The 70,522-nt window shown below is 49.6% G+C and overlaps 2 protein-coding genes and 1 pseudogene across 2 annotated transcripts; 1 reads left to right on the top strand and 2 right to left on the bottom strand.

Moving 5' to 3' along the window:
• Positions 1-481: 481 nt before the first annotated feature.
• Positions 482-23,820, bottom strand: Slc2a5 (solute carrier family 2 member 5). Its single transcript, XM_051172163.1, has 13 exons — positions 23,667-23,820; positions 23,483-23,560; positions 18,257-18,355; positions 17,667-17,827; positions 15,134-15,258; positions 8,491-8,643; positions 4,486-4,611; positions 4,207-4,394; positions 3,941-4,051; positions 2,946-3,047; positions 1,621-1,696; positions 884-1,011; positions 482-776 (listed from the first exon to the last, which is right to left on the bottom strand). The coding sequence occupies exons 2-13, from the start codon at positions 23,510-23,512 to the stop codon at positions 573-575; spliced, it is 1,503 nt and encodes a 500-aa protein (XP_051028120.1). The 5' UTR covers positions 23,513-23,560; positions 23,667-23,820; the 3' UTR covers positions 482-572.
• Positions 23,821-40,694: 16,874 nt separating this feature from the next.
• Gpr157 (G protein-coupled receptor 157) lies at positions 40,695-58,349 on the bottom strand. The gene is made up of 4 exons (XM_051172171.1): positions 57,715-58,349; positions 46,628-46,841; positions 42,149-42,346; positions 40,695-41,715 (listed from the first exon to the last, which is right to left on the bottom strand). Exons 1-4 carry the CDS (start codon positions 58,095-58,097, stop codon positions 41,512-41,514), a joined length of 999 nt encoding a protein of 332 aa, XP_051028128.1. The 5' UTR covers positions 58,098-58,349; the 3' UTR covers positions 40,695-41,511.
• On the top strand, positions 58,130-69,222 carry LOC127211280 (60S ribosomal protein L7a-like; annotated as a pseudogene).
• Positions 69,223-70,522: the final 1,300 nt, after the last annotated feature.

Genomic DNA, 70,522 nt, shown 5'->3' with positions numbered 1-70,522 from the left:
CGGCTTCTTCCGTGGGATAGAGGATCTGCTAGACTCCTGAGAATCACGCCAGAGGATTTGCCCCGCGGAACTGATAACCAGAAGGTTTTATTCTTGTTCTCCTTAATCTCTTTTCCCTTCATAGTTAGGGTAGGAGGGTTGTAAGGGAGGCACATTCCTTTAATAAATCCATAATAAAGTAGAATTGTTAAGGAATCAGAGCCAACAGTGGCCCCTGGAGGCCTATGGGAGTCACTAAGAGTCAGTTTTGCTGGTGAAATATGACCCTCACATCTGGTCCTGCAATCACAGTTTTGGCTAGAAAAGTGGTGTTACAGGACTCCACCAGAGTCAAGCCAGCAAAGGACAGCTTTGCATGTGACTGAGAGCCTGTGCCTGGCCTCTGTGGTTAGAGACAGCAGAAAAGCACAAAAGTAGGACAGATGTCCCCACTGGTTGGAGGCTGGTGACGTGGCTGGCACTCCCCACCAGGCTGTTCCCTGTTCCAGTGTCACAGACAGTAAGAATCCAGAACCAACGTCTAGACAGGAGGTCCATGCAGACCGGCCATCCTGGCTCGTGGCCTGGCTCCGCTACTGCTCAGAGGTGCCAGGTGGGAGGTCTTTGAGTTCCTCCTTCGCTGGGTATACGTCCGACACCTTGTTCTTCTTGGCAAAAATCTGGTTGATCTCAATGAACGACCTGCCCTTGGTCTCCGGGATAATGAGGAAGATGTAGACGGTGGTGAGAAGACATATGATTGCAAAGATGATGAAACTGTAGGCGCCGAGGCCCACCTGTGGAAAGAGGGACCGGTGAGGGGGTTGTGTGTTAGGGTGTGTTAGAAGGTTCTTGCTTGGTGGCTTGGGGATTTGCGTGATGCTGGGACCTTAGGTCCACTCACTTGAATGAATGGGAAGATGAGCCCCACGGTGAAGTTGGAGAGCCAGTGGACACTGCCTCCAATCATGTAGGCGGATGGCCGGGAGGACTGCAGGAAGATCTCAGTGATGAACAGGGCCGGGATGGGACCTGTGAGAGACAGAGACAGAGAGAGAGAAAGAGACAGAGAGAGAGAGAGAGACAGAGACAGAGACAGAGAGAGACAGAGACAGAGAGACAGAGAGAGACAGACAGAGAGAGACAGACAGAGAGAGAGACAGAGAGAGAGACAGAGAGAGACAGAGAGAGAGAGACAGAGAGAGAGAGAGAGAGAGAGAGAGAGAGAGAGAGAGAGAGAGGAGGAGCGCGAGAGAGAGAGGAGGAAAGAGAGGGAGAAAGAAAAAGATAGAAAAGCCAGTAGGTTAGGAGGAGACATGGTGACTCACAAAGGGTCCTTGAAGCCATAGGTGTTTTGGCACCCTGGCCAGCCAGTCTTGGGGACAGTGAGTATCTCTCTAAGACACACGCCTTTGTGAGGTGGCTGAGTGAGGACACGAACGCAGTTCATAAGGATGCTGGGCGTGGAGGGTGGCAGAGACATGAGGATGGCAGCCCCTTCTTCCAGCCTTGCTAAAGGGAGTCAGGGAGATGCCACTGGGGGGGGGGCACGTCTACCCTCCCTAGGGATTCTCAGAGAAAATCACGCTGGATTGGGATATGGGGCACTGAAACCAGGAAACTTAGCCTGGGGATACATACTGGGTCCCACGGCGTGTCCTATGACATAGACGATGACACAGACGATGCTGACAAAAGGCAGCCAGGAGACGGTGTCCTGTAGGGTGGGAAAACAGGTAGGTAGTACTTGGCAGTGCAAAAAACTAGCTGGGACAGGAGCCCCGGGGACCTCAGAGCAGAGAAGGCGCCTGGAGCTGGAGGAGCCAGCGGTGACAGCTACACCGCTTGATGAGATCTTAGAAGGCAGCTGAGAGGCAGCTGGATTCGCTGGGGGAGGGGCGATTCTGACAAAGACTATATACTTCTAAAAGCAAACTCGTTTTGGTGACGAGTCCCTTTCGCCTTTACTACGGTGAAAACACAGGTTGAGAATGGCACGGGTGTCATTCCTGAGCAGGGTCGCCAGCACAGCTAGCACTTTCAGTGAGAATCTTTTTTCGGAAAATAACCTCTGACCATCAAAGGAGCCAAAACCGTTGCTGGACCTCGAGGCTGAGTTACTAACGTGCTTTGAGATCACGGGCAGCTGTGTACTTAGTCGGCTCTCCTACTGTGTGCTCAGCCTGTATACATTCACTCTCCATGAAGACAGCAATGGAGCCAGCCTGTCTGTGCCTTGATTTCCTGTGCTATCAGCTCTTAAAACCTAAGCTAACTGCATACCTTTAATCTTAAATTATGTCTTTTTCTATTCCTTCTACACTTTCACTTGTTTGTGTGTGTGTGTGTGTGCATGTGCGTGTCTCTCTCTGTGTGTGTAAAACAACTATCCCACATGTGTTGGAAGTAGTAGGTTGATAACATCTGTGTGTGGCTGTGAGTGCTATTCTGGGTCAGTTGGGGTGGGTGAATAACATCTTCCCTTGTAAAATTCTGTTAAATTTTTCTGTAAAACAGTTTGAGGCAAGCCTGGTTCTTCATGGTGAGTTACAACAGGACTACATAGAGAGACCCTGACTCAAAAAAAATCTGTTTAGAAAAATATCCCTCATTCCATCCCCCGTCTCTTAGTGTTTACTATGCTGCTCAGTAAATATAGAACAAAGCCCGTTGACAGGTGTCAGGGACACAGCCGTCACACATACACAACAGAGAACACAAGCATGAGGACAGGCGGAATACACAGGAGAGAGGAGAGAGACGCAGAATTCAAATGTGGGCTCGCCCTTGGTTTAAAGTGCCCTAGAAGGATCTCTCTCTCTCTCTCTCTCTCTCTCTCTCTCTCTCTCTCTCTCTCTCTCTCTCTCTCTCATTTCTTGATGTCACTCTGATGCATTTTAGTACCTTCACTGAGGTTTCTTTAATGGGTTGCTGGGTAAGTGGGTCACTGTCACAGCGTTCCTTACCTGCAGAGCCAGTGCAACCGTCAGGACAATACAGGAGATGAGGCAGGTGGAGAAGCCGAGGAGGAGGAGAAGTCGTCGTCCCCAACACTCTACCACAAAGATCTGGAGGTGCAAGAGGCACAAAGTGAGTTTGTAGAGCCAGGGCCCAATGTTCCTGTGTGGCAGAGCACCCCCGCCTGGGGCTGCCATCACGGGAAAGGCCTTCACTGGCCCTCAACCAACTCTTTTTTTTTTTTTTTTTTTTAGGTTTTTTGAGACAGGGTTTCTCTGTGTAACAGTCCTGGCTGTCCTGGACTCACTTTTGTAGGCCAGGCTGGCTTCGAACTCACAGCGATCCTCCTGCCTTTGCCTCCCAAGTGCTGGGATTAAAGGCGTGCACCACCACCCCCGGCTTCTCAACCAACTCTTGAGGGACCAGGAGGAGTGTGTGCCCAGCCACAGTGTGGACATAATTGTACATGCATGCACAGAAGTATGTGTCCTTGGATGACCAGTGGGGAGGGCTGGCTGGATCACTAGGCCCCAGACATTCACTCTTAAATGAAAGCCCACATCAAAGGCCTCAAGTCCCATGGCTCTAAGCCTCTGGTCTCCTGAAAGGAAGAAGCCAGGCATTGGAGTAAACTTGAGAGCTTCTGTCCATGTCCAGGCCTAGCTGGCTCCTTTGCAAAGGGGGCAAAGTCTCACTCAGGTACCACAGCTCCCTGCCTGGCTTGTGCCGAGACCCTTCACTTCAGCCACATTTGTCAGCCCCAGATATGAGAGATCAGAGCAGAGTCACCGCACACATTGGGAGCCTCTGGAGCGGGGTTTGAGCCTCTGCTTTTAGGGGTCCGTGGCTGCTCCCCACTAGAGTCAGGGATATCCTGGCAGCAGAGATCTAAGACCCGAACATCAAAGCCCAAGGGGCATGTTGCACACCTCAGGCCCACCCCCCTCTGCAAATATCACTCTACCCTGGTGGCTTATGGGACCGTAGCCCCACGGATGCTCACCGTGACAATGGTCATGAACACATTGACCGCCCCTGTCCCAGCTGTCACATACTGGACATCACTGCTATTCACACCTGCGCTCAGGTAGATCTCATCAGCATAGTAGTAGATCTGAAAAGACAGCCACGGGGTTTGGCAGAGGGTCTCGAATGAAGGATGGCCACTGGCCCACCGCACCCCAGCCCCTCAGAGATACATGCGCGGATCACTCTCAGCACCTGGCAGCACAGTGCCTCCTGCCCCCACGCTCACAGGCCTGCCCGTACCGCATTCACTCCCGACAGCTGCTGGCCGGCCATGAGGACCACAACAGAGATGAGCTGCCAGCGCAGGGACTTCATCTTGAACAGCTTCACCACTGAGACGAAGCCCGCCGCCTTCTCGGCCTCGTCTTCCCTCCGGATCTCTTCCATCTCCGCGGCCACATCTTTCCAACCTCGAAGTGTCTGCAGGGCTGAGGGGGAGGGAACGAGCAGAGGAAGTGAAGGCGGAGCTGAAGAGCCTCTGGGGACCCAGGGTCAAGAGAAAGCCACCACAAAGCTCACCTTTCTGAGCAGCTGCCTCGTTTTTCTTCTGAATCAGGAGGTAGCGGGGACTCTCAGGAAAGAAGGGCAGGATAATAAGCTGCAGAGCCGCGGGGACTCCAGTTAGTCCCAGGAGGATTGGCCACCCTGCAAGCAAGGCTCTACTGTCACAGACACCCAGTACCCAGCCACCATTACCCCGAGGCAGGACATGGGCTCTTTGGGGACAAAGCTTGACTTTTTCAGTGGATGGTTGGTGGCTATTTACACAGTGGCTACGGCATGACTGACCGCTGTGTACCTATGAGGTGGCAAACAGAAACATTGCATGGGCAAATGGGAAGTCTCCATGTGTCATTGTCCTACAGGGACCAGCTGGCTGGAGCATACTGAGAGTGACCTTGCCATCCCACCCCAGGTGTATGTCCCGAGGGGTTTGGGAGTAGGGGAGACACAAGGACACCTAAACTGGGGTGGTCTGAGCAGCACCGATAAACTCAGAAACAAAACCAGCAATAACGCAAACGCCCATTGTATTGCACATAGAACGGACTCCGTAGCTTTTCTGTGGTCCTAAAATAGAATTTGATATTGCAATGAAAATGACAATGGCTCGGACAGATCTGTCCAACAGGATATGGAGTGTAAAAACTTAATGTCCTGTGAACACCCTTACAATCAAGGTCAGAAGCAGGTATAAATACCCCCTACTATCTCCAAAGGGGAAGAGCCTGGACCCAAAGAAAGAAAACAAGGGTTTAGGTCAGCACAGAGGCTCCCTTCAGGCATGGGAGGGTGTTACTGGGGGGACACAGCAGCTCTTAAGGGTTGGTGCAGCTCTCTCTTGACCCAGGAAATGGTCACAGAGCCTCTGGTTTCTTTGTCTTTCTTTGTGTTTACTGGGAATCATACATGCTGTGTGAAAATAGCCATATAAAGGGCTGGAGCGATGGCTCGGTGGTTAAGAACATTTGCTGCTCTTGCCGAGGACCTGAGTTTCTAGCACCCACATGCGGCCCACAGTCACCTGTAGCTCCAGTTCTGGGGTACCCCATGGCCTCTTCCGGCCTCTACAGGCGCCAGGCGTACACATGGGGGCACACACAGACAGACAGGTAGGCAAAACACCCATTTGCATAAAAATATAAGAAAAAATGGCTACAAAGGCATTCTGCCCACTACTTGAGTCATCTCTAGCTTGCTCGCCTTTTCTCCTGTACCCTAGCCCAGTGACATCACAGACCTCTGTATGCCAGGAACCACCCTAACTGCCTGTCTGTCACAAAGCAGCCCATGCCCTCCTTACAGCACCCTTAGTGGGTGGGAAGCAGATCAGCCCCATTTTTCACATGCAGACTCTACTGAGGCTAGCAGAGTCTGGGCCGCTTGCCAAGACCACGTAGTTATTTGAGAGCGTATAGACTGAATCTGGCTGTTCATGATTACACGGCTGGCCCTGTCCATTTGATCTAAGAAGGTTATTACCACCTGACCAATCATGTGTTTCTTTTTGTTGTAGGTCTCATGTAGTCTAGGCTGGCCTGGACCTCTGTCTTCCTGTCTCAGCCTCCTGAGAGCTGGGATTGCAGACATGCACCAGGATGCCCAATGTAAGTGCATTTTTTCGTTTTGAGTTTTTATATTCTTATTACATTCATTCATTCATTCATTTTATGATATATGCATGTGCAGAAGAGGGAGAAAGATATGGGAAAGAGAAAGAGGGAGTGAGGGGAGAGAGGGACAAAAGAGAGAGGGGGAAAGGGAGGGAAAGAGAGGGAGTGGAGGAGAGAGATAGAGAAATATACAGAGATCATGTACAGATCAGAGACAGTTTGTGGCATCACTTTCCTCCTTCTACCATGTGGGTCCTCGGGCATCCAATTTGGCAACAAATACCTCTAAATACTGAACCATCCCACTGGCTTATTTTATTTATGTATTTGAGTGCTCTATCTGCATGTGTACCTGCAGGCCAAAAGAGGGCATCAGACCACATTATAGATGGTTGTGAGCCACCATGTAGTTGCTGGGAATTGAACTCAGGACCTCTGGAAGAGGTCACTGTCCTTAATCTCTGAGCCATCTCTCCAGCCTCTCCCCATGCCCCATTTCATAAAAATAAAACATTAAAAAATAAAAAAAAATAGAATGATCCAGGTGCAGTGGCATGCCTGTAAATCCCAACACTTGGGGAGGTAGAGGCAGGAGGATCTCTGTGAGTTTGAGGCCAGCCCGGTCTACAAAGGGAGTCCAGGACAGCCAGGGCTACCCAGAGAAACCCTGTCTCAAGGAACTGAAAGAAAGGAAATAGAATGTGACTCAGGCTGACTTCAGACTTCCTGTGTGTCTCAGGAAGACTTTAAATTCCCCAGTCTCCTTCTTCCGCCTTCTGAGTGTTGGGGTCACAGGCACATGCCACCCTTGATTCCATAAAAGAGGCTGGTAATACCCTCACTTATTTGTAAACTTCCTCAAGGCACACGTGAACCTCTGAACCTCCACCTCGTCTCATAAGCCATGGCTCCTGGCCAAGAAATGGCTTATTTCACCTTAAATATGAGTGTCATCCAGCACCAAGCTCAGCTCTGGCCCACCACTTTCTGAGATGGAGCATTATCCTCCCACAGTCCTTCTGTTGCCCCTTGATCAGAGTTGGGGCCTCAGATCATCTTGGGACCCTGTGCCTACCTCTTCTTGCCCTGTCTGTGACAAGTGCTGCTGTCCCGTCTCCCATCAGCCCCTGGGCCCCTCATCCCAGAGGCCCCTACACTGCAATTCTCCACACCAAGTCACCAAAGACTCCCAGGTGTTAATCCTGATCCCACTTCGCAACTTTGACCACTGTCCAGCCTTGACACTGGGCGCCTTCTTCCTGCACCTCTGCTGACTTCACGCCTGCTGACCAGCCCTGTTTGAGCAGAGCAGCTGCCGTATACACCACAGGAGAATCACAGAGAAGGATTTTGGCATTCTTATCTCCTCTGGCCAGGTCTAGAACATTCTCTCCTTGCTTGGGCAGAACTGTCCCTGCCCTCCTGCGCAATGCAGTGCAGTGCACTGCAGAGCTTGGCTCCTGGCTTTGAGTCCTGTTGCCTGGGGCTCCCTGAGACTCAACCCTAGTCTATTCATTTTGGGTCCCAGTTCCTAGGGATAATATGGCATCCTTAACAGAGGTGTCCTGAACACATGCAGGAATGGTGGGGAAACGGAAGAGTGTGGCAGTGCAACACTGAACCAGCTTCAGGCTGCAGGGTCTGAGTCTTAACAGGACTTTGGACACATTTCCTATCTGCTGAGTCTTGGGCTCTGTATCTGTAAAATGGGTGCGTTTCAAGTACAGGGTCTCATGGGGCTGTTGGGAGGAACAAATGAACTATTACAAAAGACAAGGCTCCCAGGCCATGGCACGCACACTCATTGAGACTGGTCCCCCTTCCAGAATTCAAGGATCAAAAAGAAAGACAAGAAGGAAGGAAAAAAGGGAGAAGTAGGGAGGGGGTGCTTGGGGGTAGGGCTGGGCTCAGGTGGTATTTGCCCAGCACATTGCACAGATCTCTGAGTTTGGCCCCCAGCACTGCATAGGGCCGTTGTGGTCTTGCACCCCTGGAATCTCAGTACTTGTGGGGTGGAGGCAGGAGCATCAGGAGTTCAAGGTCATCTTTAACTACAATGTGAATCTGAGACCAGCCTGGCTTACCTGAGACCATGCAGCTCAAGACTTGAGGCAGAGAAAGAGGAAGTAATGGTGCCCTCTATCGGTAACCGTGCGCCTTCTGAGTGTGCGGACTGTCACTTAGTGATTCAAGGAAAACAGGCAAGGCTGAGACACCTTGCCATCTCCGAAAAGGAGCGCACTGCCATGAGCTTGTGAAGGACCTACAGTACGGGTGGTGAGCACGGGACAGAGCAGGGCTCCCAAGGACGCTCTTCACTGGACAGAATAGGGAAGTCAGTGGGCAGAATTTTCCAGTAATGGCAGTAGGGGCTTTGGGGAGAGGGGGTAGGGCAGAGCTCTGTTTTTACCTTCCTCATTTGCCAAGAGATTCCGAAAGCCAAACAGCTGGGCCACGAGGATGCCGACAGTGATGAAGAGCTGGGGTACGACTCCAAGAGCCCCTCGCAGGTTCTTAGGGGCGAGTTCCCCTAAGTACATGGGGACCACATTGGAAGATATACCTGGAAGGAGAGTGGATAAGAACACAACCAGGAAGAAGCCTGGGAGAGGCAAACTGTGTCTCCAAAGACTCATTATACCTTGTCAAGTGCGTTATCTGGCCCGCCCGCCCTTAAAATGGGGGTAACTCAGTTGGTAAGGTGCTTGCTGTGCAGGCATGAGGACCCGAGTTCAATTCCCAGAACCCACATAAAGCTGGGTGTGAGAGTACACACTGGTGATCCCAGTGCATGGGATGGAGAGCCAGGCAGATTGCTGGAGCTTGTAGGCTTCCAGTCTGGCCTAACCAAAAATATGTAGAGTTCCTGAAAACAACACCTGAGGTGGACCTCTAGCGTCCGCACATCCCCACCTCTCATAACATCCCATAACACTGAATGAATGAATGAATGAATGAATGAATGGCCCTTGCAGACACCTCTTCTAATCCTCAGTCCCTTAAACTTCAAGGAAAAAAAATTACATCAGAGAAGCCACTGACAGGAGTATTTGCTTCTTGACCGTGTCACCTGGGCATGCAGTCCAGCGAGACCCTACATCCTCACTCCTGACTGGCCCAGGTCTCAGGGAGGCTCTCCTTTGCCCGGGGAGAAAAGAATCTGTCACTAAAAGGCACACCACCTTCTCTGCCGCCCAGCTCACTTTCTGGGGACAGCACATCACACAATAAGCCTCGGCATTAGAGATCTTTCGATGCACATAGCTCACATTTTCATGTTGGGCAGCATGAGAAGAAGTGGCTCACAGCCTAAACCCAGCCGTTTATCAGTGATCATGTGCCTTCTGCGGGTGTGGAAGGCAGAAGGTTAGATCCAGGCTAATGGTGAGTTGGTTCAGTGATTAAGATCCCTTGCTGTTGCAAAGGCCTAGGGTTTGCTTCTGAGCACCCACATGGAGGCTCACCACCTCCTTGGGTACCAAGCACAAACGTGGTGTACAGACTGTACATGAGGGCAAAACACTGAGACACATAAAGTAGTAAAAAATAAATCTAAAAGAAGAAATGCTTGGACTGGAGAGATGGCTCAGTGGTTAAGAGCACTGGCTGCTTGCCCAGAGGTCCTGAGTTCAATTCCCAGCAACCACATGGTGGCTCACAAGCATCTATAATGAGATCTGGTGCCCTCTTCTGGTGTGTGTAAAGACAGATCACTCATATATGGAAAAACAACCAAATATGCCAAAATATTTTTATATGCTTAGAATGTAAAAAATAAAAAATTTCAGTATATATTCCTGAAAATTTGCATTCTTTCTAAATGTATGTATACTGAGGCTCGTCTGAAGCCCACTATTTAATCTTTTAAAAAAAGATGTACTGTTATTTTCAGTAATATGATTGTGTGTGTCATTGTGGGTATGTCTACATGAACTCAGGTGTCCTCAAAGGTTAGACGTGTCAGACCCCCTGGGAGCTGGAGTTACAGATGGTTGTGAGCAGCCTGACGTGGGAGGTCGGAACTGAACTCAGGCATATCGCCAGCCTCCCACCATTTAATCTGGTAAAACTTTTCATCATATCAAAAATATGACTCTTTTAGGAATACATGAAGTTGGGAGGGCCGCTGGTGAAATGGCTCAGTGGCGAAGGCGCTGGCTGCCCAGCTTCATGATCTGAGTCTAATTGTAGAACACACATGATGGAAGCAAAGAGATACATGCTCACAAAGTAAAAAACTAAATTAAAAAAAAAAAAACCTGAGAAATAAAAGTTAAGAGAACTGGCTGCCCTTGCAGAGGACCTGAATTCTTTTCCCAGCACCCACATCAGGCAGCTCATAACCACCTGTAATTCTGGCTCCATTGGATCCATCTTCGTCTTCTGACTCTCTCTCTGCAGGCACCTGCACTCGTGCACATACCCACCCCCATTCAACAATAAAATAAATATTAAAAAAAAAAAAAAGATTAGGTGGAGTGCTGGGAGTATGGTTCAGTGGTAGACTGTGCATCTGGTATGTAAGGTCCTGGGCTCCATCCCCAATATGAAAGTAAGTAAGCAGGTAAGGGCATTTGTAATTTAGCCTAACGCTGCGGTGTGTGCGTCTCTAACTTCAGCGCTTGAAAGTAGATAGGACTGTTGCAAGTTCGTCACCTGTCTGGCCCATATAGCAAGCTCCAGGCCAGCCAGGACTGTATAGTAAACCCTGTCATGATAACAAAAGAGGGACAGACAAGATGGCCCACCGGGTAAAGGCACTTGCTGCAGAACCTGACAACTTGATCCCGAGGACCCACGTGGTAGGAGAGAACTGACTCCTGCAAGTCATCTTCAGACCTTCAAAGCTTGGAGTGGTGTACGTGCGCCCCTCACTCGACATGTACACACTCTGGTAAATAAACGTTAAAAAAACAACAACAGGAGCCAGGCGTGGTGGCACACGCCTTTAATCCCAGTACTCAGGAGGCAGAGGCAGGTGGATCACTGTGAGTTCGAGGCCAGCCTGGTCTACAAAGCAAGTCCAGGCCACCCAAGGCTACACAGAGAGACCCTGTCTCAAAAAACAAAACAAAACAAAACAAAACCAAAAAAACAACAGAATAAAAACAAACACAAAAGTTTAGGGGCAGTGTGTCCTGATTAAGGACATTTACGTGTCTGGAAGCAACCTCTACTTTTTATATCTTCTGGGGGAGGGGTCTTGCTCTGTAGCCCATGCTAGCCTCAAACTAGAGATCCTCCTGCCTCGGGTCTTCAGAGCGAAAATTACAGGCATGTCCCATGGCTAGCTCTACTGGGATAGACTCTGCAAATCAACCTGGGAAGACCCTAGGTGTCTACATTCCTTCTGTCAGGGAAAGCCTTCAGTCTTCTTGCCAACGAGTTGATGAACAACAAACTAACTCATGAACCTTGAACCTCTGGAAAGCACATCTCAGCCACCTTTGCCCCTCTCTCACGGCTGGGCTGTTCACTTCATTCTCACGGGAGTTATGTGGTTGGCGCAGGTTGTCTAAGGCGTTTTTCTCCAGATGCTGCTTGCCACCTGCTGTCACCTGCTGCCACCTGCTGTCACTGCTCACTGAACGCAGGGGCAGGCTGGGAAATCCAGCTGGGCCAATGATAGTGTAACAAATTACCAAAGCCCTCTGACTGGGTCCTCACCCCAGAAGCTACCAGGCTCCTCCCTCCCATGGGCCATCCAGCAGCCTCACACGCCCTGCTACTGCCCAGCTGATTGTGAAGCCACTGGCCGCTGCCACGTGTGGTGCCCACGTGCCATCACGCCCATCCTGATGAACACCCTGGAGGAAGTCACCCAGGTGTTTCTCAGTCCTAGGCCTGGTGGTTGGGTTTGTAACTTTGGTGACTGCTGATATCTATTTACTGTACAAGTCTATTTACCATTTGTAGTATGAAAACAAAGAGAAAATCCAACTGTCTGCTGGTAAAACAGACTTTAAAGTGATTTGCAAGGAGGTAGAATAATGGCACCATTCTTACAAAACATCTTAAAACATAAACATACAATTTTTTTTTTTGAGTCATCATCTTAGCCTGGTCTTGAGGTCTTAAGCTTAGCACACCTGGCAATTGTTTTGTTTTCTGGCTGGTTACCTTTCATTAAAAGTGTGTTTGTGTGTGTGTGTGTGTGTGTGTGTGTGTGTGTGTGTGTGTGTGTTCCCATACCATATGCATGCAGTACCCAGGGAAGCCAGAAGAGGACCTTGGGTCTCCTGGAAGGGAAGATGCAGCCAGCTATGAGCTGCCCATTGTGGAAAGCAAACCCAGGTCTTCTGTAAAGCTGATCACTGCCAAGACTGAAACACTGAGTTTTTAATAAGAAACTGGTTTTGATCACAAATGGTGGGAGAAGAAATGGGGTCCTGTCCACTGTTCTCTGATCTCCACATTCAGGCCATGACACACGAGTACCACCCTCCCAAATGAATATGCAAATGAAAAATATGAGAGAATCATTGGCTGAAAGTATGTCCCCTTCCGGCTCCCAGCAAAGGTCGTAGCTGGGTGTCCTGGTATGTGGCTATAAGCATAGCACTTGGGAGGCTGATGCAGGAGGATCACTAAAAGTTTGAGGTCAGTGTGGGCTACAGAGTGAGACCTTGTCTCAAAAGCAAACAGAAATAAACAAACAAAACAATCAGGGTCATGTTACACATAAATACTCCAGGCTAGCCTCAAATTGGTAATCCTCCTGCCTCAGCATGGCAAGTATTAGACTATAGTTAGGAGTCCCTATATCCATAAGTTAGATTTTTTTTTTTTATGTGTGCTGTGAATGAACCCAGGACCTTGATCTTGCCAAGCAAGTGCCCTACCACTTAGCTATAGTCCTATCTCCCTTTTTATGTTTTGTTTTGAAACAGGGTATGTTCGAGCCAATCAAGAACACACTGTGTACTCCAAGCAGACCTTGAACTTGCAACCCTCTTGCCTCGGCTTATCAAGTACCTGATAGCGTAGGTGTGTTCCACCAGGCCCAGCTTAGGTTAAGATTTTTTTTTTTAAGATGTACTTATTTATGTATATGGACGTTATTTGCATGTACACCTGCATGACAGAAGAGAGCATCAGACAGAAGAGGGCATCAGATCTCATTCTAGATGCTTGTGAGCCACCATGTGGGTGCTGGGAATTGAACTCAGAACCTCTGGGCAAGCAGCCAGTCAGTACTCTTAACCACTGACTTATCTCTCTACCCAGATTAAGATTTTTAATTTACAAAAAAGAGAAAAATAATATTTTAAAATTGCATGCGTGTGCGCGCGCGCGCGCCTGTGTGTGTGTGTGTGTGTGTGTGTGTGTGTGTGTGTAAGCATACATCTGCGCTTTGGGGGAATCTGTGCTTTCATCATGTGGTTTCCTGAGACAGAACTGAGGTTGTCAGGCTTGGTGGCAAATGCCTTTACTTGATGAGCCATCTTATTAGACCTATGTGTGGATTGTTAGCTGTGATTTATTGACCAGAGTTTGTTATTTCTTCTTGTTATTGGAAACCTATCCTGAGTGCTCATGATCAGTGGAAAAAGAGACTGTGTCAGCTCACAGATGACATCTTTTGGAAGTTTTCTATTTCTTGAAAAGCTTCTGCAGTGAAAACTAAAGGCAGAGCCAAGCTGGGTGAGGCTATGACAGCACAGATGAGTACCCAGGTACTCTGGGGGGGGGAGGGGACATGGGTGGGGCATGGGATGGGAGGAGTCAGAGGATGGGGATGAGGAGCAAGAACTCATTGTTGAGTGAAGTTCGCCCAAGGGCTACAGTTTTCCCTGGGTGTGGCTACTTCTCCCCCCACCACTCTGCCGTGTACCTCTTCTCTTTGGCTGGCCTGAGCTAACTATTGTAGATCAGGCTGGCCTCAAACTCACAGAGATCCATCTGGCTCTACTTTCTGAGGAGTGGAACCAAAGATGCGCACCACCTCTGGCAATAGCCGGCTCCAGACCTCTCTGCCTGCTCATGAATCTAGGGATTTGCTCACATTCATGCAAATTATCCTTCCATCCCTATCCTGCATTTGGAAGGCTAGAAGGTCACTCCAACACCAACTAGAAGGAGACACATGGGGCAGAGTGCAGGAGGTGCTCACCCTCCCTCAGAAGGACCCTCCTGGCTGTGCCTGGCAAAGGTTGGCTGTTGGGGAAAGCCACCAGTGTGGCTTTAAAAGTGTCTCCATTTCTAAACAATTAAGGGGAGAGAGCTTTCTAAACCAGTGTAGCACACCCTAGGCAGCCTAGCCTGAGAAGGCAGTAGGTGAGGTTTGCGAGCCAGTTCCATAACCTCTTTAAGACCACAAATCGCAGTTTAAAAAAAAAATAAAGAAATTGGACTGGAGAGATAGATGGCTTAGCAGGTAAGAGCACTGGCTGCTCTTCCAAAGGATCCAGGCTCAATTCCCAGCACCCATATGGCAGCTCACAACTGTCAGTAACTGTAGTTCCAGAGGATCTGGCATCCGCACACAGACATCCACGAAGGCAAACCCCCAATTCATATAACATAAAAAACAAATTAATTTAAAAAACAAAACAAGATGAAATCTATTGTTCAACTTGGTTTTCCCACACATGCACAGATGAACGACTGAAACTTTGTGAGGACTTTTTGTCCTCGTGACGTAGGACAGTCCGTCAAACAAAGGCACACCGCTCACTACCCTCCAACCCGCCGTTATCTTAGCCCCTGCCGAGATACTGAGAAAAAGCACTGGACCAGAAGAACCCTGGAAACTCAGGTTCGTAGTTTCCTCTTAGAAAGAGCAGCCCTCATGGGCTAAGAGCTGTGGCCCAGTGATAGAGCACTTCTCTAGCTTTCACAGGGTTCCGGGTTCAATCCCAACCTTGGGGGGAAAAAAGCAAAAGACATCTTCCCTTACAAGGAAGCACTGTTGTGAAGGTCGGGCCACTGCCCAGCCTTGAGGACGAGGCACAAACTCGAGGGCCTGAGTAGGGACAGCTCCAGTTTCTGTGTTTCCGAGGCCCCCAGACTGCACTGGACCCCCCGAGAGTCACCAGGGAAGGGTTCCTTACCTGCACATATTCCAACCAGAAGTCTGGAAATAATTATAAGCTCAAATGATTTGAGGATTTTGCTGCACCCCATTAAGATGGCCGGCACGATGGAGAATATGTTGTTGAACAGTAAGGCCCCTTTTCTGTGGAGGGTGAAAGTCAGGTTAGCTTAAGGAGTCATCCACTCATCCGTCATTCACCCATCAGCGATTCATTCGGCCAACAAACACTCATTAATGTCCACTCTGAGCAGCGTCCCCTAGTTGTGGCAGTGAGAGTCACTGGGACCCGAGGCTGCCAGAGGTCAGCTGCATACCCTGTGGGAGCAAAGGACAGAGGGTGTGGGTGGTGGGAAGAGGGGGAAATGGAATAACAGGCAATAAGATAAATCTGGTGTGCTGACCCTGGCCTGCAGTCCTAGCACTCAGAAGACTCTGGTATGTGCGTCACAGGAGCCCAGGACTTCAGACAAAACCTGGGGGCACAGGATGGAGGCTGGACACGTGGTTGGATAGTAGGGTGGTTGCCTGGCATGTGTTGAGGCCTGAGTTCAGTCCCAGCGCAACAATCCAAAGACCTTAAGACTGTGGATTAGAGAGATGGTTCAGTGGTTAAGACCACTCTGCTCTTTCAGAGGACCCAGGTTCAATTCTCAGCAGCCACATGGCAGCTCACAGTCAGCTGTAACTCCAGGTCCAGGAAATCTGGTTCCCTTTTCTGGTCTCTCTGGGCATGAGACACACATGTAGGCAATATACTCATACATAAAATAAAATGAAGAATAAAAATAACCCAAACGAACAAATAAAAATGAATCTAGACACAGATTTTGCAGTCTTAACAAACTTTCAATAAGATAATAGATGAAAATGTAAAACTAGAAAATTCTAGAAATATAAAATCTAGGTGGCTTTGAGTCACATTTTCAGGGGCCTGAGGAGGTGGCTCAGAGGTTAAGAGCACTGATTGCTCTTCCAGAGGTTCTGAGTTCAATTCCCAGCAACCACCTGGTGGCTCACCACCATCTATAATGTGATCTAATGTCGTTTTCTGGCATGCATGTGTACATGTAGACAGAGCATTGTATAAATAATAAATAAAATAAATCTTAAAAGAAAGAGAGATGTGTTTTCAGATACAATGTCAAAGTGCAATGCATGAAAGAAAGAACTAATGCTTAAAATGAAGAAAAAGGAACTGAGAAACACAAGAATTAAAATTTTAAAAATCCAATTTGGACAAAAAAAGAGGTTGAACAAGAGTCTTAAATGCCAACATGTAGGCTGGAAAGATGGCTCAGAGGTTAAGAGCACTGTCTGTTCTTCCAAAGGTCCTGAGTTCAATTCCCAGCACCACATGGTGGCTCACAACAGAATACTGTATAAATAATAAAACAAATCTTTTTTTAAAAGAAGAAGAGAGAAAATAAATGCCAAAATATAAACTGATGTAAAAATATAACAAACACAGGGGTATTAGAAAGAGGTAAACAGAGCCAGGCATAGTGTCTCCTGCCTCAGGAGAAGGAGAAGGAGGGGGGGGGGGAGAGAGAGAGAGAGAGGGAGAGAGAGAGAGAGAGAGAGAGAGAGAGAGAGAGAGAGAGAGAAAAGAAGAAGAGGAAGAAGAAGAAGAGGAAGAAGAAGAAGAAGAAGAAGAAGAAGAAGAAGAAGAAGAAGAGAAGAAGAAGAAGAAGAAGAAGAAAGGAAGGAAGGAAGGAAGGAAGGAAGGAAGGAAAAAGAACAAAGCATGCCGGGCAGTGGTGGTGGACATCTTTAATCCTTGCAGAAGCAGGCAGATCTCTATGAGTTCGAGGCCAGCCTGGTCTCTACACAATGAGTCTAGAACAGCCAAGGCTACACAGAGAAACCCTGCCTCAGGGGGGAAAAAGGCGTGATAATGATGCTGAGGTGTAGCTCTCCACAATGGACGGCTTCAAGCAGGGCTGCAGAAGGGGAAGGGCGCAGATCTGTCTGAGGGGCAGCTACTGACCATGCTCCAGTGAGAATATGGATATTTTACCTTTTTTTAAAGTTCATTTTTATTGTGGGTGGGGGGTCACAAAGGTCGGGGACAAACACAGAAGGAGTGGAAAGTGAGTGTGACTGGGATGCGTGATGTAAACTTTTCAAAGAGTCAATAAAACTGTTATGTTGAAAAAAAAAAAACAACTGATGAAGAAGGGGGGAGAGGTGGCCTAGAGACAAGAACAGCAGGGATTCTCTTGTGGAGGACCTGGGTGGGGTCCCCAGCACTCATGTGGCAGCTCCAGGTTACCCAGCACCCTCTGCTGGCCTCACCAGGCACCAGATATACAGGCAGTGCACAAACTTAAATGCAGGCCAAACACCCATACACGTAAAAATACAAACAATAAATCAATTTTTTAAAAGGTGGAAAGCAATAGAAGAAAGACACTCAACATTTAACCCTTAGCTTCCATGTGCACACATACACACTTGCACTTGCAGTAGCATGTTTGCATTCACATACCAACACACACACACACACACACACACACACACACACACACACCAGCCTACTCTTCTCTTACCTGCCCAATTTATTCACCAAGGTTCCAACCAAGACAGAGCCCACAAAGCCTCCAAAGGGAAACATGGACACCGTCAGGGACCACAGCAGGGTCAAGGTGAAGGAGTCAAACCTGTCCTGGGTTCTTTCATGGTAGGTGCTATTGTAAAACTGCTTCATGATCTGGGAGACGGAGGGGAGAGAACAGCAGAACCAGCTGAGCTCATTTTGCAGAAAGAATTCATACTGGATAACGGGATGGCCCTACTGGAGCTAGAGACAAAGCTGCCTGGGTAGTGTATGGGCTGTGACACCCACGGCAGAATTCTGGCTAGATAACACCTGTGATGTTTCTTCTCATGCCCTGGAGTGGCGGCAGCCTTACAGGTGCTGTGGCCATTGACCTCCCAGTGACTCCACACACCACCGGGCCACAGACAGCATGTACAGGAGAGTCTGAGGTGACATGGTTGTTTACATGACTTGGGTCCTGGGGGGACTTTTCTCTCCTTTCCCTTAAGGGGTAAGGCTGTGTCTGCTCGCTGGGGACCACACACCTCCAAGCCCCTCCCTACGTCAGCAGGCTGTGGCTCACTTACCACAGTGACCTACCTCTGACGGTGAGTTGACAGCAGCCACGTTGTACCCATATTGAAAGGATGAACCAAAGGCAGATATCAGCGTTGCCAGGGAAAGGACCAAGGTCAGCTTCTGTGAGAGGTAGGGCGGATGCCAGGGATGAGCTGAGAGGTCCCCTGGGGTGCTTTCCGTGTGCACACAGCCATTCTAGTCACCCATGGCTTTCCAACTACTCTATACACAAATACTGACCCGCTGAGGTTAGACCAAGCGCCTAGAGTCAGGCACTCCCTCCAACCCCCTGTGTTATCTAGAGGGTTCTCCAACTCCTCAGCTCAGGCAACCCTTCTGCCTTGGACTCCTGAATAGCTGGGACTTCCAGCAAGTGCTTCATCAGCCGGTTCACTGCAACTGGCTCAGCACAGATGCAACTAGCCCTCTGTAACGCTTTTCCAACGATGTAGCACACACCAGGAGCACCTGGTGTGTGGGTCTGCGCATGCAGGTGTGCACCAGGGCTACGTGTGGACAGCTTTTGAGGAGGGACCCACCTTCCCATGGGTTCCAGGCCAGAAGGCTTACCTGCTAAATGCTTTTACCTGATGAGCTATCTAGACATCTTGAGCCCTTTCTTCTTTACAAATATTGTCAACAGCCACTGGGAGGGACTTCGGTCAGTTTCTAAGACCACTTACACCGATACCTACCTCAATTGGCTATTGGATAGATGGATTGGTGGGTGTATGGATGTACAGGAATTGGACACTGAGAGGGTCTTGTACATGCTAATCAAGCTTTCCACCACTTAGGGTTTTTTTTTGTTGTTGTTATTTTGTTTTGTTTTGAGACAGGTCTTGTTAAGTTGCCCACGCTGTCCTTGAATTTTTGATCCTCCTGCCTCAGCCTCTTGAGTTCTGGCATTGTAGGCATGAGCTACCATGCTTGGCTTCCTTCCTTCCTTCCTTCCTTCCTTTATTTATTTATTTATTTCTGAGACAGTCTCTCTCTATATAGTCTTGGCTGTCCTGGAACTCACTAAGTAGACCAGGCTGGCCTCAAACTTACAGAGCCTTGGCCTCCGCCTTGAGTGCTGGTATTAAAAATGCGAGCCACTGCAGCTAGCCCATGCCTGACTTTCAAGAACAGGTCTCGATGGTGGAAGCAGAGTTCTTAGAAGAATTCTAGGCTTTCATATCTCTGTCTTCAGCTCCAGAAATTTTTCTCAATCTCCAAGAAGTGAGCTGGTCAGGTAGGAGACCCTCAAACACAGGCTTCTCTCACTTCCTCACAAGTAGGTCCCCAACAGTCTCTGCCTTTTCAGGTAGGTGCTTTATGATTGACACCGCCACCAAAAAGAAACAGTCACCAAGTCAACCCTGTGAGCATGCCTTCACTGTTCACTGGCAGCTTTTGAAACTTAGATTTATTGCCCAGCGGTGGTGGCACACTCCTTGGATCCCAGCACTCAGGAGGCAGAGGCAGGTAGATCACTGTGAGTTCGAGGCCAGCCTGATCTACAAAGCAAGCCCAGGACAGCCAAGGCTATACAGAGAAACCCTGTCTCGAAAAAAAATTCAGATTTATTTATAATGATGTGTATGGGTGTGAGTCTATATGCGGGCATGTGCATGAGAATATAGGTGCCCAAAGAGGCTAAAAGTGTCAGGTCCTCTGCAACTGGAGTTATAGGCAGTTGCAAGCTGCCCAACGTAGGTGCTGGGAATTGAACTTGAACCTCAGGAGGAGCAACAAGCACTCTCAATGCTGAGCCATCTCTTCAGCCTCCTGGCAGCTTTTGTATTCTCTGATGAGCAATAGCTCATGAGGCCACATCCCACCTATGGTACCAAGACCTACCATTTTGCCTCCAAGCTGGGTCCTTTTCCCCTTTTCTTTCCTGGAACTATAGGGCCAACAAGACTGAGCACGAAGCAGCAGTGAAAAAGACTTTTATTCTTGGTCAAAAATAGACATGGGAAGAAGATTTACAAATTAGCGCCCCACCCCACTCCCGCTTTAACTTTTTATTTTGAGGTGGGTGGGAGTTTCATTAAGTTGCCCAGGCTGACCTTGAACTTTCTGTAGCCCAGGCTTCCACTGAGTCCCACCCTTCCAAGCAGCAGGAGGGGCCTGGCTTTTATGGTGTGTAGCGTGGCATTTTAACATATACGCACTTTGTAAAATGATCATCAGCGTTTAGCCCATCGATGCGTTCACCGCTGCACACAGCTGTCTTTGCATGTGTGTGGTGGAGGCAGGTAAAATGCACTCAGTGAGCCCCAAGCACTCGAGTTAGCATTAGCTACAATCAGTACAGTCAGGATGCGACTCATCACTGAGCCATTAACCTCAGCCACCAGGCCCCGGAGTGCAGTTCCAGGGCTGGCTCACCCTACAGAACAGAAGCATTGTGTTCTTCCCCAGGCGCCTGGCAACCGCTCTTACAGTCTGCACCCCGGTCTGATAACACAGCTTATGTCCTTCTGTGTTTGACTTCTGCTGCTCAGCATGACCATGAACTTCCAAAACCCTCCAGGCCCCAAAGCAATGGACTCCATTTTCTAAGAGCCACTAACTGTTTCTGTACATGGTTAAGTCATTTGATGAGTGTGTTATTCTCAGCTTTCTTCTTTTCCTTTCCTTTTTTCCACATCCTTTCTTTCAAAGAGAGGGAGGAAAAGAATTTGGGGATAGGATGTAGCAGAGTGACAGAGCATTTGCTGAGCATGGACAAGGTCCTGGATTCCATCCTTAGTACCCAACTCTCTCCCAGATTACTGGGGAAATATCTTGAGGCGTCAGTGAAATACACGCCACCAGAGCTGACCCTGTTGTTGCATGTGACTCGAGGACACAGGGAAGGAGTGTCACAACCTGCTTTATAGTGAGTGTCACACATGGCACGTTATTCAGTTAATACAAAACAACAGTGAGGCCCTGGGGAGGACAGAGAGGAGGTGATTCACTCCAGGACACTAAAGCAGCTGTGGCGGACACTTCACAGAATGTTTTCATTGTCCAAAGCATTATTGTGTAGGAGAAAAGGAAATTTCACTCAACAATTCTTAAGTAGTTTTTAGGCCTGAGCTACACATCTACTGAGGGAAAGGCGGGCCCAACTGCTGTTCTGCACCTTCCCAGAAGACCAGGCGGTCTCTGTCTCCCTGGGAGTCTCCTAATCCCCCGGGGCTTCATACCTGGACACCTGAGGGGCAGGAGGCAGCTGAGGGTCAACCCATGCCCCATGCTAGTGGCTGTCTGAGTTGTTTCCTCCCAGAGGGTTCATCTGCAGACCACATCGCATGGGGACATCCCTAATCTTTTTATTTCTCTTTGAGGGGCAGTGGGCACAGGATCTCTTGTGACCTTGACCATCCAAGTCCTTAGCCCCAACGCCTCCCTATCTAATATAGGTGCTAACGTTTGACCTGTCAAACATTGTCAGAGATGACAATCCCAGACAGGTTTGGTGGTAGCACAGGTCTGTAATTTCAGCCCAATAGGAGGCTGGGGGTGGGGGGTGGGGGCAGAAGCATGAATTCAAGACTGGTTTAGACCATTTAGAGAGCCTCTGTTTTAAACTGAAGGAGAGAAAATGGCAGCGGCGAGGGTGGGGTATAGTTAGGTGGTAGAGCATTTGCATGAGGCTCTGGGTTCAGTCCTCAAAATCAACAAACTGGAAAATCAACAAACAACAAAACCAGAATGAAAAAAAAGAAAAAAAACAAGATAATCCGAGTAAACTGGGCGTGGTAGCGCATGCCTGTAATCCCAGCGCTCGGGAGGCAGAGGCAGGTGGATTGCTGTGAGTTTGAGGCCATCCTGGTCTACAAAGCGAGTCCAGGACAACCAAGGCTACACAGAGAGACCCTGTCTCAACCCCCAACCCTCCCCCCCAAAAAAAAACCCAAAACAAGATAATCCAAGTAAAGTCCTTAAACTCTAAAGCAGTGACTCTGGGCTACAAGGAGGAATGGATTCTGCCTCTAGGGGACATTTGTTTGTTGTACCAAAAAGAAAGTAAGTAGAGGCTGAGATGTTCCTGATCACTCTAGACAGCCACAGAGATATCCCATGCCCTAGCCTGGTCTACAAAGCGAGTTCAGGACAACCAGGGCTACACAGAGAACCCCTGTCTCGAAAAACCAAAAGAGAGAGAGAGAGAGAGAGAGAGAGAGAGAGAGAGAGAGAGAGAGAGAGAGAGAGATATTCTGTGCCCAGTGTCAATAGTGAGGTCATCTGCTCCATAGGACAAACCAAGCAGTAATCTTGTCAGGAGGATTTGCTCCTGACCACACACTCCCTATGCATTGTCTAATTGTTCAGGCCCCAGGAGAGTGAGTGGCTATCAGTCCATTTGAGAGATGAGAAGACACCAAAAGACTTAAACGACTAGGTGCAAGGGCACATACCTATAATCCTATCGCTCGGAAGATGGAGGCAGGAGGATCAGGAATTTGAGGTCAGCGTCAGTTGCACAAACTGTCTCAATAGCTAAATGGTTGAAATAAAACATTTTGCTAAAGTCTTGGCCACAGGTCAGTGGGAAGGAGCTGGAACCGTTAACAGGGGCTTTTCCCTCCCAAACCCCGCCATATGCTGTACCACGTCTTACAGGCCTCAATAAATAATACTCTGCTCGAATTCGTAATTCTCCTTATCCGCCAATGCTACTAGAAGGATTAAAATGCAAATTACTTGAAAGTGTTCATTGATCTTTGTTACTTTCTTGGCACTGTGAATTTTTCTCAGTCAAGGAAAGCTACTAACCTCCAGTTGGAATTTGGAACAGAAAAAAAAAAGGTTTTGTTTTTTTTGTTTTGTTTTGTTTTGTTTTTTTGTTTTTGTTTTTTTTGGGGGGGGGGGAGAAGCAGGGTTTCTATCCTAGACTGGATTTGAATTCCCTTGCAGCTGAAGTTAACCTCAAACTCCACAAATGTGGGCCACACACCTGGTTCACCCTGGACCTCATGCATCGCCGTAGGCAAGCTCTCTACAAGCTGAACCATAGTCCCCAGCCCAATTACAGGCCATTTCATGACAGCTGTTCTAAGCGGCAGGATTCCTAACGGGCGTCTGTCTATAAATATCACACTGACACCTATAAAAAGCCAGCTGTCCTTTGGGCTTAGGAGCAAGCCACACTCTTCCAGACAGGCCATCCAGCTGAGGGCAGGCCCCGCAATTCCAGAGCCCTGGGGAGTCCCAAGGAAAGCTGAGCAGGCCCACAGCTCTAGCTGCTGTCAGTCACACACTCACCCCTTTCTTCTCTTGCGCCTCTTTTTCCATCTCTGCTCTGCAAGCGCAGCCTGCGGCTCACCTCCTCAAAGTGCAGTGCTGTGCGGAGAGAGAGAAGACACTTAGGTTGTACTTTGGCCATGCCAGCTCACAGCCAATTGCATTTTTTATTGCCAGTCTAAAGCAGAATAACCCTTTCAGGCACCGGAAAACTGCTTTCCTTTCACTTCTGCTTTTAAGTTAAACATCCAGAGTTTGGCTAAGCCGGCGGGTCCCCTGAAATTGCAGACTCAGCGTGGTACCCAGGAGAAACAGTCCCCAGTGTTTCCCCCGCTATTCAGTCTTCACCAGTCACGGTCAATCTCTGCCTAGACTTCCCCAACAGAGTGGGTGCCGGTCTGTGGTTAGACCCTGAGAGAATTATCCAGCCGGTGGTATCTGGTTCCTGCGCGCAGTTGCAGCTCAGCGTGACCAACCAACGCTCATCTTCAGTCCTAAGAGCACGAGGCTGAGCTGAGTAAGGGAGGGGGAGGGGTGGGAGCAAAGCTCCTCGGGACCCTGTGTGCCTGGAAAGGGAGCCAGCGCCTCTATCGGGTCCTTCTCATCCCGAATGGTCCACTGGGCAGCAGGAACCAAAGGCCCTTGCTTGCCCCAAGGCCACCTTCAGGGCATTCTTGGAAGGTATTCAATAGACAAGCCTACTGTGTCCCCTGAAGAACCTGTCCTGAGACGCGGACCCAGCCAAGCCACCGCCAACAGGGTGTAGGGCTGGGAGGTGAGCAGTGGGCACGCTCGGGGACACAGTGCCCTTGGCGCATTTGGGTTGGGAATATGCGAATAGCTCTTCATGGTTTTCAGACTGTACCCTCTAATTATCCGCCCCCGCACTCTCCCCGACCCCCATCATCGGTGGCAGAAGAATCCAGCCTGCTCGGCCTTCCCTGGCTCTCCTGCCCTTGCTTCTGTGGCTTCTGGATGAGAAAGGAAATTTGCCATTGTAGCTTAGCTTTGGCATTTGTTTTATACTTTTATTTATTTTTATTTTCCTTTTATTTTTGGGTTTTTTTGTTGTTGTTTGGTTGGTTTGTTTTTTGTTTTGTTTTGTTTTGTTTGAGACAGGGTTTCTCTGTGTAGCCTTGGCTGTTCTAGACTGCCTCCCGAGTGCTGGGATATTTATTTTATAGTTATTTTTATTTTGAGACAGGGTTTCATTCTGCAGTCCAGGCTGTTCTAGAATCCACTACATAGCCCAGGCTGGCCTTGAACCTGAGACGCTCTTGCCTCAGCTTCCCAAATGTTAGAGTTACAGCTCTGAGCCACCAGCTTTAATGAGCCCATGGACATTTTGAAGGGTTACAGATCACAGAATGAGGTGTGTGGAAGGGACACATGTGGCTAATTACTAATATTTCCAGGAAGTTTTGGAGCCACCTCTGATACAGGAAAAGCAGTGGCTCAGATGCAGTGCCTAGGGGCTGGACTCTAGGGATCTTCTTTTGATAGCTTCCTCTTCAGGAAACAACAGTTTGGTTCACTGTGAAGGAAGATATGGATACCCATAGCCCACCAAGTGTCCTCTCAGGCCTTTCACATTGCGTTGCTTTCAAAACGTTTTAAAAGATGTATTTCATTTTATGTGTTTTCCTTTCATTTATGTGTACACACTATGTGGTACTGAAGGAGAGATAAACCTGTTTTTTATATGATCCCAAGTGCAGGATCGGGACAGTCTCGTGAGAGAACAGGTGAGGTTAATCCACTAGAAGACCAACCACCTCGTGCGGGAACTTGATTGTTGCCAGCTGGAAAGATCTCGTGAACAGACTCTGGGAGGAGATATATAAATGAGCCCAAAACTGGAGGCGGGGCTTTTTGGAGACTTGAGATAGTTTTGGCTGTTCATCGCTCCACTTCGAGATGCTCCTAGAGAGAACCGCTCGAGGGAAGGCTTCAGGGCTCCAGGTTCCTGCTGAGGTTCCGGGTTCTGGTTACTCCAGGTTCCAGCAGAAGAAATCCTGGTGGCAATGCCAGGAGAATCATTCCTCGGAACTGATATCCTTATGGTTTTGTTATTCTTTAATCCTCTTTTCCTATTGCTTTGGTTAGTTGGGTTATAAGGGACGTACGCTCAGTTAATAAGTTCGTAATAAGATATATTGGTTAAGAATATTGAGCCTACAAGGTACCTGGTGCCCACTAAGGTCAGAAGAGGGTGACAGATCCCCTGGACTTAGACTTACTTGTGTGGTTACTAGCCACCTTGCGGGTGCTGGGAACCAAGCACTGGTTCTCTGCAAAGAGAGCAAACTCTCTTAACCGCTGAGTCATGTCTCCAGCCCCTAAGTTGCTTCTAAATGTGGAAATAAGTTTTCCAATGATTTTGGGGTGAAGATTTAGGTCTCAGGTCTCAACTCCAAAATCATGGTTGGTAACACAACACCGAAACTTTGTCAGAATACAGTTTTAGAATAAGAGTCTTGCCCAGTAGGGCTGGAGAGATGACACATGCCTAAGAACTACTGACTGCTCTTCCGGAGGTCCTGTGTTCAATTCCCAGCAACATGATGGCTCACCACCATCTATCATGGGATCTGATGCCCTCTTCTGCCATGCAGATGTACAGGAAGAACACTCATATAAATAAATAAATAAATATTTTTTTAAGAGTCTTGCCCAGTATGGTGGCACAGACTGTAATCTCTCCAGCATTTGGGAGGAGGAAATAGGTTATCAGAAGATCAAAGTTGTGGTTGGAGAGACAGCCTGGGCTAGGTGGGGCCATATCTACACCAAAAACAAACCTAAGAAAGAAGAGGGAGCAGAGAGAAGAGGGGAGACAAACTAAAAATTTGGAAACTGATTTTTTTTTTTTTTGACGTGAGTTTATGTATGATTTTCCTTTTAGTCCGTGTTTTTGTTTACCAAGCCTTTTTCTATACTAGAGAGGAGAGATAATGGGCACAAAAATAGCCCTGGCCACTTGGGGCTCAACTCTCTTGGTAGAGGAAACACAATGCCCTACTTTGCTTCCTGTTACTGTGATAAAGAACCAGAGGCAACTGAAAAAGGAAAGCGTTTGTTTCAGCTTACAGCTCCTCATCACAGAGCACCCTTGAGAGAAGCCAAGGCAGAAACGCAAGGGGAAAGCTAGACTAGGAACTGTTCACTGGCTTGTCTCTTTTCTTTTTTCTCCTTGTCTCTTTTCTTTTCTTTTTTCTCTCTCCCCCTTTACCCCCCCCATCCCCCACTCCCTTGCTCTATAGACCAGGCTTGCCTTGAACACACAGAGGTCCTCTGCCTCTGCCTCTGCCTCCCACGTGCTGGGATGAAAGGTGACTGGCTTGTCTCTATGGCTTTCTTCCCTTTTTTTTTTTTAAGTATTTATTTATTATGTATACATAATATACATGTATACCTGAATGCCAGAAGAGGGCATCAGATCTCATTATAGATGGTTGTGAGCCACCATGTGGTTGCTGGGAATTGAACTCAGGACCTTTGGAAGAGCAGCCAGTACTCTTAACCTCTGAGCCATCTCTCCAGCCTGGCTTGCTTTCTTTGTGCATCCCAGCACCTCCTGCCCAAAGATGGCACCACCTATAATGGGCTGGGCCTTCCCACATCAACCATTATTCAGGCCAATCAGATGAAGGTATTTCCTCAACTGTGGTCCCTCTTCACAAGTCAATTGATTAAAACAAAAACTAAGCAGCAGCGTACAGAGTTTAGTAGAGTGAGCCCATTGAGCAACTCAGAGTTGTCAGTGGCTCTTGGCAGGGGTGGGGGGAGTTGAGCCAGGAAGGGGGAGAAAAGCTGCAGAGTGCTCTGGTGGTGAGGAGTGCCAGACAGGGGACAGTGTGTGCTAATGGCATGTGCTTTGCAATGAAGAAATTGCAAAATGAATTGTCTAAGGAGCATAAAGGAGATGGGGGTGGGGGTGGGGAAGAGGCAGTGAGATGGACAGGCAGACGCTGTCAGTGCGTGCAGCCTTGCTTTCTTTTTACCCTTCCTTCCTTCCTTCCTTCCTGTTTGTTTTTAAGACAGAGTCCCTCTACATAGCCCCAGCTGTCCAGAAACTCACTAGGTAGATGAGACTGGCCTCAAATTTACAGAGATCTGCCTGCCTCTGCCTCCTAAGCTCAGATGCTTGCTTGTTTTCTGTTTTGTTTTGTTTTGTTTTTGTTTTTAACACAGAGAAAACATTTAGAATTTGGGAGAAGCAGGGTATCGCGGTTTCCTTTCTGTTACTGTGACAAAATAAAAATTGCTGCCCAAAAGCAATTTGGGGGAGAAGGGCTTATTTGGTGTACAGTTCCAGGTTACAGCCCATCAAGGCAGGAACTCAGTCAGCAGTCAGTGACGTCATAGTCACAGTCAAGAGCAGAGAGGAGTTAATGCACCCCAAGCTGCCTGCTGCTCTTACATAGCTTTTTCCTGTTCTGTACAGTGCCTAGGGAATGGTACTTCCCACAGTGGACTGGGACTCCCAGGGTCAATCAGCAAACAAGACACGCCCCTAACCTGGGCACTTCTTCAGCTGAGACCCTAGGTTGTCAGAAGTTGACATTTGAAACTAACCATCACAGTGGGCATAGCAGTATATGTCCATCATGCTAGAACCAGGAATACTAAGGCGGGGAGACTTTGAGTGGCAGCTAGTCTGGACTATATACTAAGACTAGGTCTCAAAGAAAAGCCATTTGAGAGAGGAACTGGGAGTGTAGTTCAGATGCCCAGCGTGAGGCCCTGGGCTCATCTGCTGCACTGTAAATGGGGGGAAAAAGTTTGATAAAATGATACATGTGATTTTTTTTTGGTGTAGGTTGGATTTTTTAAAATATTCATTTTCATGTCTATGAATGTGCACATGAGCATGCCTGGTGCCTGGGGAAGCAAAGAAGAAAATATCACATTCCTTAAAATAGTAGTTAATGTAACACTGAGCCACATTTCCAGGCCCTTGGGGGTTGTCTCATGTAACCCAGATTGGCCGTAGGTAGTTGAAGATGACCTTGAACTCCTGATCCTCCTGCTGCTACCTCAGAGTGCTGGAATCATATGTCTCATCTAACTGGCGAAGGCATGAAGGGAGGTGAGGATACTTCCACACACAGGCTTTGTTCTGACCCTACCACAATTGGGTTTTGTTTTACTTTTCATACCGGTGTAGTGCTCGCAGCTTTTACCACTGAGCCACACTGCCACCCTTTCAGATCTTAAAGCCAAGGAGACAGTATCCTCCTGGCAGTGAGGGGCCTGAGGACCCTGCTTGCTGGGAGGCTGTGGAGGGTTCCCAGCTTCTGCCTTATTGCAATTGCAATCACTTTGGTTTGCCTTCAAATGATACAGCATCCCAGGGATCAGCCCCAAGTCATTTCTCCTTAACTCGTTATCTTTCTGTGCCACGGGGCAGCATGTCAGGTCATTCAGCAGGTGTGTATACACAGCAAAGGGGAAAGCCCTGGAATGCTCTCTGAGGGCACAGAACAAGGCAGGCCTCTGCTAGAGGTTGCTTTCAGGAAGGACCTGGCAGCAGTCAGGCAGCCTTAGTTTCTATTCCAGGCTTCGATAAGGAGAGGGTCGTAGCAAGGTCCAAGCACATCTATTCTTCAGCTGCTGTCGGTTTGTACCTTATCTTGAGAAGGGGGTTTGGCACAGGATGTCTAAAGTCCAACGCTTGCCCAACATGTCTTCTGTCTCCTGTATGCCTTGCCTAGCTATACTACACACAGGGGTGTGTCTCTTGGCCAGGAGAACCCAGGTCCAAAATTATGACCAGGGGAGGAGGGGAAAGGGCAGGCGCTGTCACCGTTTCAGCACCTGTCCACACCGCTAACCACCTCTGACTCAGGGAGGCTCCCATCCATCCTCTGACTCAGCACCTGGTGTTCCACGCATGACCAGCTTGCTGTGTGCTTATCCTCCTGAGAACTGAACTTGGCCTTGTCTATCACAGAGCACAGTGGACGAGAAGGGTGCGTTCCTCAGGATCACGGGCCCAGAGCATGAGAGCCAGGTAGCTGCCGTGCTCAGCCACGTGCGTGGCTTCTGATGACTAAGCATTATCACTCTGCTTTAAATAACTATTCCTTTCATTTCTTAAAAAAGATGTGTTGTAGGGTTTTTTTGTTTTGTTTTGTTCTGTTTGCGTGTATGCGTGCATATGTCATGTGTATGTAGGTGTCCTTGGAGGCCAGAGGCAGCAGGATCCCTTGGAGCTGGAGTTAGAAGTGATGTGAGGTGCCTGACCTGTCCTCTGGAAGGGCAGGAAATAATTTAACTGCTTCAGCTTCAAGGGGTCAGGTCCTGAGATGGGGAAAGGGCTCTGACATAAAGTAAAGACTGTTGACTTTCAAGCAAGTGGCCCCAAGTAGGTCAAGCCACTTTAGTTTTACAATCGCAATCCCGCTCCCCTGAGCAGTGACATCAGTGGTTATTTTATTTAACGAAGTCATAACACCAGCACTACTTAAGCCCATCATTATGAAAAGCCCCCCAATAGCTTCCCTTCCTCCTCCCCGCCCTCCTACTGGGTCAACCACTCCCCAAACCACATTTTGCACCACAAAGTTCAATTTCAGTAAGCAAAAATAAATGTGTAGCCGGGTACATCCCGTGGACATGAGTACATACCCAGCTGGTAGCAAATGCGATTACACAGTTATGCAAGGAGAGAAAATGGCTAACCACTTGTGGGTGTGAGTCCATTCCTCTGCCACAGTCCCTTTGAAATTGTGGACAAGGACATGCCCACTGTTCCAAGCAACCTTCCCTGATATGTACCTATCGGTTTCTGATACCATCTTTCTAAGAACCATGTTTTAAGTCTGCATTGATCAGGCACAGCTCCCCCGTTTCTCAGTCTCTGCTGAGCAGACACAGCTTCCCCAGAACAGTTATGTAAGCAGGACCCCCACTGCTCTCCACAACTGCCACGGGCTTACTCGGCGTGATGGCAGCTGTTTCTCCAGGGACATGATTACGTGTCATAAGATGCCCAGGATTAATGGTCACATCTGGAGGATCCATGGAGACAGAGGAGAGGAGGGTTCTACGCCCGGTGAGAGTATTGAGAAGATAGATTCTCCCAGGCTTTCAGCCTACATGGTCCCAGCCCTGCCCGTGACCCACAAAGTGAAACTGTATTGATACAAATATCAACAGCATGGCAAAGCAAGCAGAGCTTGCAGCACACGGGCACCAAAATTCACCACCGGTTCTTGCCAATTAGGAAGGGGTCTCCAAGGGCCTTGCCACCGTAGAGTCCCATCAGTGAGGCACTTATATGCCATTCCCTGCAGATGCCGCCCATCTAGCCGTGGAGCCATCTCTCTAGCTGCCCCACCCCCACCCCCGTCATCACTTTCAAACTTGTGGTTACAAAATATGTAAGGGCTCTATCTTATTTTGTTTTTAAAACTTCGAGTGTGTGTTTGTGTTGCGTGTGTGTGTGTATACACATGCTTGTAGAGGCTCATGCTTGCAGGACAAGTACTTAATGGCTGAGTTCACTCTCTGGCCCTTTAACCTTTTTATGGCTATTTTGGGGGCTAGAACCGAGCACTGCCTTGGACATGTTTAGGCAAGTGCTCTATCTCTGGGACACAGCCACTGTTCTCGGTTTTCTGAGCCAGGGCCTCAGGATGTACCCCAGCCTGGTCTGGAACACATAACCACCTGCTTCAGCTTCCTCAGTGTTGGGGTTACATGTGTGCATCACCTCATCCACCTTAAACACTTTATATAATTATTTTTATGCGTAAGGATGTTTTTCCTTCATGTGTCTATGCATACTATGTGTGAGTTATGTGCCTGAGAAGGCCAGAAGAAGGCACCAGATTCCCTAGAACTGGAGTCACAGATGGTGGTGGACTGTCATGTGCTGGGAATTCATTGAACAAGGGAGCTCTAAAAGAGCATCCAGTGCTCTTAACCTTTGAGCTATCACTCTGTCCCCACCTTAACCTTTGTAATGGGTGCATTTCAGAGATGGCATGCTGCCTAGCGGCAGGACACTTGCCAAGCATGCCTGCTGCCTGGGTTTGGTCCTCAACATTGCAAAGCAAGCACATCTATTTGCTGTTAGAGGGAGGGTACCTGCGGGGGGGGGACTGGGGGGAGGAAAAGGAGGGGGGAAATGACATAGTACCACTTCAATAAAAACATATTTCAAAAAAAAAGTATAGTGTTAAGTAAAAAAAAAAAAAAAAAAATCCACCCAGAAGACCTCAGACAATTCCATTTAAACAGAATTTTGGGGGCCTTGGGAGGAGGAAGTGGCATGTTTCCCCTCTCCTCAGGGTAGGAATCTTCACAGTGAGTGCCAGTTAACTGCTGTGTGGCACCATGTGCTTCGAGGCCATGGCAGGGCAGGCCAGGGGGTGCACAGTGAGTTCCTCTGCAGCAGTTTGAAATCTTCAGATCAGCCCACACAGCAGCAAGCACTACAGCTCCGCCCCCTTGTTGCATTGTCAATCACTCACCAGCACAGGACAGAACTGAGTCCAGATAATCTAGTCTCCGTTTGCTCCCTCCATGGCCTGGGGAATGGTGTTATGGAAGCCTGCAGCAGTACTGGGGCCACACAGCCCCTCCTTGCATCCAAACTATGAGCAACAGCACACGCCCTTAGGGCTCCTGGAAGTAGAAGCTCCTCCAAGCGACTGGGTCTGTGGGCCATATCTCCTAGGAGCTTGTTGGAAAGGCAGTCTTTGAGATGAGGACCATGATGCACACCTTTAATCCCTCGGGAGACTGAGGCAGGAGGATCAAGAAAATTCAGGTCTTGGCTGGGCGCACTGTAGAGTGAATTCCGGGCCAGCCTGGGTAAGTCAGCGTGACCCCGTCTCAGGTTCGAGCCATGGTATCTAGTGATTTCTTGGCTTCTTACATGAGCCCACCACACAGTCGCAGTAGACACCCGAGCAAGCCTCACATCGGCCAAAATAATCACTGCAATCCAAACTGAACTAAAAGTCTTTGGCTGATTTGCCACACTCCACCTCACACAGTTAGAACAGTGTAGCTCAGCAAGGGCGCCTGCCTGGCACGGGCGAGACTCTCAGTGCACTCCCTAGTACCGCTAATGTGCCTGTAATCCCACCTCTAGGAAAAGCTGAAGAGACTCTGAGGCCAGCCTAGGTATTATAGTGAAACCATGGAGTCGGGGTGACCAGGTGGGGCTGCAGCTCAGTGGCAGAGCTCTTACCTCGCATTTGTACAGACCTGGTTTCATCCTCCAAAACTGCAAATCTCAGCTACGAGATACACAGACCTAAGAAGTCTGCCTTTCAGCAGCTCTCCAGTCAGTGAAGACTGACACAAACGTCTGAGAAGCATCGCTCCCTGCTTTTCCTGAACGTCACCCGTCCATTATTCCATGTTGGGTATGGGGGTGCAAGCTGGGGTGATTCCAGCAGCAGGAGGCCCAGGCCCATCTGAACTATCTAGAACAAGACCCAAAACCCAAAACACTTTCTCCCAGCTCTGTGGCCAGCCCACGGCCGACTCACCCTCAAGGCTTCTCCTTGCTGCTCCTCCATAAGATCTTACGAGGACACTCTTGCCTGTCTGTGCTTCCTCCTGGGATGGTGGCCAAGGGGGTGATGAAGGGAAGAGGTAGGTTTGTGCCCCTCGGGCTAGTGAGTGGCACTCCCTGGTATCTTATCTGCATAAAGGCAGATCCAAGCAAGAAAACATAACTGTCTTTTACCTCCACCCTGGACTCATGATCTTTTCAGAGGAAGACTGACAGAGGGGTGTGAGGGTGCACATATGCCTATAAGCACAGCAACAGGGCAGGAGGATACTTGATTCTGTAGCTTGATTGAAGTCCAAGCAACACACACACACACACACACACACACACACACACACACACACACTGTCGTCTGGGTATTGTGGTGTATACCTGTAATATCAGCTCTGGGGAGGTAGAGGCAACTAATGTCTGGGGCCACTAGGATCAGGGCCACTAAGGTCTGGGGGCACTAAGATCAGGGCCATTAAGGTCTAGGGCCACTAAGATCTGAGGGCTGAAGGAGAGATAAACCTGTTTTTTAGGATTCCAAGTGTGGGATCGGAATGGTCTCGTGAGAGAACAGGTGAGGTTAATCCACGAGAAGAGCAACCACCTCATGCAGGAGCTTAATTGTTGCCAGCTGAAAAATCCCGTGAGCAGACTCTGGGAGGAGATATATAAATGAGCCCAGAACTGGAGGTGGGGTTTTTTTGTTTTTTGTTTTTTTGTGGAGACTTGGGATAGATTTGGCTGTTCATCACTGCACTTCAAGACAGTCCTAGAGAGAACCACTCAAGGGAAGATTTCGGGGCTCCGGCTCCTGCTGAGGTTCTGGGTTCTGGTTACTGTAGGTTCCAGCAGAAGAAACCCTTCAGATTGCGCCAGGAGAATTGTTCCTCAGAGCTGATATCCTTACGGTTTTGTTATTGTGTCCATTAATCCTCATTTCCTATTGTTTTGGTTAGTCGGGTTATAAGTGACGTATGCTCGGTCACTATGTTGTTAATAAAATATATTGGTTAGGAAAATTGAGCCTACAGGGGGCCACTAAGTTCTGGGGCCAGTAAGGTCCGAGAGCCTGTTAAATTACCAAAAACCAGACCCAAGCCAACTGAGCAAAGTAGCCCTGGGCATAGGGTGTGGCTCAGAGACTGCTGGCCTAGCATGTGAGGCCCTGGATTCCCTCCATAACACCAGACCTGGGGGTACCCTAAATGCTATATATTTACAAGCTGGTTCCTGCCTCCAGGGGTCACTATCCCCCACAACCACTTCTCTCCTGAATCTGTCTGCATTGCCATTCTCCTCTGTAGAAAAAGAAATAGACGAGTTATGAATCATGCTGGCCGAGTGGAGAATTTCACTGACGGCCCTTCTGATTTAGTAAGCTTGTATGTTCTGTAACTACTCTGTGTTTGCCAGTTTGTTCTAGCAAACCACGGACTCTTTTGACTTTGGTGACTAAAGACAGTGAGTCCAGGAGAGCTCGGCTCTGCTATCTGCCAGGAAGAAAAGCTGTAGGGAGGACCAGGGGGTGGGAGGGCATGCTTCCTTCTCTGGCAGCATGGGTATAAGAAATTGCCAGGAAGGCTTGTATAAATAGCGCACCAACAAGAGTAGCTATTGGCTGGAGAGATGGCTCAGTGGTTAAGAGCACTGGCTGCTCTTCCAGAGGACCGGGGTTCAATTCCCAGCAACCACATGGCAGCTCACAACTCTCTATAACTCCAGGCCCTAATGCCCTTCTGAGGGTGTCAGGTGCACAATTAATTAATTAACTAAAAAGAGCAACTCTTTGTTGGGGTTGGGGAGATTGCTCAGAGGTTAGAGCACTGGCTGCTCTCCTGGGAGGACCCAGGCTTAGTCCAAGTACCCACATGGTGGCTCACAACTTCCTGTAACTCCAATTCCAGGGATCTGACCCCTCTTCCGACCTCCAAGAGCATGCGCACAGAGCATAGACATACAAGCAGGCAAAACGCTCATACATAAAAACTTAGCTAGGCTATAAAAACTTAGCCAGGCTATGGTGGTGCGCGCTTTTAATCCCAGCACTTGGGAGGCAGAGACAAGAAGAGCAGATCTCTGTGAGTTCAAGGCTAGCCTGGTCTACATAGTGAGTCCCAGGCCAGCCAGAGCTACATGGTGAGACCCTGTCTCAAAAAAAGTTTTTTTTTTCTAAGTCTTTTTAGGGTCCCCACTGACACCGAAGGCTGTGCCTGGTGTCAACTGCGATGTCTCCTGTGCAGGGTGGGGCTGGAACTGAAATCTTCAGATTGGCCTCATTAACCGAGACAGGCTGACCAGTGATGGAAGTGACACTCTGGGCCACAAGCCTTTCCAGTTGACTTTGTGTGATGTGCTGGGGCCGTCTTGGTCTCATGATTACCTAGTTAACATGGAACTACTGATGGCTCAGAGCTTTGGAGGCTGGCATTATCACCCAGCGTTATACTTGCTAATGGGAAGGGGCTGTGGTTGGAATCTAGTCTTTTTCCAGAGCCTCGTGGCTCACAGAGCTGGTAGTAACGAAGTTTTCAACCTATGGGTCTCCACCCCTTCAGGGACGAATGACCCTTTCACGGGGGTCGCCTAAGACCACCAGAAAACACAGGCATTTACGTTACAACTCATAACAGTAGCAAAACTATTTATGAAATAGCAAAGAAAAGAAATCTTTGGTTTGGAGGTTACCACATGAGGAACTATATTAAAGAATCACATTATGGGGCTGGAGAGATGGCTCAGAGGTCAAGAGCACTGACTGCTCTTCCAGAGGTCCTGAGTTCAATTCCCAGCAACTACATAGTGGCTCACAACCATCTATAATGTGATCTGGCGCCCTCTTCTGGCCTGCAGGTGTACATGCAGGCAGAGCACTGTATACATAATAAATATGGGGGCTGGAGAGATGGCTCAGAGGTTAAGAGCATTGATTGCTGTTCCGAAGGTCCTGAGTTCAATTCCCAGCAACCACATGGTGGCTCATAACCATCTATAATGAGATCTGGCGCCCTCTTCTGGCCTGTGGGTGTATGTGCAGGCAGAACACTGTATACATAATAAATTTTTTTTAAAAATCACATTAGAGCTGGACGGTGGTGGTGCATGCCTTTAATCCCAGCACTCGGGAGGCAGAGGCAGGTGGATTCCTGTGAGTTTGAGGTCAGCCTGGTCTACAATGCGAGTCCAGGACAGCCAAGGCTACACAGGGAAACCTTATCTCGAAAAACAAAACAAAAATCACATTAGAAAGGTTGTGGTAGCAGAACATATCCTCTTTTCTGTTGACACTTGTTTTGTAAACTCTATTTTATTTTATTTTATTTTTGTAAACTCTATTTTATTTGGGGTATTGAACCTCCCTTCCACCAAACCCTTAACCCTGGATATGAGAAAGAATGTTAGTAGGAAAAGGGGGTCCCGACCCCTTTACTTCTCCCAACTGTTTAGGATCAGTGGGTTCTTTGGGGGCAACACAGCAAGCACAGCACAGCAAGCAGTCTCCTCCGAGCCTCTGCATTTAAATGTTTTTTCTCCATCCACCTCTAGTCACTCGAAACTGCTACATGCCGCATGCTGCATACCACCCTTTCTCTCTCTGGGCTCTCCTATTTATCTTCCTCAGAGTCCTAGACCACGCCCCTCTCTGTGCTGCAGGCGGCAGGCTGTTACCAGCTGTCGATGACCATACCCTGCATGAAACAGTTATCAGCTGTGGACATACTAAAGCTCAAATTAAAATCCCACACTTGGGATTAAAACAAAAATGTATTTACATAAAAGTAACTGAGTTTGCAAAGAAACCAAAACTTCCATTACACTTTTCGCTTTTGGTGGCCTGGGCCCTGTGAACGTGCACTCTAGGCAAATACTCTACGCTGAACCATACCTCCTACCCTTGCCTGCAGCCCACCACCACCAGCCTCTTCTTTCTTCATGTTGTGCATGTATATACATGTGGAGGCAGAGGACATCAGGTGTCATTCCTCTAGTACTTTCTGCCTTGTTCTTTTGAGAAAAAGGTCTCTCGCTGGGATCTGAGGCTCACTCAGGTATCCGGTAAAACCCAGGGGTCTTCCCATCTCTGCCTCCCAGTGCTGGTGTTATGGGCACACACCATCATGACTTACTTTTTTGGTGGGCGTTGGGACTTGAACTCTGGTCCTTATAACCACTCATCAAGCTCTTTACCCACTGAGACAGCATGTCTGTGGGAGATTATCTTTCCTGCCTTAAAAGGTGTAGGAAGACCCAGGCTGGAAGTGAGCAGTCCCATTCTCTGGTTTGGGCCCTGGATTGTCTATTAAATACGCATGCACTCATACTCCCCCCTCTTCACTGTGGGTGTGACACGACCAGCTGCTCTGAGTTTCTGCAGCTGTGAGCTTCCCAAAGTTATGGATCGTGTGTGACTTGTTTTCCTTAGTTGCTTTTTGCTGTCTTTTGTTTGTCTTCTGAGACCTGTTGACTATGCCTGCCTCTGCCACCCAAGCACTGGGTTAAAAGTGTGGGCCACCGGGCTCAACCCCCTAAGTTTCTTTTTCTCAGGATATTTTGTTACAGTAACAGAGATGAAAGAAAATGTAGTATTTAGAGCTCCACTGGAAATCTATGGGAGCAAGAAGTCATCCTGTTGGGTATCCATTGGGTATAGGCAGAAAGAGGCTACCAAGCACATGGACAGTGTGGAGAAGCGAGGGAACAGCAAGCTGCATTTCCTGCAGGGAGAAGGTTGGAGATAGCTCAGGAGACACAGAAAAGTGTATCAGGTCAGGGAGGCCTGGGATGCCACATCCAGGGACCAGATGCATAGACCCTACATGGCTGACTTTCCTGAACCCACACCTCTTTGTGCTTACACAAACCAACCCCAGTGAGCCAGGACATGGGTGTGCAGGCCTGTACTCACAGCAGGAAGAAGGCGAGGCTCAGATTCATGGTCTAGATGGAGTTGGGGTGCTTCCGAGGACCTCCTGAGCAGAAAAGGAGGACAGTAGCAGCCATGCAGAGCAAGGTTGGCGGTCAGGCTAGAGGGACGGATGGGAGGGGAGACAGACACAGCAGTCAGTGAGCGTGGAGGGCCAGGGAGGGTCACAGAGGATCGCAGAGGGTCGTGCGAGGCCATGGAGGGTTGTAGAGGGTCACAAAGGGTCAGAAACACAGTGTATGAGAACCAACCACCAAAGGTGAAAGTTTCTGAGGGGTGGAAAGCGGGGTGGGTAGATGAATCCAGGATTACAGAGTGTAGCCTACCTGGGACTTAGGGACAGAAGCTAGACAAGGTGGGGATGCAGCCAATCAGGTTCCTGAACTTTCTCAAGTATCTGTTAGCGAAGCCCAAGCATGTGGCCAGTGACTACACCCTTGAAAGAAGGCTCTCCAGGTCTCAGCCGACCTCAGGCCAGTCTGTTGCCTCACTCGGCCCTCCCCACATCAGTGTGGAGTCAGTTTAGCAAACACACAGGAGGAAAATGATTGACTCGTCTAATTTAAAACAGCAAGAGTTTGGGCTTTCACTCAGCCACCCAGGGTTAACATCAGACTTTAAAAAACAAAAACAAAAAACTCATGCTAGGCCTAATTACACCACAAGTGTGAGTTCACACAAGCTCACGAAGAAGGGCTGGAGAGCTAGCTCAGCAGCTAAGAGTATTTGCTGTTCTTAAAGAAGACCCAGGTTTAGTTCCCAGCAATCACTGCTCACAAATATCTATAGCCACAGTTTCAGGGGATCAGTGTCCCCCTGGCCTCCTACATACGTGGTGCACTTACATGTGCAAAAACATTCATACACATAAGAGCAAAGATGTATGGTTTCATTTGTACTCGGAGCTTTTGACACATAGTAATCTTTATTTTTTAATTTTTTTCAAGAGAGAGAGAGAGACAGAAAAAAACTAAAATGCTTTAGGAAGTTGGCTGGGTTTGGTGGCATAGGCCTATAATTCCAGAAACAGAGAAACTGTTAAGGCCTGCCTGGACTACTGGTGGGAACCCCTTGCTTCAAAACTTAATAAAATGAAAATGGATGGAAAAATAATTATCTAGTATGCGCGCGCGCACACACACACACACACCCTCAGAAGGACAGAGGCAGGAAGCAGCTGACAACTGATTTGGAGAACAAGATTCACAAAGTGCTTAAAAAGGGTGCTGGGGAAACGTGGCTGGCAAGGGCTGCAGCACCTATTAAGGCTGAGGTCACATTTGGGTGACTGAGGGGCACAGATGGATAAATATTAAATAACACTAACTCGTAGAGACAGGGACCCACCCGACTGAGCAAGGCAGGTGCTAAGGTTCCCCCTGGGCCCCGAGGTTCCTCCTTCCCTAGACCCACTTGGTCACCAGCTCTGAGCTAAGGTTGATGCCTGTGGACTCACAGGGCTAGAGGCAAGGCACCAAGCCTCCGGTCATCACCAGCCACCTGCAGGGCAGCATGGAAAACAGAAGTGTAGACCTTGTGGAGGGTTTTTAAGCAGGCAGCAATCCTGCCAGTGGTACCATCAAACAGTTGGGATGAGCCTGGGACTCCAGGGGCAGAGCTTTCTGACTCCCTCGTCCTACACAGACCTTTTCTTGAACAAAGCCCGGGGCTCCACAGCACCCTGCCCAGCCGGGTTTTATTCCAACATCATTTCCTCCGTGGTACTTTGTAGATCATTTTCTCCTCTACAGGAAACAAATTCCTAGAATTTCTGTCCCATTTTAGAAGCCGGTAGATCATTATCAGCAGCACACTGACCGTGCACAAATTAGCTGTGATACCTGTCTTATCTTAGGACGCCTTGTGTAGGCTGTTTCTGTAAGCAGACTGCCCACTGCCTAGGTGCTTCCTTTGACTCCCAAAAGGAAGCCTACCTCTTGTAAATTTTCCTAAAGAAATGCTTTCCAAGGAAACCAGAAAAGGAGCACATGGACACAGTCCTCTGAGCGACTCTTCCTTTCTTTATAGAGGTGGAAACCAATGGCCCTTTATGGCTTTGCTTTCATCCTCAGCCATTTCACAGGCTCTTAGCGTCCTCTCAGCTTTGTAGGGTATTGACAGAATGCAAGGGCACTACCTCACTTTGCCTGCTAGGTGGCAGGCAAACTTCTGAGAGCCTGCGGCTCAGCACATACAGCTTTCTGAGTAGAAACGGACACAGACAATTCTTTAAGCCCCTCTCTGATAGGCCAAGGCTGCAGCTCTAGCTTTCTGGGAGGCTGAGGTAGGAAAATCGAAGGTTCAAGACCAGCCTAGGCAACATCGAGTTCAAGGCCAGCCTAGACAACTTTGTAAGATCCTGTCCTGAAAACAAAAACAAACAAACAAACAAAAACCAAAACCAAAAACACAAAAAGGTGGGCTTGGAATAGAAATTAGTGGCAGAGTAGTTGCCTAACAGGCACAAGGCCCGAGAACAGAAAACACAAACCAAACCAAACCAAACCGTTTTTCTTTTTAATGTAATTATCAGGAGAGGCAGAGGCAAGTGGATCTCTGTGAGTTAGAGGACAGCCCGATCTACATAGCAAGTTCCAGGACAGAATGTCCACATAATGAGACTCTGTCTCAAAAAATTAAATAAAATCCTGTTTCTATAACCCCCAAATAATTTTAAGTATTTTTGGTGCTAAGACCAAGCTAGAAACTACACTGAGCTACATCCCAGCCCAAAGTTGATTCTCAAAACATTTACCTCCGGGGAGGAATCAGAATTTGGGCCGTTCCCTAATTCTCTCATCACCTTTCCTACAAAAATATCTAGACAAAGTGCAAAGACAGGCCCCTTCCCAACTCACCCCTGTACATGAGGACAGGGGTTTTGTGAGAACAGCAGGTGAGATATTATATTGTCCATAGGGCCTGGAGCTGAGCTGCCTTCTGTCCTGGTACTCGGAGGGGACCTGAGTGTGATATGATTCACCAATGGGCAGGACTCTGGACTCTGGCCTGTGCTGAAATGCAAATGTAATAAATACCGAGGGCTGAGGACCCACGCGGAGAGTCCGTGAGATCCCTAAGAGTGTGCACCTGGCTGGTCTTGATCAGTGATGGTAGTCTCCTGTGACTTCAGGAGACTTGGGACTCTTAGCCTCTGCTGACCAGTGATGCTGACTATGCCAGGCTCTCTAGGGAATCTCAACGCCCTGGGCAAACCTGGACTCCATACTGCGACGTCTGGGATCCATGATGTGTCATTCAGTCCTGCCTGGGATGGGCCCACAGGTAATGGGGTCCCTCAAATTGTAAACAGCGCTGGTGGCCCCCAGGACACTGAGAAGCAGTGCCCTGGCAAGACCTTGCGTGGCTGAATCTCACGTCTTTGTGCTTACACAAACAAACCCCACTGAACCAGGACATGGGTGTGCAAGGAATGCACCACCCGCCTGAGAGTCTGAGAGTCTGGGAGGTAGAAGAGGCTGCGCTGATGGCTGTTCCTTCACGGGGTCCAAGCTTCACCAGCGGAGGCTTCCAGGATGCCTGGTCCCCGTACCCTGCAGCAGGAACCAGGAAGGCAGAACAATGAGGGAAAGCAGCCACTCAGGTGCTGGGCACTTCTGCGGTCCTTCTGGATTCCTGAGATTCTCCCATCTTGTGTGGAGTAGGAGCCCCAAGAGGGCTCTGGGTGGAGGACGGAGGATTGCAGCGGCAACAGCAGAGAGAGAGGAGCCTTGTGCGGACTGCGCGGGTGCAGAGGACGAACATGATGCAGTTGGCCCCTCCCTGGAAGGTGTTCCCAATGCCCTGTGGGGAATGTGGGAGAAGCATAAACACAGGGCTGGGGGTGTCTCAGAAACACAATCTCGGGGACTCAGTGGCCTGCTATGAATCCCATGACCTTTCCTGTCCCTGCCCTTAAACTGTCATGGGACGGGCTCAGACCAGTGGCCTTAAGCAGAGATCTGGACAGGCCTGAACTGGCCACCTACCCGAGACCTGCATTTTGGCCTTCTGCCGTGACAAGGAGTCAGGACCAGTCAACTCTGCCAGGTTGCTGAGAAGAAGTGGCCACTCCACGCCACACTGCTTCGGGATGGGGGAGAAAGGACAGTGAGATGCCCTGCTTCCTCCAGGCCCACCCTGACTAACACACTGGGACCTGAGGCGCATCTGTAGGGAAAGGATCTGGCCATGCCAACTGCAGGGCCCACGGGGACAGACAGACAGACAGACGTACGTGCAGAACAACCAGCACAGGTGCCTGCACAGCTGGGGAGCCACAGAGGGTCAGCACGAAGCGCACGGTGCTCCAGACTCGGAGACAGATGAATATGAATGGGATGAGGATCAGCTTCTTATCAGCCATGGAGGTGAAGGAGCCTCGCTGCAGCTGGCGCCCCTCGCAGATGGGCCGGTATTCCGAGAGCGCCTGGTGCTGTGTGGAGGACAGGAAGCAAAGACATGAGCCAGATGGGCCTCTTACCACAACTAGCCGTGCATGGCCATATGCCCAACAGCAGCCAGGAAAGGCAAGAGAGGGCCACTGTTGCCTTTTCCACTTGGACACTGAGGAGGACTGGAGCCTATTGGACCAGGGGGCAGGGGTGGGGCGGGGGTGGGGTTCTCTCCAACCTCCAACTCCCACGTCATAGGCCCTGCCTATTCCACGTCTCCACAGGGCTGTCTCAGAGATGCCGTAAAGCCCTGCACAGGATAAACAAGTTTTCTTAGCCCTCAGGTCCACTGCACATTCATCTCAGCTGAATGACACTTCATCCTTCCTGTCACCCGTGTGACTTGGGCATCATTTTTTAGTCCTCTCTTTCCCAGCCACACCTCACCTACAGAGAAGTCCTAGGGGCCCCACCTTCAAACCAGACCTAAAATCTGGACACTGACCCCCTCCTCCACACACACACACCATGGCATGGGCCAAGCATAATCACCGTGTTTAATTGGTCTCCTTCCTTCCCACCATAGGTCATCCCCAACACACGCCATCCCGAACACACACCATCCCCAACACAGGCCATCCCCAACATAGACCATCCCCAACACAGGCCATCCCCAACACAGGCCATCCCCAACACACACCATCCCCAACACACACCATCCCCAACACAGGCCATCCCCAACACAGACCATCCCCAACACAGACCATCCCCAACACAGGCCATCCCCAACACAGGCCATCTCCAACACACACCATCCCTAAAACACGCCATCCCCAACACACGCCATCCCCAACACAGACCATCCCCAACACAGGCCATCCCCAACACAGACCATCCCCAACACAGGCCATCTCCAACACACACCATCCCCAACACACGGCATCCCCAACACAGACCATCCCCACTACAGGCCATCCCCAACACAGGCGGCAGGTCCTCAGAAGGTCTGCGGCAGGTTTGGCAAGCCCTCTCTACTCAAAGCTCTTGGTGGCTCCATTTCAACCCTTCCTTACAATATCCTGTCAGGGTGAGTGAGCCCTGGCTCAGTTCTGACCTCAGTCCCATTCTTTCCCTTGCTCACTCTTCCAGCCACACCACTCTCCTCTAACCCCAGGTCTTAGCTGGTCCTTGTATCTGGGAAAGCAGTTCCCTCACCTTCAAGTCTTTACTCAGAGTCACATTCAGAATGACACTCACAACCAGCCATTTTGTAAATAGCCCTGAGCCCATCCTAGCTATTGACTGCTGTCTGGTTTCCACGGTTCTTCCCAACCTCCATCCTCTGATGTCATACCTCCACCCTCTGAAGTCATACCTCCATCCTCTGATGTCATCCTGCCTGTTTCTCAGCTTATTGCTGCCATCACCCGCCCCCCTCCACAGTGCAAGATCCCTAGCATGCAGGCTTGCCCACAGAAGGGGCAGGGGAAGGGATGGAGCCAGCCATGGCTCTGACATTCCTGTGTAACGAACGGTTGTCATGGCAGGAAGGATGCTCAGTTTCACATCACAATCAAATCTGTAAAATGAAGTGTGGCCAATGTGAGGTGTCGGTTTGAGCCTGGCCCTGCGTCTAGGGCACTGAGGCCCTGTAAGGGAATAACCACACACCTAGCATCCCTGAGTGCCAAGCTTCAACAGCTCATCTTATTAAGGGACCCCCCTCCCCCTCCCCTATGACTCTGTGACCCAGGGAGCTGAATGTCTGCCTCACACAGCTAAGCCAGGACAGGGCAGGGCAGAGAGTCTGGCAACTTGGAGAACCTGGACCAGCTGGGCCGCTCTTCAGAGCCAAGCTTGCCTCCCCGTTTATTTTCAGTCTCCTCTCGCATCTCCGGGCAGGAAATGATCTGTGTTCTCACTTCCCTCCCCATTTCAAGTTGCAAGAGGAAACTGTCACATGCAGGGGCCAGCCTGGCCAGCCTGGAGGCCCCTACTCTGCTCCAGAAAGGACAAGAGGCACACAGGAGAGGGTGGAGCCTGGTAGAGCTCGGGGCGGGGCTCTATTCTTCAGGAGCAGCCCCCACCTTCTCTGGTCAGTAGGAAATGAGAAGGGCATCAGAAGGGCTTGGCCACTTGTCTGTGTGGGAACCACTGCTGGCTCTGCCCTTCAGCCAGGACTCCAGTACAGACATCAAGGGCACAGGGCAGGTGAAGATCAGCTAAATGGAGAGCTAGGATCTCAGAAGACACAGAATGTTAAGTTTTGGGCAGGGACGTGGTGTCCCAAGAGTGCAGATGCCTACAAGGAACATCTACTGAGAAATGGCTGCCCAGTGCCTGCCTTGACAGCACAAGCCCGTAATCCCAGCACTGGGGAGGCAGAGGCAGGTGGATTTCTTTTGTTTGTTTGTTTTGTTTTTCGAGACAGGGTTTCTCTATGTAGCTTTGGTTGTCCTAGACTCACTTTGTAGACCAGGCTGGCCTCAAACTCACAGTGATCCGCCTGCCTCTGCCTCCCGAGTGCTAGGATCAAAGGTGTGTGCTACCACGCCCAGCGAGGCAGGAAGATTTCTGTGAGTATAAGGCCAGACAAGGCTACACAGTGAAACTTTGTCAAAAAAGAAAGAAAGAGAAAGGAGGAAGAAAGAAAGAAAGAAAGAAAGAACTGCTGCATCATAAGAAGCCATGGCTTGTGGGCATGGCTCAGTGATCAAGTGTTTAAGTGAGCAGAGGCCCTGGGTCACTCTCTAGCACTGAAAAACAAAACAGCCCCGAAGGAGAAATAAACCTGTTTTTTATGATACCAAGTGCGGGATCGGAACAGTCTTGTGAGAGAACAGGTGAGGTTAATCCACTAGAAGACCAACCACCTCGTGCAGGAGCTTGACTGTTGCCAGCTGAAAAGATCCCGTGAACAGACTCTGGGAGGAGATATATAAATGAGACCAAAACTGGAGGTGGGGCCTTTTGGAGACTTGGAATAGTTTTGGCTGTTCATTGCTCCACTTTGAGACACTCCTAGAGAGAACCACTCAAGGGAAGGCTTCGGGAATCCGGCTCCTGCTGAGGTTCCGGGTTCTGGTTACTCCAGGTTCCAGCAGAAGAAATCCTGCTGATTACGCCAGGAGAATTGCTCCTTGGAACTGATATCCTTACGGTTTTGTTATTGTGTTCTTTAATTCTCTTTTCCTATTGTTTTGGTTAGTCAGGTTATAAGTGACGTATGCTCGGTTACTAAGTTGTAATAACATATATTGGTTAAAAAAACGAGACTACACAGTCCAGTAAGACACAACCCCCTAGAGTTTCTGCCTTGAGAACTCAGGAGGTAAATTATACGCTAGGCATTGCTTATAATCTCACTACTTGGGAGGCAGAGGCTGGGCAATCAGAAGTACAAGCTGTCCTCAGATGCATAGTCCAGTGCCAGTCTGAGCTACATCAGAGCCTGCCTCTGGGGCTAAGGAACACAGTGCATTTGGCAGTACGCTCACCTAGTATGTATGAATCCCAGGGTTTGAGCACCAGAACTACTGAAACTGGCATGCTGGTGCGTACCTGTAATCCTAGCACTTGGGAGGTGGAAGCGGGAGGATTGGAAATTAAAGGTCATCTTTTTGTTTTGTTTTGTTGTCTTGTTTGTATCTTTTGAGACAGGGTCTCCCTGTGTAGCCTTGGCTGTCCTGAACTCGCTTTGTAGACCAGGCTGGCCTCGAACTCACGGCAATCCACCTGCCTCTGCGTCCCGAGTGCTAGGATTAAAGTCATCCTTGACTGTATAGTGAGCTCCAGGCCAGACTGAACAACATATTACCCCATCTCAACAAAACAAAACAAGACCCTGTCTCAAAAAAAAAAAAAAAGTACATAAATACATGGGAGGAAATGGGGTTCTCAGCAGCTGGAGTTGTCAACTGATGAGTTGATCAGTTTATAGGGTTCCACCTCTCTGAAGAGAAGCCCCCCTTTTTAGGCAGCCTTACTGATGCTCAATTCTGACCTCCAAGGATAACTAGGTGAGTTACCTGTTAGCCATTTCTTCCTTGGCAGCTTCCTTGACTTTGATCTAAACCCCTTAGTGTAATATCAGAGATTGCCACAAGGGGGCAGTGCAGGACCACGCAGAGAATGCAGCTCTAGAGTCCAGCTACTTTACCGGGTGAGTCGGCTCAGCCTCTTAGTCTCAGATACTTACTAGGTCTGACTTAGCCAACAGGTCTGTCCAGATCCTCCGTCATAGCACTCGTCCCAGGCGCACAGTCCCTATGGCCTAGCACGAGTCTGGTCACTCCCCTAAGGGCCAACACAGTGACACCTACCGCCCTGTTGATGTGCTTCCTGACCAGAAGGTACAGCAGAGGTAGTAAGACATAAGCCAGCATCTCCCACAGCTTCCCGGTCAGTAGCATCCACAGAACACGGTCCTCGGCTTCCAGGTTGATCCAGCACCAGCCCACGGACACATCCGAGGCATCGTAGCCTATCTTCTTTAGAGAGACCGCAGCCACTGTGATGGCCAGTGGGACACCCCAGCTGAAGGATAATGAGAAAAGAGAGGTGCCGAGGTTAGCCCTTGACACCCTGAAGGCTCGGCATGGGCAAAAATGGCGTGGATCCTCTCCAGACCAGCAGCAGTGTTCCTGAAAAACAAGGAAGGGCAGGAAGAAGCTGAAGGAGCCTGTTGCAGTTTAGAATTCCAGGACTTTGGGGCTGGGAATGTGGTTTGATCAGGAGGGCGATGGACTAGTAAGGCTGGAGCCATGGGTTCGTCTCTAGCACCATAGAAACTGGGAGTGACGGTATTTGCCCATTGCCTCACCACTTGAAAGGTGTTGGCAGATAGACCACTGTGAGTTCTAGCCCAATCTGGACTACACAGTGAGATGCTAGCCTGTGCTACAACCTCCCAAATGGCGCAGCTCAGTGGTCAAGATCTCTGGCAGCTCCTTTAGGAGACCCGGGTTCGATTCTAAGCACAGCATGGTAACTCACAACCATCTGGGGCCAAGGGAATTCACCTCCCCATATCCATAGCCTGTGATCTCCCATCCAGACCCTGGATTCTCCCAACCCCAGGCTCGCCCAGGTTGCCAGGGGACTAGCTGCTGGTGTGAGTGTTTAAGCCAAGACACAAATGCTGGTGTTTGCAGACTGGGTGACTCTAGTTTCAGGGGAGCCAGTGCCCTCTTCTGGCACACACACAGTGAGTTGACACACGTGCAGGCAAAATACTCATAACTGAAAAATAAAATAATTAAAATAAATTAAAATGCAGTGCTTCTCAGAAAAGGACATGGCCAGAAAGATCTAGCTCCTACACGCCCAGCACCCCTCCTTGCATCCAGAGGGGTGTGGGCACTAGTCTGCAGACATCAGCTTCAGTCAGTCCCCTGGCAAACTGGGAGAGCTCGAGGTTGCAGGAGTTGGGAGAAACCAGGGTCTAACATCACGGGCTATTGAGTAAGTGACCCCCTAGAACACCTGGTCAGGTGGCACACCACTGAGGCTGCTGTCCCTTTGGAGACTGACCCCAGAGCAACGCATCTGGAATTAGGCCCAAGTCCCAAGACTTGCCTGCCCAGTCTCCTTCCAAAACAGCTTATCGGAGGGACCTGGTATGGAGGTGACACATGGATTGAGAGTTCTGACTCTGATGCAATGGACTGAGCCCAAATTATTACCCTGCTGCCACTTAGGGCAACATTCTCACAGGGTGGGGATAATGACAGCACCATCTGAGGAAAGCCAGATGAGCATTCATCAGCTCAGACAAGCCCAGGCAGCCACAATGGGCCGGCCATCGAGACTGTGGTTAGAGCCGAGGCATGGCAGCGCATGCCTGTAGTGGCAGCGCTGGGAAGGCAGGCACTCTGGAGGCCAACCTGGGCTCTGTGGCGAGGCATCCTCTTGCTGTAATGCTACAACGCTCATCAGAAGAAGGCAGAAGAATATGTATAGTGCGTGCACATGTGTACATACACGCATCATACACGCCACTGACAGAAGGATGTGAAACGCAGCTCTAGCTAAAATTCCTTGGGGCAGGGTACATAAGCCACATCTAGTCCTTTCTCCCAAGGTCCCAAACTGAGACACGATTCTGCCCAAGTTGACTATGGAGAACCAGTTAATTTATCGGGCTTCCTTACAGACCAGAGGTAGGGGGTGTGGGTGTTCCTTCCCTAAAAGGCTGCACCTATAAAGCCCTTCCTGTAGCCGGCAGGAGTGAGGACTTGCCCATGGTCACCTAGGTGGAGCCCCCAGTCTTTCTGGGCCTATATGCTCTAGTGCCTCCCCAAGACCACGTGTATCATGTAAGGCAGAGGTACATACAACAGGTGGCAGGAAGTGGCTGGACACTCAGACGAGGGGTCTTGTGAACTCTCTACCTCCTCATGAGGAAACACCAACAAGAGTTAACCAGGTGTGAGTGGGATAACCCTCTGCAAACAGGCTCGGAGGACAGTCGCACATCAGCTTTAAGTGACAGTAAAATAGGTGGAAGGTCAGACTGAGAGTCCCCACAGGCTGTCCTCTGACCTCCACAGGTGTGCAGCGGCACACCTGCACCCTCCTCTCACAAACAAATGTAATCTTAAAAATACACATGCACACTTATATTTCTGTGTCTAGTACTCCCTATGGCCAACCCCCTCCACAGCCAATGGACTCTCCAGGGATGTTGCCAAGCCTCGCTCTCCCGGGCCGGCCATGATCAGAAACTGAGAGTGATCTCAGCACACACAGAGGCCTCAGAATGCTCATTTTCCATAACATTTAAGAAGAAAGTGAAAGGCAGGCCTGTAACCCCCAGCACTACGGAGGCTGAAGCAGGGGGATTGCCAAGAATCTAAAGCCAGCCTGGGCTACGTAGTGAGACCCCAGAACTGGAGTTCCGGCAGCTGTAGGCCACTGTGTAGGTGCTAGGAACCAAACCCAGGTCCTCTGCAAGGACAGCAAGTGCTCTTAGCCTTGGAGCCGTCTCTCCACCTGCCTCTGCCCCATCAGTCTATTACTGAAGCTATCTCCATCACTTTGAGACAGAGTTTCATGAATCAGTCGAGGCCTCTCCTCTCCAAACCTCTGATCCTAAAGCAAGAGGTGTCAAAGTTTAGGGTCTATCTAGCTGGACGAAGCCGAGCACCACCACACCCCGAGCAGAGCTCCTACTTGGCGTGGCACCAACAGCACCCCCCAGCCCCATGGTGCCTGGGCCCCTGGCTTGTGTTTACACAGAACCCAAGGTCAGCTGCCCTGCGACTGAGGCAGCTACTGAGCTCATCTGTCTTCTGAGGCCCTAATCCTCAGAACCTGAGACTGTGACTGCATGCAGAGACAGGGTCCTTCAAGAGTTAACTAAATTCAGACGAGGCAGGCGATTGCCAGAGTGGCCCACATCCAAGAATGTGGTGTCTTGAGGAACACATTTGACCCCAACAAGCACAAAGGGGCAACCTTGTGAGGATCCAGGGAGGTAACATCATCTCTGAGTCAAGGAGAGAGGACCCAAGAGAAACCTCCTTATACCTATACCTTGAACTTCCGTTCAAGCTGCTCAGGCTGCTGCCTGTCGCTGCTAACACACCACACAGAACAAAGGCAGGAGTTCACGACCCCAGCCCCCGGGGAGCCCGAACCCAGAGTCAATGGGATGAACCAGAAGAGCCCAGAGAAGAGGAAACTGACACAGTGGCACTTGGCTTTTTCCAGTTAAGCCCTGCTGGGATCTCTATCGTTTTAGCTTTGAATTTCCAGGGAAGTGAAACCACTCTCATACTAGGAATTCATAGGATGGCCACCGGCAGGTGGCAGCCCTCAGAACACCAACGCGCTGGGTGCCTACTGGACCCAATCGCCTGGAGCACCCCAGCTCTGCCCCAGGGGGGGTACCTCTGTTATAGAGTGGGGCACTGTGTTGTAAGGACATCCCTCTGTGCTCTTCACGGAGTTCAGGGGAAAGCTGCCCACCTCTTTCCAACGAAGCCGCAGCCCGTCCCACTAAGGGCACAGGTTTTAAGTGGGCTTCAGGCATCATTGTGCCATCAGCTCTTCCCACAACCAGACCCCTGTGTTTCTCGGTGCCCCCTGCTCTTTGGAGGTTGCCAACTGCTGGGTAGAAAACAAAGGGAGGGTGGGATTCTTCCTTCACCCCCTCTATGCGCCAAATGGCAAATTCTGGTAGAAAGGCACGGTGGCTATGGAAAACCTTCAATGTTAACAGAATTATGGGTGCGGGGTGGGGGTGGGGTGGAGAATAGAAGGACCTACCAGGCAACAATGGGCTACTTTAGGAAAGTTCTGGGGAGGAGCCAGAGGGAAGCCCATCTGAACAGAGCCAGGCTGCAAAGAGGCAGCTTCCCCAGGACAATGGCCTCCCATTGTTCCTTCAAGGGGCAGAGCTAGGACGTGGGAGAGGCTCAGGGGGTCAGTCTCTAGGAAGGTCACCATGAGGTCATTGGGTGGCCTCAGATGTGGGCAGGGGGAGGGGTGTGTCCTGTGCAATACATGACACACCTGGTGACACTCTATAGTCCCCAGCAGACACACACACAGGTCCTGGCCACACTGGTCTGGAGAAACCCCTGGAAGGGTCAAGGGTAGCCTCTGGGGCTGCCCCTGGGGCCCTTGGCCTGGTTTTCCCACTGCTAAGATTTTACCATATTTCCTTGGGAAGAAACACTGGGTAGAACAAACAAAAAAACAGCTCCAATTCAGGGGTGGGGGGGGGTACTGCTGCCCTGGAGTAATGGTCAAGAGGCTGCCTGTTCCATGTTAGAGGGAGCATAGGCACCTTACTTCCCTTAGGTAGCTAAATCCAGCATGCAGCACCCAAGGAAGAGGGGGGCCACGGGGTTAGCGTCCCCAGTGACATCCTTTCTTGTACTTTTGCTCCCCTCTGAGCACAGAGACCTCCCCACTCTAAAGTCCAAAAAGTAAGGAATTTCTTGGTTCTATGGATTGCCACTGGGTCTCCTATCTCAGCCCCCCCCCCACCCCTGCATCCCCCAAACACACACTGTGAATGGCTGGTGCTACTAAAGGATGCTCTGCCTCATCCACCTCAGCATCTCTGTACCAAACCTGGAAAGAATCTTCGTTGTTTAAAGTACTTAGGGACAAGCAGGGTATGGTGGCGCATGACTTAAACCCTAGCACTTCGTAGGCAAGAGACAGGCAGGTCTCTCTGAGTTCAAGGCCAGCTTGGTCTACTTAGTGAGTTCCAGGCCAGCCAATGATACAGCGTGAGACCTGTGAGACTTGTCACACACACACACACACACACACACACACACACACACACACACACACACGGAAAGAAAGAAAATGCAGTGATCAAACATCCTTTTGTGGTGCCTACTCCCCATGAGCGCTTGTGACAGCTCTCACTGCCCCCAGTCTGGAGACCCCTACAGCAGCAACTGGCCAAGTAACGGAACCTGGGACACAGAGGAAGGAGAGAAGCCTCACCTTAATTCACAGCCAGTCTACTGGGCTACACAGTGAGTGAGTTCTTGGCCAGCCTGGGCTTCAAAGTGAGTGAGTTCTTGGCCAGCCTGGGCTACAGTGTGAGACCTTGTCTAAAACAAAAGCCAAGCTGAGCACGGAGGACCACTCCTGTGACCCTTGCACTTGGGAAGCAGGGCAGGAAGGTCAAGAGTCTGACAGCACACGGGGCTACATGGCAAGTCAGAGGCCAGGCTGAGCTGACAGGCTGTCTCAGAAACCACAAGCAAAACAAACTATCTCCTTCCCCTCCCCATCCCCATTCCCCTCCCCCTCTCCCTCCCCTTCCTTCCCTTCCCTTCCTCCTCCTCCTCCTCCTTCTTCTCTCTCTCCCACATCTGAGAGAGGACACTGGGACACAGCAGAAAGAACCCGCCCCCTCAAATCCAGCTCTGCCCTTGAGTTCATGGCAATCCCCTTGCTTCAGCCTCCTCAGCTCTGCCCTTGAGTTCATGGCAATCCCCCTGCTTCAGCCTCCTCAGCGCTGAGACTCCAGGCGTACACTGCTACGCCTGGCTAGACCCCACCTTCATTTCCCTTTTCACTATTTTGGGACTTTCCACTCTCCACACAGCAGAGTTTTTATGGTCAACTTGGGGCCCAAGACTCTTTCTTCTCCATAACCAAAGGGAGGGAGCAGAAGAGGTCCAGAGGTAGGTGAGAGAGAGAAGGCAGAACAGTCGGATAACTGTTCAGTCTCACCCCAGAGCTCAGACTGCTGGAGGCCTACTCAGTCAGTCAGGCTCCTTACAACCCTGATCCTTGGAGATAACACCCCACATCCTACCACCCACCATCCACAGGACTCTAGAACTGTTCTGGCAGAACAGGGGTAGAGGTGGGGGTGGCTCGCTGGTACCTGCAACTCTGGGGCCCTTGCCAAGGGGACAGTGGGGACAGCCTCAAGGTTATCTTAGTTGTCATAAAGGAATGATGGGAAAGGACCCATGCCAGCAATTCCAACCCCCGACTCAGGTGGGCACTGCAAATAAATGACCACAGAGGCACGGACGCACGGGGTGAGGACGCATGGGTGAGGAGGCAGGGCTGAAGAGATGGCCCCACTAAGAGCACTGGCTGCTCTAACAGAGGTTCGGGGCTCAAGACCCAGCCCCCAGCCATCTGTAACTCCAGTCCCAGGGGACCCAACACCTCTGGCCTCCTGGGCACACATGAGGTACAGACATACACATGCAAAACACCCATACAGACAGAAAAGAAAGAGACAGAGCAATAACTACACCGTGCCTGGCAGATGTCACTTTGCCACGTCAACTCCAAAGCACTTCTGAAACCTGCCAAAGTGCAGAACTGGAAACCTCTGTGAGGAAGCGCCAGACAAAACCAAAACCGTGGGGCAGTCTACAGACTACCCCACGTATTCTTCACGAGGCCACTGCCACTGTCCTTTACCGTGGTGCAGGTCTGCAACACCAACACACAGGAGCTGCCACAAAGGGTTTTGAGTCTGAGGCTAGCCTGGGCCACATACTGAATTGCAGGCCAGCCTAGACTACAGACTAAGGCCCTATCTGAACAAAATGGACCTAGGAGCTGGGGACAGAGCTTAGTTGGCGGAGTGCTTGCCTGGGTGTGTTCCTGATCCTCCGCAGTGCACAGAGCCGGTCAGTGGCGCACACAGCTGTAATCACAGCGCTTGGGAAGTGGAGGAAGGAGAATCAGACTCAGAAACAAAAACAAAAGGAAATGAACGAAATAATTAATGTCAGGCTAGCAAGACGGTTAAGGTGTAAAGGTGCTTGCTGCCCAGGCCTGGCAATTCAGTCTCTTGAAGGAGACTGGTGGAAGGAGAGAACTGACTCCACAAAGCTGTCTGCTGACTCTACCCACAGGTGCCATGACATGTGTGCCCCCAAGCAATAATAACAAGTGAAAATAAAATGTAAGGTCAGTGTTATAAACTAAGACTGATGGGGAAATGGAAGAATTGCAGGGGAATAAAAGACATGAAAAATAGGTCAACACATAATCCAAATTTTTCCTCAGAGACACTCTGAGAGTCGTCAGAGAGACCTAGGCTCAAGAAAGCCCACCAATCAGGGGACGGTGTCATCAGAGGCTATCCCACTTGTAGTTAGGTATAGGTGTGTGCACCTATGTTGGAAAGCCACACACATAAGTATTTAGAGGTGAGGAGGCATTGTGTGTGTTCCAGAAAAATGGCAGAAGAAGACACAGAGCTAACATTTGGGAAATCTGCAAAGGTAAAAGTGAGTTTTGTTCATGTTAGTGTTATTCCAGCCAAGGGGAATCATAAGGGGCACAGACGGTGGCTGGCGTGGATCAGAATTAGTGTCTATCCTTGAGTCTTCCATTTCTTAGCTCTGTGGTCTTGGGCCATCTGTCTTCTGTGAGTGGTGAGTGACTATCCCGTACATCTAGTTGGGCCACTGGTGAGCAATGAACTAATAAATGAAGCAGCAAATCTGTAAAAACTTCAGGAGCCAGATGATGGGGTCTTACCTATCCCCTCCAATCAGATAGAAAGGTCACTGGGAATGGGACCATGTTGAGAATTAAGAGGAAGGCTCTGGGGCCAGTGGTTGCTTTCCTGGGACTGTGTGTGTGTGTGTGTGTGTGTGTGTGTGTGTGTGTGTGTGTGTGTGTGTAGGAGTCTCTGGAATTCTGTGTTTCATGCCTGTAGTTAGTTTTAGAGATGGGATTTCTCATGGTGGGGGATATAGCTCTACCTCTAATCCCCAGCACTTCCAGAAAACAAGCAAAAAAATATTTCCTTTGTGTGTCACATTCTATTATAACATTTAAAAACATGATTCAGAGCACTGGCCACTGGCATTTAATAGATGTATGACATTTTGAATGGGAAGGAGAGATCTTTTGTTGTTGTTTTTTGGGTTTGGGTTTTTTTGAGATAGGGTTTCTCTGTGTAGCTGTGGCTGTCTTGGCCGTGGCTGTCCTGGACTCGCTTTGTAGACCAGGCTGGCCTCGAACTCACAGCCATCTGCCCACCTCTGCCTCCCAACTGCTGGGGTTACAAGCGTGCACCACTGCGCCCAGCCAAGAGAAATCTTTTAGCTTACCATTTCCCCTCTTGTTGGACACTGAAGCTCTAGTTCTCACTACGGCAACAGCTCCTCAGCAAGTCCTGAGCACACAGCTTTCTGTGAACTTTGTGTTATCTTCACAGAGGAGGCTCTGGTCAATAGAATTACTGGGTGGAGAGGTGCAAACCAATGCTTCCTACAGGGATTACACCAGGTTACAAAACCGATAAAGCAAGGCATCTCAGCTTCAGCAATGCTTCCGTGTTGGCGCTCTCATGAGTGTTCTTTTGGCTTGGGTTGGGTTGGGTTTTTGCTGTTGTTTGTTTGTTTTGTTTTGTTTTGTTTTGAGGCAGAGTCTCTCTGTGTAGCCTTGCCTGTCCTAGACTCACTTTGTAGACCAGGCTGGCCTTGAACTCAGAGGGGTCTGCCTGCCTCTGCCTCCCGAGTGCTGGGATTACAGGTGTGCGCCACCACGCCCGGCTATTCCAATATAATGAGAAAATGGTACTACACTATTCTATCAATTTTTAGTAACTTTCGGGGTGGGGGGAAGACAAGGTCCCATGCAGCCCATGGGGCTGGCCTCAAAGTTTCTATGAAGCTGATGCTGATTTTGAACTCCTGATTCTTCTGCCTCTACCTCCCCTGGGATTGCAGGGATGTGTCATTAACTCCAACTGTTCCTAAGAATTCTCTACAGAGGTATCACCACGTATGCTGTGGATGTTTTGTTTTGGTCTTTGGTTTCTCTGTGTAGCCCTGGCTGTCCTGGAACTCATTCTGCAGACCAGGCTGGCCTCGAACTCACAGAGATCCGCCTGCCTCTGCCTCGGTGCTGTTGATGTTTTAAAGCCCCTTCCAAGGCTGTGAGGTTTGAGGAGGCTTGACTTTTACTAGTCTGAAAAGGGGATAACCAATGGGTATGGTAGCACATTCCTTTAATCTCAGCACCCAAGGGAGGCAGAGGCAGGACATCAGGCCAGCCAGGGCTGCGTAGGGAATCTTTGTCTAATGAATAAATAAATGTACAAACACATAGTTGGTAATCAGGTAGGCTGTGTGCAGGGATGAGATTTCTTGCACAAACAGACCCTTCAGCAACAATAACCTAATATTCCAAGGCTATACATTGGAGAGCCCTTAGCAACCAGCGTGGGAGGATGTGGGCCATAATGAACCTGTTGGGCAGGTTCTAACAAGTCTCTTGAACACAGCCTTACCTAAGAAGACTTCTCCAAGCATGACAGAGAGCCTTCCAAATCATCTCTGATGAGGACCAAGCAGAGCCCTCCCAACTCAGGCAGGCTAGGGAATTCATCTTGTGTAGGGGCTGGGCTACACAGAAGGTTCTGTTTCTTCACTTAAATATACCCTACTCATTGTTTTTTAAAGGAATACAGCAGAGGAGAGGTTCTTGAAAAGAAAGGTCCAGCCTTGGGCTCCTTTTCAAATGTCAGTGACCACCCGAGATCACACTCTAACCATGCCAAGCAAGAAGACTTCTGGTCTCTGACAGGGCTAGTGTCTGATGCAGGTTGGAGGGGAGAGAAACCAAAGTCCCCTTTTCAGTAGGTCCCTGCGCTGTAAGTGACATGGCACAAACACTGCCTGACCAGCTGAGAAGTGGGTTCTTTGGGACCAGCTGCTCTCCTTCCAACAGCTACAACAGAGGTCAAGTGACTCTTCCCAGCTTGTTGCCTTGGCGTGTGACACCCAGGTGACCTGTCTCTACCAAACTGCTGACTATCCTCTCAGCCCTTGGAAAGCACTCAAGTCTTTAATAGGAAGGATCTATAATTAGGGCAGCCTCTGGTGCCTTGAGCTGAAGCGAGGAGACAGGAAGCAGCCTTAGGATTCCTGCTTTGGGCTCTGCACAGGACACTGACAATTTCAGACTCTGGCATGACCCGAGTGGGGCTGGCCTCTGGGTACAGCTTTCTTGCTGACAAGCTTGAAAGCCAAGAGCAGGCTGTCACAGGGTAGGACCTGGGTTTCCCCACTCTCCGAGACTCCAAGTGGCCAACAGCCCTGCTCCTGACCAGCCCTTTGTCACGGACCTCAGTTTTAAAGTTTCTGGATTCTAGACAGTGGACACCACCTAGAAGGGGCTGGAGAGATGGCTTAGTGGTTAAGAGTACTTCTTGCTCTTGTAGAGGACCTGAGTTCAATTCCCAGCAACCACACGATGGTTCACAACCATCTATAACTCTAGTTCCTGGAGGGATCTGACGCCCTCCCTGACCTTTGAGGGCACCAAGTACACATACACGTGACACACATACAAAACACGCAGTCAAACTCACACATAAAATAAAATGAATAAATCTTTTAACTTAGAAGAAAAACACAGGTGATGGGGGCGTGAGGTCTACAAATGGCACAGAAAGCTTAAAAAGCATACCCTTGTGTGTTTTACAGTTGAGACACTGCGGTCTGAGAGTGGCTGAACGTACCACACCCACTATGGTATAGAACTGTAAGCAGTGGGCTCTTCAGCCAGGGCAGATACCCAACTTATCTCCTGCAGACTGGAGCGTCCCTTCATGGGCAGCAGAGACTGCCAGATCACAGTGAATCAGGAGACAAAAGGCACAGCTCCTTCCTAAGTGGCAGGGCTCTCTCTCCCCTGTGGGCAGGTTCTGCACCGACCCCGTCCCTGCTGGAAGGTTCTGGCTGGGGCAGACAACAGAGATGCTCAGATAGGGTTGCCTCCAATATCTTCACCCTTCCATGGTTCAGAGGTGTCTGGGGGGCATGGCTGCTAGTAGGACACAGCACCTAGATTGGGGACGCAAGAGTGCCACAGTGCAGCAGGCAAGGCCAGGGACCCATAAGCCTGGGTTTGGGACCTGGAGGTAAAGCAGCCTCCTACTCACCTAATGAAGTGAAAAGCCCAGACTAGGTGGTCGGTCAAGGGCCCTCGCGCATCTCGGACGATGCTGAGGTACAGGTAGAAGGCGATGGCCACCGTCCAGAAAAAGGAGCTGGTGTTGGCGAAAGTAGAGAGCGCGCCCTGAAGCACGCAATCCCACGAAGTACCTGCAAAGTCCTGAAGCACTCCATAGAAGTACGAGGCAGCCGAGAGCAGGTCCGCGAGCGACAGAAAGAGTAGCAGGCGCCGCGCTCGGCTACGCAGGTCAGGCCAAAGGGCATGCGTGGCCACCAGGAGGCCGGAGCCCAGAGCTGACAGCGCGCACGACAACAGCACCACGGCGCGCTCCCACGGCAGCAGCTCGGTGGGAGGCGCGGGTGAGGGCATGGCCGGCTGGGGACCAAGGGCAGACGGCCAGGATGCACAAGTCCAAGAGCGCCCAGAAGTCGAGGCCAAGCCGAGCCCGCGGTCGCTCCGGTCTGGGCATCTGGGCGCCTGGGGCTCGCGTCCCCGCGGGTACCGCCTGCGTTCCAGCCCCGCCCAGTCTATCGACTAGGCAGCAGCCCTTACGGCCCTGCCCCTGAGCTCCCTAATTCCACCTAGCGCCTTTCAGGTCGGTCGGGTGAGCTCCCTAATACCCGCCCCCTGAGCTCACCAGAGCCCGCCCCAGAGCTCTCCACGGCCCGCCCCTGAGCAGTTCCTGCCCCCCGCCCTCTCCACGCTCAGTATCTGACTCCGGTGTCCCGCCTCGGCGGCCTCTCACTCCGCCCCGGTAGCCTCACCACCCAGTACTGGTGGCCGCCCCTGCGTCCTCCTTAGCCAGCATCCAGCCTAAGCATCTTGTCCCTAAATTTGCCGTTTCTCACGCCCCTCCCCCGAGCACGCCACGCCCCGTCTCTGTACTCCTGCGCGCTCTCCTCCTACTCCGCCCTTGCATCCCGCCACCGTGCATTAACACGTCGGGCTCTGGAGCTCCAACGCTCCGCCCCTGAGTTCTTCACGTCCAGTCCTGTAGCTCCAGGGCCCCGCCCAGTCCCCTCCAAGCTCCTCCCACAGCCCCCTACTAGCGCAGTGCTCCGCCTCTGCTGCGCATCCGGCACCAAGCTCACGTGCTTCTACGCTACTGCGCCTAGACACTTCCCTCCTACCCGGTAGCTTCCAATCCTGCCCTAGCCATTGCTTTCCACCTCCCAGAGCTACTCTAGGGGGTTAACAAATGGCTAGGACGTCCTGTCCTGGCCGGGAGGGGAGAGTGACATTTTTAAGGCTAATGTTACTTTCCTCTTGCTTACGTGTGTGTATGTGTGTGTGTGTGTGTGTGTGTGTGTGTGTGTGTGTGTGTGTGTGTGTGTTGGGGCGGGGAGGGGCGGTTGTTGGAGACATTCTTTCCGATGGTGGCAAAAACAGATCCAGAGTGTAACCCACACTCCTAAAGCCTGGGTACTCGGAGTGTTCACAAGGTCTGTCGTGGTGATTTGGACAAGTTTCTAACTTTTGTGGTAATGAATGTATTGCTTTTGTGGATCTGGGAGTAGAACTTAGGGCCTCATACATTCCAATGAAGTGTTCACCTCCTGAAATATATATATACACACACACTTTCAGTTCCTAGTTTATTCTGCATAGCTTGCTAGGTGCTGTTTTAAATAATTTTTTATTATTTTACATGCATGGATATTTTGTCTGGACGGACGTCCCTGGGCTATGTGCACGCAGTGCTCCCAGAAGCCAGAAGAAGGCATCAGAGCCCCCTGCACCATGTGTGTGCCGGAATCGAATCGAACCCTCCAGAAGAGCAGCAAGTGTTCTTAACCATTAAACCATCTCCCCAGTTCCGAGGTGCGACTTTTAAGGAATGAAACATTAATGCCTATGAGATGGTTTCGAGTAACGGCCCTGGAGGAACAAGACTGACAATCTGAGTTTGAGTCTCAGACCCCACTTGGTGGAAAATGTCATCTGACCTCCATACCTGTGTGTGGCACACTTATACACACACACACACGCGCGCGCACACACACATGCACACACACACACATGCACACACACATAAAAATTTTAAATATCATTTTAAAAATGTAAAATGAAAAGAAAAATAATAAATGAAGCATTAGTTCCCAATTTACAGAGTCATTTTGTAGTTTTTAGGGATGGAGCTACATACGTTTGCCGAAGACCCGGTTTTCATTACCAGCTCCCATATTAGGTGGCTCATAACCACTTATAACTCCAGCTACGGCACATCCCATGGCCCTAGTCTCTGAGGGCGCTGTACTCACATAAGCCCCTATGAAAACACACATAATTAATAGTAATAAAATATTTTTTAACGTTTGTATTTTTGTTATCATAACATTTGGCCCTTCTAGCCCTAAGTCATTAGGCTTTCGAGCATTTGGCCCTCTAGCCCTAAGTCACTAGGCTTTTGAGCATTTGTAAGCTTGTGCTGCCATAGTAATGATCTGATTCTACAGCATTTGCTCACCCTCAAGTAACTGGCCTGGAAAGATGGCTCCGCCATTAAGAGCACTTGCTGCTCCTGCGGAGGGCTTGAGGTCAGGACCCAGCACCCACAAGAGCTAACAGCCACCTGTAGCTCTAGTTCCAGGGGATTGGAGGCCCTCTTCTGGGTTCTTCCATCACTGCACACACAGGGTACACACGCATGCATGCATGCAGACACATTCTCACACACACGTAAAATACATTTAAATAAATCCTGTTATTTTCTGATGAGAGATGGAAAGGGAGTGGAGCTGGATGGGAGGGGAGGTGGGAAGGATAGAGGGATAGAGGGAGAGAAAACTGTAATTGGTATATGTCGTATGAGAAAAATCTATTTTCAATAAAAAGGAAAAAAAAGATATTTTGTAATAAATATTTGGAAAGCCAAGAAATGATTCTACATTAATGTTGAAAATCATTAAACGGCCATTTAAAACTTTTTAGGAAATTGCAATGTGGATTCCAAGTACAAATTAAATAGCTGTATATGTACATATCTATACACACATATAAATATATTATTATATATTATATATACATATCTGTGAATACATGTATATATACACATATATATTGCCCTTTAGCTGTTACCCCCCAAGTTCTGCCCCAAACCTGGCAACCGCTAATCTTCTTAATGTTTCTATGGATTTGTCTACTCTGGATGTTTCCTATGGATGGGATTATACAGTGACTGTACTGCTTTCCTTCCTACCATATCCTATTGTGTGGATCCACTCAGCAGCCGATGGAAGTGCCTTCTGGCTGTGGTGAATAATGCTGCTGTAAGAACTCAGGTAGACAGGCTATGTGGTCATGCTCTCAGTTCTAGGGCGTGTGTACCTGGGTGTGGAATTGCTGGGTCACAAGGTAAAGAGCTATACTTGCCTTTGTGAGGAATGCATGGCCTCAGTCCAAAGTGTCTGTATGGTCTTCTTCACCAGCAGCGTAGGAGGGACAGTTCTAATTTCTCTCAACGAATGTTTTGGACAGGATCTTATGTGGCTCTGGCTGGCCTTGAGGATGACCTGACCATGAGTTTCTTGTCCCTCTCCCAGGTGCTACGATTGCATAGATTTGCATCATCAAACCCTTTCTTAAAAAAAAAAAAAAAAAAAAAAAAGTATTTATTTATTTAGCTAGCATGCTAGCTAATTTTATGTCAGCTTGACACAGGCTAGAGTCATCTGAGAGAAGAGAGCCCCTCCCCAACTGACAAAAATGCCTCCATAGGCAAGCTTGTAGGGCATTTTCTTAATTAGTGATTTATGGGGGCGGGGGGAGCCCATTGTGAGTGCTGCCATGCCTGGGCTGGTAGACCTGGGTTCTATAAAAAAGCAGGCTGAGCAAGCCATGAGAGCAAGCCTGTAAGCAGCACCCCTCCATGGCCTCTGCGTCAGCTCCTGCCTCGGGGTCCCTGCCCTGTTTGAGTTCCTGCCCTGACTTCCCTCAGTGATGGGACTGTTAACCTGGAAGTGTAAGCTGAATTAAACCCTTTCCTCTCCAAGCTGCTTTGGTCGTGGTGTTTCATTACAGAAATAGCAACCCTAACTAGCACAGCTGTTGGTACCAGGATTGTGGGGATTGCTGTGGCAGACCTGACCGTGCCCTGAGGATTGTGGAAGGACTTTGGAACTTCGGGCTAGGAAAGTCACTGAGTGCTGAGAGCTCAGTGGGATGTTCTGTAGGGGCTTGGAAGATATGAATGTTTAGGGCAGCGCAGACGATGGAGGCCTGGCTTGTGACACTTCAGAGGGAAGCGGATACTCTGTGAGGCTATTTGTGTGAAGACTGTGGTTCTGGTCAGCTGGAGCTAAAGAGTCAGCGTGATTAACAAAGGACCAGAACTTCTAAAGAGAAACCTTCGCTTTGCTGGAACACTCAATGCTGCTCAACTGGAGCTGAGAAATTAGTGGTGATTAAGAAGAGACCAGCTGGGAGTGGTGGCACACGCCTTTAATCCCAGCACTTGGGAAGCAGAGGTTGGCGGATCACTGTGAGTTTGAGGCCAGCCTGGTCTACATAGAGAGTCCAGACCAACCAAGGCTACACAGAGAAACCCTGTCTCAGAGAGAGAGAGAGAGAGAGAGAGAGAGAGAGAGAGAGAGAGAAAGAGAAAGAGAGAGAGAGAGAGGGAGGCCAGCATCACTAAAGTGAAATCTTCTGGGAAGTGTTTCCTCAGGTCAGGAGGTCAGCACACAGAAACTTTCTGTTCAAGAGGTGGTTAGGTTGTAACTTGAGCTAGCAACCAAACTTGGCAGTGTAGGAGTCACCCAGGTTGTACTGGTTTTGAGGCATGGTTTTGAGGGCATGAAGGGGTCATGGAGAGCAGCAGAGGCTTAGTGCTGTGAGAGCCTGTGAGAGGCCACTGGTGAAGGTGCAGCCCAGTTGCAGCAGGAGCCCCTGCCCTAGAGACTGAGCTTTTGGAGATGCCAGTACTAAGGGATCACCATCAAAGATGACAGAAGTGATGGAGTGGAGCCAGCTGGAGCCTAAAAGACACGCTGTGTGTGCTGCAGGGGGTAGAGCTGGAGAAGTGACCCCAGCCCTTTGGAGGAGCCCAGAAGATCATGAGTGAGTCCTAGACAGTGGACGTTGAGTTATTTACACTTTGGGATGTTTGGCTTTGCTTTGTTTAGACTGTGACTGTGCTCTATTCTTTTCTCTTAGACTAAGAACGCATTTAATTTAATTTTTTTTTTTTTTTTTTTTTTTTTTTTTTTTACAGGAGCCCATAATTGAAAGACTTTGGATTTTTTTTTAAAGAGACTGACTTTTGGGGCTGGAGGCTAGGAAGGGGATTTTCAAGATAGGGTTTCTCTGTATGCTCTAGGCTGTCCTTAACTCCCTCTATATAGACCAGGTTGGTCTCAAACTCAGAGATGCTTCTTCTTCTTCTGCCTCCCAAGTGCTGGAATCAAAGGCATGGGTCACCATTGCCCTAGAGACTAAGCTTTTGTTTTGTTTTGTTCTTTTGAAACAGGGTTTCTCTATGTAGCCTTAGCTGTCCTAGATCTTGCTTTTGGACCCAGGCTGGCCTGCCTCTGCCTCCCGAGTGCTGGGATTAAAGGTGTGCACCACCATGCCCAGTTATATTCTATTTTTAAACATGAAACAATTCATTTTTTTTCTCTGCTATGTTGGAGGCTGAACCTATAGCCCTGTGCATGCTAGGCCAGTGTTCTACCAAGGAGCTATATTCACAGTTAAATTCTACTTTTTATTAAACACTATTCTATGAAATTTGGCAACATTCTTACATCTGTAGCTCTTCATTCTCATTGCTCTGTGGGTACTACATTGTATACACAATTACAATGATATCAGTTGTTTGGGGACATTTGGGTTGTTTCCAAGTTTTAGTTACTTGTAAGAAAGAAAGAGTGTGTGTTCTTTTAAATGAAAAAAAAAGTTACTAAAAGCAATTTTCAGTAGCATCAGCAAACTTATTTATGGAGCTTGTTTTGCAGAGAGCCCAAGAGCAGCTGCTGTCTTTCCCAGCCACTCTGAATTGTTCAAAAGTCCCCTAATCTCCCCTTGAGGGTCCCTTGCCACAGATTCATCCTAAGAGCTGTCATTGAATCCCCTTAGTTTTTTTTTTTTTTTCTGACGTGAATAGTTTTGCAACCATCCCTGTCCCTTGGCACTAGGGAAGACAGGAACCTGGAATGTTCCCTGTGCTCAGATCATGGTCATTTAATCCTTAGGGCATGTTGGGGTGCAGTGAAGTGGGGGAGGGGAAGTCAGAGTAGGTCTGACAACCTAAGATGTCTGTGTTTCCCTGTTCCCCTTTGCTCGAGATGTTTCTCCCTACATAGCCCAGGCTGGCCTTGAACTCTTGGCCTTCCGCCCATCCTCCCCAGTGCTGGGATCACCAGGGGTGCCTGACTTGTAAGATCAATACTGGCCACACTTTTCCTTCATTATGGAGGTGAAAGCACCTAAACTGATTCCTCGAGGAAGCAGCTAGCCAACAACTCTCTTCTTAGGGACAATTCCTGAGAAATGAGTGAGGTGCTTTAATTTGCTGAGATTTAAGCTTGAAGCCAAATCTCCACCATTGAGGCTCACTGAGGCTCACATCATAGCCGGTTCCCAGCTTGCCGGGTGATGCTAAGCCGTGCGTGTGGGCTCCACCCAAGAGAACCAGAAACTAACAACCCAGGGCTATGAGGTTCTGCTTCTCCTCTCCAGGGCCTGAAGGAGAACAGCAAATGAAGGGAAGCCACAGGCTCAGGGCTGCCTCTGTAGTCCTAATCCTCAGTGCTCTGGCATCCTGTCTCTGTGGTGGGGACTCTCGCTTCTGGCCTCTCTGTCACTTCTCACCCTCTCCTTGTCATGGAGGCACTCAGAGGAGCTGACCCTGAGGTATTTCTCTAGTGGCTGTATTGAGGCAGCCGACAGCTGTCGACTGTTTTACATCCAGTGTCCTCAGGGACCAGGGCCAACAATGTCCTCACCAGCTCCTTCTTTGGAGCCCTATCACTCAGGCTAGCTGCCCCAGAAGGAGGCCAGCTTCCTTTGCACTTTCCTACAAATCTCACCCTAAGAAGAGACTTAATACGGTGCAATGAGGCGGGGGAGTGGGGGTGGGTGGGTGGGTGGGTGGGTGGGGAGGTAACACGTTGGAGGTAGGGATGGGTGTGCATGTGCAGGGTTGACATGCAGGACTTCTAGTTTGGAGGAGCACTGAGTGACTTTGAAGCTGATTTTGACACAAGTAACAGGGCACATATGTGGTTCTTGACACTAGAGCACAGAGGGACTTTCTTTGTGCTCCTGGGAGAAGCTACCATGGCCACCTGTCCCACTTCCCCATTTGAAAGTGAGCGGGACAAGACCATGGTCAGGACTTGAAGCAGCTGTTTCTCTCTACCCATGAGCCTTACCTCAGGAAGAGGAAAAAGGACCTACCGGGCCCTTCCCCTACCCTCTCCCCAGGTTCCAGTACCCTGAGAGAAGACTGTGACTTCCGGTCACTGCATTTCTGGTTTTAGGGGCCCTGGTCTTCAAGCAACACCACTGGTAGAGGCTGATAACAGGCCAGGCTGTTTAAATTCAACTCCACATCCGCCCCTCGCCTGATGCTATCTTTAGCTCCACCCTTAAGGCTGTTGCTGCCACCTTGCTGGGTACCCGAACATTTAGACCCTGGTCCTCCCAGACCTACCAATGGAGGTAGCACTTGGGTATCGCGACTGCCTGAATGTTCCTCAATGTGTGAGTCAAGGAGGGCTGGCCAAATTAAAGACTAGCCAGGCCACCAGAGGGTAAGATCGCTTTTTTATCCAGGGTCTCATTTTTCAGGTAAAACTACCTTACCATGTAGGTAGTAGCAGGAGAGAGGAGTTTAGGATAATAGAGGAAGACTCCAGACCTAGCCCTGTCCCTCTGTCCCGTCCTTGTCTGAAGGGAGGATTTTAGAGATCCACCCTGCTCCACCACACCAAGCTTGCAACCCCCTGCTTTCAACATGGGGGGCTGTGTTCAAAAGGGAAAGTTGGTAAGGTTTATAAGGGTCACTTGTGAGTATAAGTAAAGGATGGGCGAAGGGGAAAGGTTGTTGGCTTCTAGGATTGCAATGCTAGGATTACAGGTGCGTGGGGCCGTGCACAATTCAGGAGAGCAGGGTTAGCAGGAGGCAGTTAAGTTTTCTCAGCTCGGGAACGTTAGATTTCTAGTAGAAAAGCCTAGAAGGGAGGGTCTGGAGCTCTCTCAGCTTAGAACTTCCGCAGCAGACAACCAGCATCAAGATGGTGTGGAAGGGGCTGGAGCTATGCCTCAGTGGTTAAGAGCACATGCGTTTCAGGTCCCAAGACCCACAGGACAATTCACAAGCATGTGTAACTCTGGTGCCAATGCTCTCTTCTGACCTCTGTGGCTACCAGGTACACCCATGGTACACATAAAATAAATCTATTAATAGAGGTTAAAGAGTACTGTTTAGACAGTTGTTTTGTTGTTGTTGTTATTCGGAGACAGGGTCTCATGTATCCCAAGCTATGACCCTGACTCTCCTGCCTCCACCTCCTCAGCACTGGGATTCCACATGTGCACCGTCACCCTCGCCCAGCCCTTGAACTTACTGATCCCTCAGCACACAGGGCAGCAACACTTCGTGCGGTGGCAGCCAGCGTTGAGCAATGACCTCTACCATCTATTTCCACAAGCTTTCATCACTCCCAACAGAAGCTTTATACGCCTTGAGCAATCGCCCTCCACCGTCTCTCCTCCCGCTCGGCTTTCTGTCTCTGTAACATTTGCCCTTTGGCATCTGGCTTATTTCATTGCACCCTGTCTTCCAGGCCCACCCTCCTGCCCCCCCACTATTACGACAAGATCATGTTTGCGTGTGGGAGTTTATGTTCGGTTGGTTGGTTGGTTTTAAGGTGTGGTCTTACTACACTATGTGGCCCAGGCTGGCCTTGAATCTCAGGGATTAATTCCTGCCTCATCCTCCATAGTGGCTGGGATCCCAGGATGTGCCACTGCCAAGTGAGACCACCTTTTCTCCATCCTTTCATGCACCAATGGACACTCAGATTAACTTGCTTCTTGTAGCCCAGGCTGGCTTTCAACTCCTGCTTCTCCTGCCCCCACCCCACCCCCAAGTGGACTAAAAGTCCAAATCCCTGGCTTTAAGGGAAAGGGGGTTGAAAGAAAACCTCCAGTTATGAGAATTACAGCTCATCATGCCCAGACACTGATGTTCAGTAGGGTCTTCTTCCCTGCTCAGTCAGCTTGTGGAACCTGTTCCGTGAGTTCTGCCTGTTGTCTGTGCTGAAGGATGGGTAGCAGCAGGGCCCTAGCTGGCCTAGGTCAGGTGGCCCTGCACCAGTACCTACAGGCTAAGTGGCCAGTGTCGGCAGCCTGTCCGTAGGGAAGTACAGCTGGCCTGGCTGCCTATTCCAAGGGCCTGGCCTCCCGGCCAGCAATCTGGAAAACAGCCACACACTTTGTGCTTTCACCAAGGCTCACACCGCAGGTCATTTCCTGTTCTTAGAGACTTTTTTTTTTTTTTTTTTTTTCTTTTACAATACTTAACCGTTATGTCAGCAACAGAAACCCTAAACTGGGCGCAGTGGTGCATGCTCATAGTCCAGGCTTCTTGGGAAGCTGAGCCAGGAGGATAGTTTGACCTAGGGGTCAAGTTGGGATCAACCTGGGCAACTCAGGGAGGTATTCCCTTAAATAGCTATAGAAATTGAAAAAAGCGCAATGGATACTATCTATGTTTTATACTATGTGTCAGATTCTGAAAATGTCACCAATACTCATATAGAATATAATTATTATATTATAAATAATTAAGATACTATATATATATTAACTAATTTTTGAAAGAGCATTATTGTGCAGCCCTGGCTATCCAGGACTCCTCAATTTTTTTTTAAAAAAAATAGAGTCTCACTGAATAGCTTGGGCTGGCCCTAAACTTTCAGTCCTGTGGCCTCAGCCTCCCACAGGAAGGCAGCAGCACACATAGCTTCCTCTGACTTAACACTTTTGTTTCAAGGGTCCATAGGCTTTACTAGAGGGGTAGGCAAAGAGTTGTGAAGTGTGACAGCAGAGGCCTTCAAGCCTAGAAGCTGGGAGGCAGGCAGAGGAGGATCAGGAATGCGAGGGGCTCCTGGCCAGCCAGGCCCTGAGATCCCATCTCAAAACTTGGAGGGAACAGGAATACAAATATCATTCTGAAGTTTGGCATGGCAGTGGGTGCTCAGGAGGCTGAGGCAGGAGGATCATGATATTGAGGCCAGTATGAGTTACATAGTGGGAACCTGTAACAAAAAAAAAAAAAAAAAAGGAGGAAGAAGGAAAGAAAGAAAGAGAGAGGAAGGGGAAAGAGGAGAAGGAAGGAGGAAAGAGAGAGGGAGGAAGCGCCAGGCGTGGTGGCGCACCCCTTTAATCCCAGCACTCGGGAGGCAGAGGCAGGCAGATCGCTGTGAGTTCGAGGCCAGCCTGGTCTACAAAGGGAGTCCAGGACAGCCAAGGCTACACAGAGAAACCGTGTTTTGAAAAACCAAAAAAATAAGATAAAATAAAAAGAGAGAGGGGGGGGAGGGAGAGGAGGGATCAGTAGCACTTGGAAGGCAGAGACATGTGGATCTCTGAGTTCAAGCCCAGCCTGGCCTTGACAAAGCCAGCTAAAGATACATAGTGAGACCCTGTCTCAGAGAGGGGGAGGGGCTCTCTCCTCTAGCTGAGCAGGATGCCCAAAGAGCGCCAAGGGGAAGAAGGTGGCCTCAGCCATTGTCATTGTGAAGAAGCAACAGGCCAAAGAAGTAGTGAATCCTTTGTTTGGGAAAATACCTAAGAACTCTGGCATTGGGCAGGACATCCAGCCCAAAAGTGATCCCACACACACTGTCAAATGGCCCCCCTACTTCCGGCTGTAGTAGCAAAGGGCCTTCCTCTGAAGGCGTTCAAGTCCCCCCTGCCATTAACAGCTCCCCCAGGCCCTAGACCGACAAACAGCCACCCAGTTGCTTAAGCTTGCCCACAAGTACAAGGCAGAGACAAAGTAACAGAAGACACAAAGGCTGCTGGCCCATGCTGAGAAAAAAAAAAAAAAAAAAAAAACTGCTGGCAAAGGGACCGAACTGAGACCACCTGCCCTTCAAGCGGGGGTCAATACAGGCACTACCTTAGAGAACAAGACAGCTCAGCTGGTGGTGACTGCCCACGATGTAGACCCCATTGAGCTGGTGGTCTTCCTACCTGCCCCGTGTCACAAGATGAGGTCCCCTACTGCATCATCAAGGGAAAGGCCAGGCTGGGGCAGCTGCTTCACAGGAAGACTTGCACCACTGTTGCCTTCTCACAAGTTAACTCGGAAGACAAGGGTGCTCTGGCTAAGCTGGTGGAAGCTATTAAGACCAATTACAACGGCAGATACGATGGCACCTGCCGCCGCTGGGGAGGCAACGTCCTGGGTCCTAAATCTGTGGCTCACATTGCCAAGCTGGAAAAAGCAAAGGCCAAAGAACTGGCCACTAAACTGGGTTAAATGTACACCGCTGAGTTTTCTGTACATAAATATAATGAAAATTAAAAGATGTGGGGAGAGGGAAAGAGGGGGAAGGAGAGGAGAGGAGAAAAAAAGAAAAAGAAGAAGAGATCTTGTTATGAGGGGCTGGCTTCCCTCCCCCCCCCCCCCCCCCCCCCCCCCCCCCCCCATGCAGCACCAGCATGATGCAGTGCGGTGCTGGTAACCTTGCTGGGTGTCAACTCTAGCTCACGCTTTTGTGCTGGCAATGCCCTCTGCCTGCCACCAGGTGGCGACGCTCCTCCCCTCCCCCGCCCCCCCCATGTCAGAGGACAGCAAATCATTTACCCTCCCGGACAAAAGGTTTGGGGCTTCCTTCTTCGCTCCTTTGTTCTGTGGAGACATACTGGGCTCCTGGACCATTCGTTCGTTTGTTTTATTGATTGATTGAAAATATGTCTGTTACAGAAATTTCAAGCATGCACAAAGCATACGAGCCCCAGGGAGCCAAGAGCCAATATACACCCTTCCTGAGCACTCGATACAGGACCCCACACACTCAGGATCCGGAGATGAGTTTATCTATCAGGCGTCCTTTGACTGCTGGCATTCTAAGCCTGACCCTATCTCCCAGACCTCTTGAAGGGAACCCAGCAGGACCGCAAGTCCCCCTGTCCTCTCAAGCCTGCCCAGAGGCCACGTCCGACGGAAGCCTCACTCACTTCCTCCTGCCCCGCCCTTCTGGAATTAATGAGCAGCTGACAGGCACTCTCCAGGCTCTCTCTCCCGGTGGCAGCAATCTAAAGCCAGGATGAATTTCGGCAGCCTCACATCCTTGGCAACCACCATTGCCTGTGTCACAGACTCACCAAGGCCTTTTTCTGGGGATGGAGACAGGCCCTGGATCGGTAGCTATGCCTCAGACAGGAAGCCAGAAAGATTCTGTGTGGAGATGGGGTGTCCTCCCCAAGCCTGCTCTCTAATTCATATGCTGAGATGCTGGCTCCTACCTCACAAGGAGACTGTTTGGAGACAGAGCTTTTCAAAAGATTAAAATGAGGTCATTTGGACAGGACTTCATTTAACTGATGTCCTGTTCTGTTTTTTTTGCCTTTGAAAATGATTAATTTATTTCAATGACGTTCCTTTTTAAAGGAGTAAATTTTTTAAAATGATTTTTACTCTATGTGCATTGGTGTTTGGCCTGCATGTAGGTCCGTGTGAGGGTGTCAGATCCTCTGGAACTGGAGTTACAGACAGATGGACAGATATGAGCTGCCATGTGAGTGTTGGGAATTGATCCCCAGTCCTCGGAAAAGCG

Source organism: Acomys russatus, chromosome 29 (genome assembly GCF_903995435.1).
Source record: "Acomys russatus chromosome 29, mAcoRus1.1, whole genome shotgun sequence".
NCBI classification, from domain to species: domain Eukaryota; kingdom Metazoa; phylum Chordata; class Mammalia; order Rodentia; family Muridae; genus Acomys; species Acomys russatus.
The sequence above is the reverse complement of the archived record's forward strand: the minus strand, read 5'-3'. Positions and strand labels throughout refer to the sequence as shown.

Coding starts and splice junctions, on each gene's coding strand:
- Slc2a5 (XM_051172163.1), bottom strand. CDS start 23,512: ATGGAAAAAGAGGCGCAAGAGAAGAAAGGG. Junction 15,259..17,666: donor TTGGTGAATAAATTGGGCAG/GTAAGAGAAGAG, acceptor CACCCTCCACAG/AAAAGGGGCCTTACTGTTCA. Junction 1,012..1,620: donor AGGACACGCCGTGGGACCCA/GTATGTATCCCC, acceptor TGTCTCTCACAG/GTCCCATCCCGGCCCTGTTC.
- Gpr157 (XM_051172171.1), bottom strand. CDS start 58,097: ATGCCCTCACCCGCGCCTCCCACCGAGCTGCTGCCGTGGGAGCGCGCC. Junction 46,842..57,714: donor TGGGCTTTTCACTTCATTAG/GTGAGTAGGAGG, acceptor ATTATCCTTCAG/CTGGGGTGTCCCACTGGCCA. Junction 41,716..42,148: donor CTGTGCTGGTTGTTCTGCAC/GTACGTCTGTCT, acceptor CATTCCCCACAG/GGCATTGGGAACACCTTCCA.